Raw genomic sequence first — 72,089 nt, 5'->3', positions numbered from 1 at the left:
TCAATGTATTGGAGGGTACATTCCCATTTTATTTTTATTTTGTAAAAAGTGCATCACTCCTGGATCTGGGTTCCTGTGTCCCCGGAAGAAAGGGTTCCTGAGGTGCGCAGAATGGTCTTTGCTGTGGGGTTAGGATTTAGTAACACAGAGAGTGGAAATAAAACCCAGTTCCTAACCCAAGACTAAGGCAAAACAAGTTCAATGATTTTTTTCCCTTGTTCCAAGATCAATGGGCGTTAATATGGAGTCCCCGCCCTCCCGACTCCCATCCCCCATCCCCCTCCCCCACCCAGGTCAGGCCCCTGGGAACCAGCCAGGACCACTCAGTGAGCCCCTAGTGGTCAGTTGAAGAAACACGTCTGCCACAGAGCCCTCATCCTATTTCTCAAAGCCATGATTATCAGGTATAACAGAAGGCTGGACTTAGGAAGCAGAGACCATTGTCATAGCAAGTATGAGATGGAAGGAAGAAGAAACAAATGGACTCATACTTTGCTTAGCCTTCAGGCCAGACACTGCGCTAGGTGTTTCCACAGGTGGGAACCAATGCAGGAGAAAAGGCAGAATAAGAAACAGAAGATGGACCAAAACATAGGCTGGATCGTAAATCAGGAAGGGGCTCAAGGAACAAAAGTAACCCCAGTGCCTTGACGGATGGTTCCATTTGACCCAGAGGGAGGTCACTGGTGGCCTTCAAGTTCTCTCCTCCTGGGTCCTGAGCTTGTCAACATGCAGGTGCCAGCAGCTAGACGGGAGCAGACACAGAAAGCAGGCGTGTCACACAGCTGGGAGGGACAGTGGCAACCCAGGTGTTTCAGAGCCATTCCTCACTCTAAGAAGAGACAGGACTTGATCAAAGTCACACCGTTGGTTGGTGGCAAAGCCAGCCAAGGGCAACCTTCTCCACCTCCCTGTACTGACTAACTTAGGATTTGCATGATGTTGCAGGCCTTGCCAAGTGGTCACTCGAGCAGGACAGAGCATAACAGGGATGAATGTGACACCTTACATTTCAGGTTCAGAAAAATCAGTTGCCTAAGTGCAGGATGAGGGAGGCTGGTTCGCAGCTGTATTGTGTAAAAGACCTGGGCTGGGGTCAGGGGATGATGGTGACGTCTGTTGACCATGAGGTCAGTAGAAGCCTGCAGCATGATCCAGCCACCAGCAGGGAAGTCTCACCTCTTACACAGACAGCCTGGAAGGCAAAACACCCTGGGGAGTGATTGCCTCACCGTCCTCTGTGCTCGTGGGCAGCTTTTTGAGATTTGTTTATTTCTAGGTGTCCCAGATGAAAAGGCATATCAAGTTTTGCCGACTACTGAGAGAAGGGTCTGGGAGAGCCAGTCAAAGACCTTATTAAAGGAGCTGAAGACCCTTAACTGGAAAAAAAGGGGAGAAGAATAAGGGCCATGAGTGAGGCCTTCCGTTTACAAGGAGGTGGTCATGGGATAAAGGAGAGGCCGGTCCGGGGTGGCCCCAGAGGACAGAACTGAGAGTACAAGTAGCACGGGGCATGTTGTGGTTTACCAACTGTGTCCCTGAAATGCCAGGAGGTTAACAGGTGTCTCCTGAAAAAGGGAAGGTGGGGGGGTCCAGAGTCAAATAAGAGTAGAAGATGTGTATATATTATATCAACCCCCCTCTTGGAGATTCAAAAGCATCTTAGCATTTAGACACGTATGATATATCACATGGGACAAATCTAAAGGTACAAAAGGGCTTGCCTTTGCCCGAGTCCCCAGAAAGCAGAGCCTGGGGCAGAGGACTTCTGTGCTCTTACTTTATTAGGAAGCGTGATCCTGGGACACGGTGCACAGGGGCAAAACTTTCCAGACTAGGGTGTGTACTTAGGATTGGAATTGCTGGCTCATGGGGTACATGCGTTCTTAGGGTATAAGAAAGTACAACTTCACCCATTTAAAAATTGGATTTCTAGTCTTATTATTGATTGTAGTGGCTCTTTAAGTGTGGAAGAAATTACACTTTGTTTGTGATTTGGACATATAAGCATTTAAGTGCTCAGAAAAGTCCCACAGTAAATGAAACCTGTGTAGCCAAGTGTTTCCCTAACTAAATGGACCATAAGTCCTTTTTCTCCCTTGACTATCTCATAGGACTAGCTTGGGAAAGGCTGGTGTAAGGCAGTTGGCATCAGAACCTGGTCTTTAAGATGCTGACATCTGGGCAACTTTCAACAGTATGACAAGGTCCCTCTCCTCTGCCCAGGGGACCTTGAAGCTCTCAGGGGCTGAGCCTCATGAGAAGGCCTTCTGGGCTGCCCTCCATCCTACAGCTTAAGGGACTCATTCTTATCATTCATCCACCAGTGTCAGGCCTTGCACGAGCCTGTTCCATCTGTCTCTCCACCCCTGTAACCCCATAAGCAAGGCTCAAGCAGAGAACGTTCTCAAAGAGAGACAAACTGCTGCCTGATTCCAAAGGCCATCCTTGCTCCATTACACAATGTCCCACCGGACTTGTTTAGAACCAGTGCCCAAGACCCAACCCCCAGGAAGCTGGACACTGGCTTTGTCCCTCTCCCCTCTGGCCTCAACCGTCAGTTCTTGTCTGTTTCTCTCCTCTGGCTTGTGGTCTGTGCAGCCTGTTGGGCTGGTTTTTTTTTTTTTTTTTTTTTTGCGGTATGCGGGCCTCTCACTGCCGTGGCCTCTCCCGCCGCGGAGCACAGGCTCCGGACGCACAGGCCCAGGGGCCACGGCCCACGGGCCCAGCCGCTCCGCGGCACGTGGGATCCTCCCGGACCAGGGCACGAACCCGCGGCCCCTGCATCGGCAGGCGGACTCCCAACCACTGCGCCACCAGGGAAGCCCTGGGCTGGTTATTTTTAACACCCATGCCCTGGCTGTCTCAATCCTGGGGTGGCAGTTCTGCCCTTTCCTCTTGGGCTCCTGGCACTTGGCACACAATCAGGTGATAATAGTGAACATGTATTGGGTACTCAATACACACAGGCTCTGTGCTAAGGACTTTCTGAGGATCCCATTTCACTGTTCACAGCAACCCTATGTATGTGCTATTACCATCATCCCCATTTTGCAGATGAAGAAACTGAAGTCGAGGGAAGTTTGGTCGTTGGTCTAAGGTCACATAGCCTCTGAGTGGTAGAGGCAGAATTTAAACTCTGGAGCCAAGGGCTCCTACCTGCCTTGCACTACACACCTGACTAGATGAATGAGCCAGGAGGTCCCAGTCTACCAGAGGCCACATACAGAGGAATTGCCACAGGTTGACAGTGACAAGAGCCCAGGAAGCTTTCATTCAACACTGCAGGGAAGCCTGTAGGAACAGGCCACCCCGGGTTGGGGAGGACCCCAGGCCTGGTCTTCTGCCCCTTCTCTCCTCCCCTGCTGCCAGTTGGGGTCACAGGCCAGCCCAGGGCCACCTCAATTTCCAGCGAAGAACCAGCCCCGTCCTGATCTGCAGCGTTGGCAGTTGCTCTGGGCAAGCTGCAAGCAAACAGCTGTGACTCCAGTCCCCAAGGCTCTCCCGCCCCCATTACCTGTGTCAACACTTTTATTTTTAAAGCGGCAGAGCCAAGGTGGGGGCTGTGGGTGGGCGATGGGGAGGGAGGGATCCGGGCCCTTATCAGCACTGGGGTCCTTGCATATGTAACACCGTCATATAATTAACAGTGAAGATCATTTACATTGTCGCTTAGCTAATTTTCATAATGTTTTCTTTATTATCAGAGGAAGAAATTAACCCAAGAATTTATTTACATAGCAGCCTCAAACAGTAACAGCTTGCTAATTGCCTGTTAGGTGATTAATAAGCTTACAGCAGATGCTAATGCGTCGTGGGCTCCCCGTTTCAAAGGTGCTCTTGCCGCACGCTTGTGTTTTTGGCAGCTTAATTAGTGCAATAATTATGTACTTGTTGCTCCTTCTTTCGAGCAAATACTGTCAAATGCTTAAAAGATTAAAGTGAATTATATTCTGAGAACTCACAGTGCTTGAGGATGCCCGTTCTCCCCAACTTCTCTGCTGGTTCAACAGTAGAAGAGAGTAAATGAGAGGGGGTCTAACTGGTCAGCAGGGAGCCATGTGAACCTGAGTCCGTTGAGTTTTAGTCCTGGCCTTGCCCGTTGAACCTTGCCTCAGCTTCCTGCCTATAAAAGGAAGGAAGGGGCTTCCCTGGTGGCGCAGTGGTTGAGAATCCGCCTGCCGATGCAGGGGACACGGGTTCGAGCCCTGGTCCAGGAAGATCCCACGTGCCGCGGAGCGGCTGGGCCCGTGAGCCATGGCCGCTGAGCCTGCGCGTCCGGAGCCTGTGCTCCGCAACGGGAGAGGCCACAACAGTGAGAGGCCCGCGTATCGCAAAAAAAAAAAAAAAAAAAGGAAGGAAGGACAAATCGTTGGCATGGGAAAGGGGGAGGGGAAACTAGCATCAGATAGATGCAAGCAACTAAATGCATTGGGTAGCTCTTACTTAGGTCCTGGTTGGAACAAACCAATTGTAAAAAGACATCTTTGAGCTAATCAGAGAAATTTGCAGTAGATGACCTCCAGAGGTCAATGTTGATTTGGTTAGGTGGGATAATGGCAACACGGTTATGTGAAAGAAACATTTTTTGCCTGTTAGATACCCATACTGAAGTGTCAGCGCTGAAATATGATGTCTGCGATTTGCTTTAAGATATTCCAGCTCCCTCCTAAAAATAGTAGGTCTGTAGAGTAAATAAGATTGCAAAATGTGGATCGACATTAAAGCTGGGTGATGGGTACACTTGGGATCAATTTAACTGTTTTCTCTACTTTTATGTATGTTTGAAAATGTGCATACTAGAAAAGTTAGGACCTAGAAAGGAAGGGGGTGGGAATGCTGTCAAGACATGGGCTTTAGAATCTAGTTGCCTCTGTTCAAGTTCAGCTCTACCAGATGCTAGCTGTGTGACCTTGGGCAAGAATCTACCCTTTTTGTGCCTCAGTTTCCTCATCTGTGAGATGGGGATATACTTGTTGCTAGGATTTACCAAGACAATGAGTCCTAGGTACTGGGGAAGCTTTTTCTTGTCATTCTTGTTATTATTGATATTGTGATGCCACAGCCCCACCTTTCTCACTCAGGACCAGGCCTAGCACCTCAGTGTCTCCAAGGCTGGAACCCTGGCCCCTCCAGAATTTAATCACAAAGCTGGGTCTTTCAGTAAAGTGCCCTCTTTACCTCCAGCCTGCTTCCAGCCAGACTCCCAGGAGCCTTTGTCCTGTGGTAGCAGGATGCTGAGCTTGCCCTGTGGCCAACTGTCTGAATTTCACCTGTTGCTGATTTTACCAGCCCCTCCCAGCCCATGAAGCTGCACCCAACCCCCAGCACCTGTCCCTGCGTCCCTCTCCTACCCCTGAGGCTTGGGTCCTTTAGGGCCCCAGCCTCCCAGAGTCATTCCCATTTTGCTAGTGGGGAAATGCCTGTTCCTGACACGTCTTGGGCAGGCCACTGACCCCCTGTGTGCCTTGGGTCTGGCCTTAGTTTTCTCATTTGTTAAATGAGGGGTTGGAGACACTCTCTAAATTTCCAGCATTGACTGCAGAACATACGGAGCCTCTGCAGTCCCAGCACCCAGAATAGGCCTTGACCCAAAGCAGGAGCTCAGTGAAGGTTTGGATATTGATGGAACAAATGAACAAATGGATGGGAGATGCCACCCTCCCTCTCCCTCCCTGCACTGGCCTAGGGTATACTCCCAGGTCCCCCTCAACAGTCCAGATCCACATTCCAAACTCCTCTTAAATACCACGCAAATGGCCTGGGATCTGAGCCTCGGGGAGGCTCAAATCCAGCCTCAAAAGGTGGATTTAATCACAGCATCACACTCACCACCCCCTCCATCCAATCCCTGTACCCCATCCAGATGTAATTCTGAGCACACAGTCTGACAAAGCAGGCCTTCAGCTGTCTGGGGCTGAAGAAGCAAAATTTTACGAAGTGTGGGGTAAGAAGCCAGGGAGAGTCAGGGAGCCTCATCCATGGTCCCCAACATGCGGGTGAAATCCAGCCCCTCCTCCAGGAAGCCCCCGCTGGTATCCTGGTGCTTACAGGGCCACCCATGTCTGTGTCCTGCACCCAGACTGGGAAGTGGGACTGTAAAGCTCAGTGTCGTGCAGAGAGTTCTGCAGACCCAAATGAAGATTCCAGAGTCCAGACTCCTTAGCCTCTCATTTGGAGAGGAAGAAATCGAGGTCCAGGAAGGTTCACTGAGTCTTGCAGGGCCTGGGCGAGTTCTGGCTCTGATCATGGCTGGACCACAGCTCTGTCCATCACCCCCTGCTTGCTGCCCTCATGAATATGACCTGGGTGGAGTCAGGACGGCACTGGCCACGGAAGCAGAGGCATGGAGACCTTGGCTCAGGTTGCCTCCAGCCCAAGGGGCTTCAGGAGCTTGGGTGGAGCCAGACAATGAGAGGTTTCCGGACAAGGGACTTTCAATGCTAAAACTGAAAAAGTCCCATGAAAATCAGAATGATTTGGTCACTCTATGACGCTGGCTCTCAGTAATGACCCAAGACCCTTTTCTGGGGTGCTCTCCTGCCTGCCCGGTTGTGGCTGAGTCCCAGGTACAGAGCATCTGGCTCAAGTTGGGCCAAGCCGTTTCTTCCTCCCTAGAATCTGACGCTTGAGTGGAGGGCCTTAGAAAAAACATTGACAGCGTGTCCCTTTAAAGGCAGAGCCCAGGACAAGGAGTTCACCGGCCCTGGCTGCTGTGGTGACCAGGGCGGCCCTGGTTATGGTTTTCCTGAGGCCAGGAGCTCAGATCTCCTTTGATTCTTTGATTCTAGAGGTTTCCAACAAATCCAGTTTCTGCCTTTCTTATGTCCTTGCATTGATCAAATCCCTCTGATATACCCTGGTATTATAGCAGCATCTTTCCTTTTGGGAACTTCCCAGAATGGCCCATTTTCATTCATTTGTCTGATTTCTTTCATGATTGCTAGTCTGTGGCTCCAGAGGACAGAGACCAGGTCTGTGTTTGGTTACCACCCACGGCCAGAACTTAGCACAGTGCCAAGTTAGGAATCAAAACAGCTAACTTGTTTTTTCAAGCACTTACCATGTGCCAGTAGAACAAGGGAAGGAAGGCTAAATACATGCTTAAATTAGCCAGAGTAAGTTCTGTTGCTGGCAACCAAATGGACCTTGAGGAGCGAATGCCTTTCTTCAAAGGGGCAGCTCAGGGCCTCCCTCTGTACATTCATTCATTTGCTTATTTCATATAGTGAATATTGAATGCTAACGACAAGGGGAATATGAAATACAGTTCTTGCCCTACAGCAGTGGTTCTCAAACTTTACAGCATCAGAGGTACCTGGAGGGCTTGTTAGAACACAGATTCCTGGGCCCCAACCCCAGAGTTTCTGATTCAGCAGGTATGGGGTGGGACCCCAGAACAAGTGCCTCCTAACAACTTCCTAGGTGATGCCTTTTAGGAGTTGGGGGCCACTCTTTCAGGACGACTGCCTGGTTGGAACTAAAAACCTCTCTGGGGAGCCAGGGCTTTCACGGAGTTGACATTGAAATGCATGGCAGAGAACAAACGTATGTTAGTTAGGTTTGGGGCTACTCAGTATTTATTTCTTCTTTTGATAACAACACCCACATTTCCTTTTGAGGAAAACTCTGAGGCCAACACCCAAATTTCCTTTTGAATATCTATGTCTGGGGCTTCCCTGGTGGTGCAGTGGTTGAGAGTCTGCCTGCCGATGCAGGGGACACGGGTTCGTGCCCCGGTCTGGGAGGATCCCCGCATGCCGCAGAGCGGCTGGGCCCGTGAGCCATGGCCACGGAGCCTGTGCTCTGCAATGGGAGAGGCCACGGCGGTGAGAGGCCCGCATACCACAAAAAAAAAAAAAAAAAAAAAAATATATATATATATATATATATATATATATATATATATATATGTCTCCTTCACTCTGAGGCCATGTGTTCCTGACAAGGCTCCCACCTGGCTCTGTGGTAAAGCATGTGCCTCAGGAACATCCAATCAGGGAACTGAGTCCACCCAGTCATATGACTTACATTGTCCAGTCAAGTCTGATCTTAGGACCTTTGCCAGAACCACTAGGAAGCCAGGCTTTTTTCTGATGGACTAGAATGGCCCATGGTCATCTTGCTACAGTGAGGAAAGAGCCTCTGAAAATGAAGCCTAGAAGAGAAAAGCAGAGGTGAGGGCATTGTTTCATGCCCCTGGATCCAGCCATGCCTGAAGTCAATAATCCTTGGGCCTGTCAGTTATATGAGTCAATAAATCCCCCTTTGTGCATAAGTCATATTTTGGGGTGAGGTTTTTTTGACATATAATAGAAAGTTTCCCATTTGATACAAAATGTTCCAGGAATTTTGAAGTGCGTCGTCCTTTCTGGGTTAGGAAGCTTCATGGATAGTCAGAGAAGTGAAAGGAGACAGCCTTCTAGGTGTAGAGTTGGGAGACTGGACAATATAAGCAGAGACGTATGGTGGGGAAGAGCAAGAGGCCATGGCAGAGACCAGAATGCTGGCCCTCAGTACCCAGTGAGAAGCCTCTAGAAGAGTTGAGCCTGAGAGGAAGGGGGCATCTTGCCACTCCGATGGGAAAGCACTTTGCCTTCTGTGGTCGCCTTTCCCAGAAGAGTTCACCCTCAGTGCCAGAGGTTCCCAGAGCCTGCTGGTTCCTTGGACTCAGACTTCCTGCTCAGACGGGGCAGCTGGGATGAGGTCATGGCTGGGGAGAGTCTTTTATGCTCTTGCTAAGCTTCTTCTTTCAGTAGCAATTGCTGTCTTGCTTAATCTCAGATTTATCTGATTGTCACAGTCGAGTTTTCCACATTAGGCAGTGAGCCAACAAGTTACTTAACCTATAATTGCCCTTTAATGAAGCCCATCTTCAAAACTGAATTGTCAAAGGGAGACTTGTAAACACACAGAGAGGTCCAAGACCAAGCTGGCCCCAGACGTCACAGCCAGGCCCTTGACTCCTCTCTGGCGACAGCCACATTTGTCTGAGTTCTTGGGGCTTTATCACCGGCTGCCACCCAGAGTAGAGAGGAGTCTGGTGCTGGCAACAGTCGCCAGAAGCAGGTCGAGCTTTTTAAAAGCAAGCTTAGGGGGCTTGGTTTGGGTGCACACATTCCCCTTAGCCGAGTGCCCCCTCCTCCCCAATGTTCTAAGAGAGGTGAAGGTGATGGCCAACTTCTTGACTTGAACTTTACAAAACCTACCGCAAGGTTTGTCTTCGGTGAAACGATAAAGTGATGGAAGTGTGGCTGGTGAATGGTTCACGTGATAGAAAGAGTAGGTGAGGGAGGCTGACATCAGGGAGGAGTTCTTCCTGTAGCAGCTGTCTGGGCTGGGCCTGCACTGTGCATGGTCAGGTGTCTGCCCTCCGGGAGTTTCCAGAAGCATCTTAGAACATCATAGGTGAAGTGTCATTGTCAAGCATACTCAGTCGCTTTATTGCACTTTCATATTCATCCAGGGAAAACCAGGACAAGGAAAGAAATATTTGCAGAAGACCTACTATGTGTCTGGTATCGTGTTAGGCACTTTACATACCTTATCTCATTTAATTTTCAGAACAATACTAGAGCTAGTCACATTATCCTTATTTTATACATGAAGAATGTGAGACCCAGAGAGGTTAGGTAACGACCAATACCACACAGCATATGAGTATATGGGAGACAGGATTTGAACTCAGGTGTATTTAATGCCAAGGCCAGTAAGTGTTTCTTCAACATCTTGGTGGCTCCCTAATTATAATGCCTATAATGCTGCCATAAAGCCGATGAGAGGTGCTGATAAGAAGGGCTGTGGATTCGTGAATAAAATACTGTGCTGTCTGGAATTTGCTTAGAAACAGCACAAGATTTCGGTGGGGGAGGTAGATAGGAGTGTAGGTTGCAAGATTGGCTGTGAGGGGCTCCCCTGGTGGCGCAGTGGTTGAGAGTCCGCCTGCAGATGCAGGGAACATGGGTTCGTGCTCCGGTCCGGGAAGGTCCCACATGCCGCGGAGCGGCTGGGCCCGTGAGCCGTGGCCGCTGAGCCTGCGCGTCCGGAGGCTGTGCTCTGCAACGGGAGAGGCCACAACAGTGAGAGGCCCGCATACCGCAAAAAAACAAACAAACAAACAAAAAGATTGGCTGTGATATGATAGGTGTTAAAGCAGGGTACATAGGCATTTGTAATACAATTTTGTTTAAATTTGAAATTTTTAATTATGAAAAAGTTTTAAAATTACAGCACTTTCTCCAGAAGTCATTGCCCCTTCCCAGTACTCCAAAACACCCTATACACATATCTGTCACTGCTCTGCACCCAACACATCATACTAGAGTCACCCTTTACATTTTCTGTGTCCCTCCAAGTCCGTGAGCTCCATGAAGATAAGGGCAGCATCTGTCTTTCTCACCTAAGAAATTTTATAGAATGAATCAATGAGAAAGGAGTCTGGTGCATAGTGTAGGCATTCAGCAAATGTTGGCTGAGCGAATGCAAAATCCAAAGAACTGGGCCTTGAAGGCTGGCTGAGTCTTGATGAGCCAAAAGCTCCCAGACTGGGCGTGCTAGGTGGGGGACAGGCTTGAGCAAAGACATGAGCAGCAAGCAAGCCAAGTTCAGAGGTGAGGGAAGGGGGGGCCCAGCCACAGCCAAACAATAGTCGCTGGTGAGAATGCCCTGTCCATGTGAGCTGGCGTGTCCGCTTTTTAATAACTTATACTTCACAGATGTAGCACTGACAGCATATATTTTTTTTTATCTTATCACCTCAGCAGGGTCAGTCCCTGCTGTGGCTGTGAAAAGTGAGGCTCTCAATTCCAGTCTCAGCTCATTAATTGAAGAAAGTTGGCGAGCGTGCGCCGGGCCGAAGGCAGCTCCAAATGGATGTCGACACGTTTTTGAGGACTTGAAGGAAACAAAAGAAATCAATTAAGGGGACAGCCTGGGGTTCCAGTTGGGAATCTGAATCCTGCTGCCTTTCCTAAGAGTCCCCAGCAAAAGAAAGGAAAAAAAATACCTCCTTCCCCAGGCCACCCCAAGAGTAAGTGCCATGTGGAAACTGGGCCCTGAAAAGGCCTGGACAGGAGGCTGGGATGGCTGGGGATCAGGTCGCCTGGCAGGGCAGGGTTTGCATCCTGAGGCTTTGCAGGCTACGTGGCGTCTGGTGTCCTGCCAGCCTTCCTGATGAAACCCACGCTCCATCGCTGGCTTAGGTTGAAGGCTGCCAGACTTAGGATACCTTCAAAGGCCTTGCTTGCACAGATGGACTTATTCCACCAAAGCACAGGCCGCACGGATGATGATGACAGCAGCAGTGTGAATGTATGCAGCTCATGTAGTTTAACAGGGATGCTTCTGCATCCCTGATCTCATCTCGCCCTCCCAGCAACTCTGGGACAGGGGGAGGAGTGGAGAGCAGGGGCAGAAACTGAACTCGGAGGAGAGATGTGATGCTCCCAGCGTGGCACAGCGGAGAGTTAGTGGAGCCAAGACACTTCCCTCGGATACGCACATGTGGTCCTTGCTGGGGGCTCTGTACTGGGACTAGGTGAGGGCCCAGGTCTCAATCCCGCACCAGTTCTCATGGTCTGCCTGGCACTTGCCATCATGGATGGTCAAATGAGGTTAAGAGTATCCCTGTATGGTCTTGTTGCCTCCTAGAAACAGTGGCGACTCCCATTGTCTCCTGGAAATATCAGAGTTCCACCTTCTGGGCCTGTCCCTACCCATAATTCTTCAAGTTATTTTGTGTCTCTGGAATATTAATTGGCCTGGGAGCACTGAAGCAAGGGATTTCGCATAGGGAAGGAAGGCAAAATGAACATAAATGTGTGTGGGATAGTAATTCCTTGTGTCACGGTACTCTGATTTCTCAAAGGGCCTTCACGTTTGTTGTCTAATTTGCAACAAGCAGCAAACCTGTGAGCTGTCTGGGATGATAATGATCACTCTCGTCTTTAAAGAGGAGGGAAGGAGGGTGCAGAGAAGTTCTATCTAGTCCAACATCTCGCTCTCTGCCCTTTTCAGTCAATCTTTACCCTTAGTTTTAAAATGAGAATCTTGGAGAGTGCGTCTAGGAGGAATTCTTCCCCCTAGTTTTGAGAAATTGATCTTATTATAAAGCAGTAGTTATTACAAATGTTTAAACACCTCATTTAAACTTTTGTTTTTGTTTTGCTTCTTTTGTTCTTTGTTGGTTATGTTTCTGAAAAATGTAAGCTTGGGGATTTTTTTCCCCTTTGAAGCCAAAATGTTAAATATTAGACCTCCTGACTTTGCGTAGGTGGGGTGCTGGGTGGGAGTGGTGTGGAGCCCAGGATGATTGAGGACACTCCTCTTTCTTCCTTAGTGTCTCCTCAGAAGTCCTCTTCAGGCAGAGGAGAGGGCGGCCCATATGCAAGGGATGCGATGCTCTCCAAGTTCACAATTACTATTCACATCTATCTTTTGTATCCTAGCCAGATGTTAATCTGCCTGTTTTCCCCATTAGGCTGTGATCACCCTGACTGGTAGGGAGGGAAAGGATCATATTTTTGGTTTAAGGGGGAAAAAACAAACAAAAACTCTGGAAGTAAAGGAATTGAGGGGAGGATGAGTACAGGAGTTCACCAGAGCTGGGACCTGTCAGGACTTCACAGCAGTAAACCAGGGAGAAGAGAAGAAACCTTGAATGAAAACCAGAGAGGTCAAAGGGAGGAAATGGACTCCTGGGATTTTCAGGAGGTGGGATCTGTGTGAATCTCTACAAGGCATGAGGACATAGTCAAGGACTAGTTCTCAGATTCTGGGGTGGACACCCAGGGAGATGGATGGTAGGGCCTTGACTGGAGCTAGGGAACACAGGAGAAAATACATCATGGATGGAGAGAACCATGATGGTTCAGTTCTGGACAGATTGAGTCTAAGGTGCCAGTGGGTCTGGACTACAGATGTAAAACTGGGCAGGTTGTACTTGAAGCTGTTGTGAAATCCCTGGTCCTCTCAGCCTGTCTGTGGGCTGGGCCTTTGCCTCTAAGACCTACTACTTGACTCTCTGGTGGCCCCAAGTAATCTCATAATTTCTTGACCTCATAATTTCTCATTTTCCTTTTTGTCTTCCACCTGATGCCTGCAGTGAGGCTCCCTGAGGCTACGTGAATTTCATTCACTAGCCCCTTATGAAGCATCAAAGGTTACCTAGCACCAAGATACAGCAAGGGGGGGCCAGCAAACCTGGTTTTGAGACCTGGCCCAGCCAATAACTACTATGTGATATTGGGAAGATCACTGTTCTTCTCTGGGCATCACTTTCCCCAACTTTAATATTAAAATGGTTAAGTTCCTGTGCTGGTAATGTCAGAGTAGCTTGTGTTGGACCAACTCTCCCACATAATGTAGTTTTAACGTATGAATAAAATATACAAAACAAGTATTCGAGAGTATTGGAAGGCTGTCCAAACCAAGCAGAGACTGGAGTGGGATTGGCCCTTGAAAGAAGACATGACCGGGTGATATTCATGTATATATGACTCTTCCCCCGAGTGTACTGTATCCCTGTCTACATGGCATGGGATAGCCAGAACTCAATTAGAAAACCATAGTATTTCTGATCTTAGGTGTCAGAGGTTGGAGCTCAAGTCTGCCAGAGGAGCTGGAACTGAGGAGAGAAATCCTGGAAAGGGGAGAACCTCTAAGAGGAGAGCCCCCAAATCTGCATGTAAACTGCCCTCAAATCCTTGACCGACCTCTGAGCTGTGCATGCATGGGGTGACATCAAGAAGCCCGGTGGAAGTACTAACTAGGATGCTGGAAAAGCTGAGCAGAGATTTCAGCTGTGTCTCAGCAACAGATACAGAGAGAGAATCTGGATTTGAGTCTTACCAAGTTAGCAGAATAAAATCTATGTCCCAGAACCAAGGGATTTACCCTAAAACTAAGGGATAGAAAATATTACATACCCTAAGGAAGTACAAACTCAAACCTCTACAGGTTTAAAGTGATCATCCGGTAACTTAACTTCCAGCCATAACAAAAATTAACATTCTTCAGAAGAAGATAATAGAAACCAGAGTTTCTGCAATGTCTTACCCACAATGGCTGGTATGAATTAAAGGGTTAACAAGAGGATATTATGAAAAACATTATTACTATCAAATTTTACAACCTAGGTGAAATAGACAAATTATTTGAAAAACACAACTTACCAAAATTGACATATAAAAGATACAGAAAATTGAATAGTTCTGTATCTATTAAAGAGATTGACTTAATTATAAGAAATCTCCCAACAGAGAAAATTCCAGTCTCTAATGGTTTCACTCAAATGTCACCAAACATTTTAGGAAAAAATAATTCAATCCTACGCAAATTATTTCAGAAAATAGAGTCAGAGAGAATACTTCCCAGCTTATTTTATGTAGCCAGCATAATCCTGACACCACAATTGACAAAGACATAAGAAAAGAAAATTACAGACTCTTACAGACTGAATGTTTGTGTCCTCTCAAAATTTATATGTTGAAATCCTAACCCCAAATGTGATGGTATTTGGCGGTGGGGCCTTTGGGAGGTGATTAGTTCATGAGGATGGAGCTCTCGTGAATGGAATTAGTGCCCTTATCAAAGAGACCCCCAAGAGCTCTCTTCTGTCATGTGGAGACACAGAGAGAATACAGCTGCCATCTGTGAACCAGGAAGTGGGCTCTCATCAGACACTAATCTGCCAGTGCTTTGATTTTGGACTTTCCAGTCCCCAAGACTATGGGAAATAAATGATTGTTGTTTAAGCCACTCAGACTATGATATTTCTGTTATATCAGCCTCAGTGGACTAAGATACAGGCCAATATCCTTTATGAACACAGATACAAAATTCCTTAATAAAATATTTACAAACTGAAGCTAGAAACATATTTTTTAAAAAAAGTAATACATCATGGCCAATTGGGGTTTATCCCAGGAATGCAAGGTTGGTTTAATATTTTAAAAACCAAACAATGTAATTCACCATATTAATAGAATAAAGGAGAAAAACTATATGGCCGTAGATCTAAAAGAGCATTTGACAAAGCTCGACATCTATTCATAATAAAAAATTCTCAGCAACCTAGTAATAGAGGATGACTTCCTCAATTTCATGCAGGGTATCTATACAAAACTAACCCCTACCATAAGTGTAACCAAAATATTAGATATAAAATATTAGATGCTTCTGCCTAAGATGGGATTAAGGCAATGATGTCTGCTCTTGCTCCTTCTGTCCAGCATTGTGTTGGAGATCCAAGACAATGCAATAAAATTGAACAAAAACGAAACAGAGGCATTAAAATGTGAACAAAAGAATTAAAACTGTCTTTACAGACAGCATGATTTTTTACATAGAAAATCCTAAGGAACCGACAAAGCAACTCCTAATGAGTTAATTTAGCAAGATCGTAGGACACAAGGTCTAAATACAAAAATCTATTGTATTTCTATATACTAGCAGCAAAAAATTGGAAAATGAAATTTTAAGTGCTCTTTTACACTAATATCCCAATGCACAAAATATGTTGGAATAAATTTAACAAAATATGAATAATATTCTTCAGAAAAAAGACAAAACAACACTGAAAGACATTTTAAAAAAACTTTATAAATGAAGAGATTTCCATGTCGATTAATTGAAAGACTCAATATTGTTAAGATGTCAGTTCTCTCCAAATTTAAAGTAACCCCAATTACAATCTCAACAGATGTTTTCGTAGAAAATGACAAGAAACAAGTTATTAAGAATTCATATGGAAAAGCAAAGGTATAGGGCTTCCCTGGTGGCGCAGTTGTTGAGAATCCGCCTGCCGATGCAGGGGACACGGGTTCGTGCCCCGGTCCGGGAAGATCCCACATGCCGCAGAGCGGCTGGGCCCGTGAGCCATGGCCGCTGAGCCTGCGCGTCCGGAGCCTGTGCTCCGCAACGGGAGAGGCCACGAAAGTGAGAAGCCCGCATACCACTAAAAAAAAAAAAAAAAAAAAGCAAAGGTATAGAATAAGCAAAGCAACATTGAAAAAGAAAGACAAATTTAGAGAAGAGAACTTAAACTACCTGCATCAACATTTATTGTAAAGCTACATAATCAAGACAGTGTGGCATTGGCACAAGGAAAGACAAATGGAACAGACTAGAAAGACCAGAAATAGACATATATATATATATATATATATATATATATATATATATATATATATATATATACAGTGAATTGGTTTCCAATCAAGGTGCTGAAGCAATTTCATAGGACAAAGAAAGTTTTTGCAACAAATATATTAAACACCTGGATATATGTAGTGAAAATAAACAGGCTTCAACCTCTCACCACACACAAACATTAATTTGAGCTAAATCATCGACACCACGGTAAATGTTAAAACTATAAAGTTTTTTAGAAGAAAATCTAGGAGAAACTATTTGTGACCTTGGGGTATGTGAACAGCCAATAAACACAGGAAGCTGTGCTCAACATCATTAGTCATCAGGGAAATGCAAATGAAAATCGCGATCAGCTACCATTCCACACACACAACAGTGGCTAAAATTAAAGACTAGCAACACGAAACGTTGGTGAGGATGCAGAGCATTGGAGCCCTTATACATTTCTGGTGAGGGTGTCAACAGCACAACCACTTCAATGATAAATTTCTTCTAAATTTAAATATTTGCCTCCTTATGAGCAAGTAATTCCACTCCTCGGTGTTTATCTATAAGAGAAATGAAAACATATGTCCACACCATGTCTTATACGTGGATGCTTGCTGCAGCTTTATTCACAATAGCCCCGAACTGGAAACAACAGAAATGTCCATGAACAGAGGCACTGGATAAACAGTGATGTGTTCAAGCACTGGGGTAGGAGTCAGAGGAAACTGGACTCAAGTACTGATGTACTCAACAGCGGGGCTGAACTTCACAGACATTAGGTTGAGTGAAAAAATGATACACTAGAGAACAAATATAGGGTGATTCCTCTGACATGAAATTCTAGAAAAGGCAGAATTCGGGTATGGTGGTAGAAATCAGAAGAGTGATACCTTTGGGGTGGGTGTAACCGGAAAGGACACAAAAGAACTTTCTGGGGCAATGGAAATGTTCTATAATGTGACTGACATGGTATATACGTTCATCAAAAGTCATTGTATTGCACACTAAAGATAGGTACCTTGCACTCTCTGTAAACTGCCTCAGTTGAAAAAAAGAAAAAAGCTAAGGAAGTTAAAAAATCATTAGGACTCTGCCATTCCAGGAGGCTTGAGTGCAGAGACCTGGGGCTTGATCACATGGGGGGGTGTGGCCAGCATCAGTGCTTTTCTTCCTCTGCATCAGCTGGGGCTGAGGAGGGAAAGGTTCAGCGGATGGACAGCCCAGGGAGCGTGGCCTGGCTTGTCCCAGCTGTGCCTGAATGAGTCACTTCAGCTTAAGAAGCATCTATAAATTAATCCTGAAGTCTGTGTGAGTCCATCAGTGTTATACACTGGACTTCTCTGTGTGTGTGTGTGTGTGTGTGTGTGTGTGTGTGTGTGTGTGTGTGTGTGTGTGCATGTCTTATTTTAAGCCTCCTCCCTCTCCGTCTGTTGCCACAGCCTTCAGAAAAAATAATCATTCTCTTGGGATGATGTGTGACCCCCAGTCAGAGGATAAGTTGTCTGGCCAACTTGGGCAGACGGCAGAGGGAAATTTCCTGGAGGGCTGCACCACCAGTTGGGTCTAAAAGGACAAATGCTTTCTCACAGCTTTGTGTACAAGGGGCTGGAGCAGGCCAGATGACCTGGAAGGGATGGACAAATAGAATGTCCGGGTGATGACGCCTATATACAAATCCAGCTTGACCCTTGCGGGAAACCCCACTCTTCCTTAGTACCAGCATCACCTTTGAGCTTCCTGTTGCTTGGAAACAAGACGGATGAAGTCCCCATGGGACAAGGGAGGAGGGGACCAAGAAAGAAGAGAAGATACAAGGAGGGGGGCCATGACAGATAAAAGGGGAAGGATGTGTAAATAAAAAGAAGAGGTTGAAGAAAAGGGGTGGGGGAGGAGTCCAGGCATGTGATAGATTTGCAACAATTTCATCCTTTTGTAGAGGGTCTGGGGCTTTTCATAAAGCCCACATCTTTCGTCCTAAGGTGGGCTACCAGGTATAAGGACCCCACATTTTATAGAAGGGGAAACAGAGACGAGAGAGTTTAGAACACTCACTCAAGGTTGCACAGCTAATGAAGGAGCAGAGTGGAGATTTAGCAGATTTGGGGACCTCCAGGCCTCTCACTGAGGGTTCATGGCCTCTGGGCACTCTCCTACCTCTCTGCTCCTGCACCAGCACCCACTCAGCAGAGCCGTGAACCATGAAACCAGAAGGGAATGCTGTCTGCCGGTCATCACCATGGGCAAGGTGAGGGAGCTTAGCCTCCAGCCCCAGGCCTTTTTAGGAAATGTAGTTCTGCATGAAACACTTGGCTTTGATGGGAAGCAAAGAAGTGGGTCTACTAATTAAAGGTCATTTAGAATTTTTTTTAGCTTTAAAAACAGAGTAGATATGTTTAAGTTGGGCTGACCACAGTCACTGAGCATTTCCCTGAAGCTCAGGGCTGTGTGTGCTGAGTCTCTTTGGCTCTGCAAGATCATTGGATTTTTTTTTTTCTCCCTTTCTGGTTTTGTTTTGATTTTGTTGTCGTTGTTGTTTTAAAAATACACACCCTCCGGAGTTGAACACTTTGACTTCTTTGATGCAAGGGAAGCCAACCATAGGTTTCTAAAGTTAGGCAGAAAGGAGTCGACATTGGCAGGAACCAAACCGCAATCCTCAGAAGCCTCTGCCGCCAGGCCCCAGTCCGTGGCCTGTGCGGTCAGCATCATGTCATTATGTTCTCTGGAGAAAACTAGAGACCCAGAGACGTCTGGTTACACTGCCACTGGCTCCCTGTCTCTGGACAGGGCAGCAGGCGGGGACGAGGTGCCAATGAGGAGTTGTCATAATCCCTGCTCAGCGAGGGGGACAGGAGGGCCCACTGTGCATGAAATCCCAAGGGAAGGCCAGAAAGAATCCAGTGTGCATCCTAATCATTTTCGGAAAAGAGGAAATGCCCTCCCCTTCCCCACCCCTGTCCAAAAGCCATGCTATAAAGACACCTGTGGTCTTATTCCATCCAGCTTCTCCTGAGAGAAGAACTTTTCCTTCCAGAGGGAACCCCTTCCATGAGGATTGGATGAGGCTGATCCTGCCTTCTCCCTGGTCACATGACCCAGGCCTGAGCAACCAGAATATCCCGTCTTACCTCACCACAGTGATTGGACCTATAATGGGCACATGACTCAAGCCAGGCCAGTCAGAAGCCTTCCTTTCACCTGCTCTGGGTTTGTTAAACTGACAGGGGCTTCTGATATCCATCTTGCCTGTGACACACAGAAAACTAGGCTGAGAGATAAAGAGGGAGAGAGGTCAAGCCCCAATGCCATCATCTGAGTTTCTGGATGCAGCCATGCCTGAAGGTAGTTTCTTCTATGAGCCAGAAGATTGCCATCCCACTTTTTTTCTTTCTTTCTTTTTTTTTTTTTTTGCTATATCTACTTTGGATTTTATTCCTGTTACCTGTGACTGAAAGAGAGCCAAGTAATATGTCTTGCTCGTCTTTGCACTGCTAGCACACAGCATACAGAGGCAGGCTTGTTAAATGAGTGTCTGAACTTCCTTAGACTGGTGGGGAATGGAGCTGAGGTTGGGGAGGAAGGTACATTGCCAAGCACCTACCTGGCCCTGTGTGTCAGGCACTTGACATAAATTATTTCCGTGAATTATTTCATCACAATTTTGCGTATTAGGACTACTATCTCCACTAGAAAGATTGGGAAAGTTAGGAAGAAAGGGGTCCTGGTGAAAAGCCAGCCCTTCAGATACAGGACAGCATGTGAACCTTCCAGTTGGGCACTTCTCTGACATCTCAGAAGTTGGACCTTAGGCAGGCCTCCTCCAGCAGGCGCTGGCTGACAGATAAGATCCCCCAGGTGACCCCTGTTTCTTGGCCCCTGGCCCTCCAGGGGAACCCACACCAGAGTTGTATGGTTTATGATTCCAGGCCCCTGTTTCCCCTTGCGGGTTGGGAGGATGTCTGTTACCAGAAGGAGAACACTGCAAAAATGGAAATAGATTCCTCAGACCCCCAGGGTTCCCTGACCATTAGCTTTTCTCCACAACCTCATGCCTCTTCTCCATCACTTGACCCACTGGATCTACCAAGTTCACACCCCAAATTTCCTTGCTCGGTGGACCTAGGGTAGGGTCCGAGTGAACTTTTGTTGGATGGAGGTGTGGATCCTGGAGTCCAGAAGTTTCATGGTGCCATGTGCATGGGAAGGCTACAGAGAGAGGCAGCCCACAGCTGATGGGACCTGACGGGGACCCCAAAGATGGATATGAGCTCCATGTTTGCATTTGCATCAGGACTTAACTACCTAGGATAACAGAGTAGGAGGGACCTCAGAAATCATCTCTTCTAGGTGGGGCAAATATCTGTGTGCCTGCTGACATGCCGCCACCCATGCTCCTGAACTTGAGAGAACCAGTGCTAACAGGTCATGGCCCTCTTTCCTACTGAGCTAGATGCCACTTCAGATCCTTCCCACACAGCGCTGCGGGCAGTCCTACCAATCACCAGGAGAAGGCCACAAATAAAATTTGTCCTCAGATCTAGGCCAAGACTCTCATTTTGCAGTTGTGAAAAGGAAAACAAAGAGGCAAAAGGACTTGTCCAAGGTCATACAGCCCAGCTGGAATTTAAAACCAGGTCTTTTGATCCAGGCAAGTCCACAATTCTTCCTTCTGCAGTTGCTGAGTCAGTACCATTAACAGATGGTACGATGCCAATTCAAGGTGTACATACACTTAACCAGAAAGTAAATCAACAAGAATGATGGAGCTTGGTGTTGTGAAAAGAACATTCAGCTGGAATTTTATCCTGGCCTGGCCATAAACTAACTGTTTGACCTTGGGCAAGTCAATTCACCTCTCTGGGCCTCAACTGTAAATTGCGGGGACCGGGTGATCTTTATAATCTCTAATATACCTTCCAATATTAATAATCTATGATTTCATGTGCCCAGCACTGTACCAGGAATTTTTTAGGCTATAGAGAACAGAAGAGAAAAAAATCAACCATATAATACAAGAAGCAATAAAAAAATTCAATAAATCTTTAATTCCTATAAAGGCCCAAAGATGTGGAGCCTACTGAGGGCATCTGGGATCTCAGAGCAGGGAGTTCTGAATAGGTAGGGTGGCTTCCTTGTGGAGGGGAGAATTAAACTTAGCCTCGAAGGATGGAGAGGTAGATGGGTCAGGGGGGAAATGGCACTGCAGGCAATAAGAGGAAAATAAAAGAAGGGAGGGAGGAGAGAAAAGCAGGACATATTTAGGAACAGAACCTGGCTGGAGTGGAGGGTGGCAGGTATCCTAGGGGAGCACTGGAGAATCAGAGATGAGAGGGGGACCCATGGGAGCTGATGCCCATGTTGCAGGAAATGTGGGGAAGAGGTCCTATCCCCTACAGAGAGGTACTGGGTGATCTCTTGCTTCACTGAATATGCAATGTCACAGAAATTCAGCTCAACCTGGCTTTACCAGTGGATTAAGATACAGTGGATTTATGAAGTCACATAACCCACAAGCCCAGGTGTAGACTTCAACCACAACTGGATCCAGGGGCTCAAAAAAATTTCATAGGAATTTGCCTTTCTCCATTTTTGCCTTCTTCTGTGTTGGCCTCATTCCCAGGCAGCCTTTTCCCAACTGGTGGCAAACGGTGCCCAGCAGCTCCCAACATACATTTTGCCACTTAAGGAAACCAGTGGAAAGAGAGCTCCTTAGTCTGCCAGTTTCTGTAAAAATGCTGGGGCTGACTGATGTTCACTGGCCTGGATTTGACCACATTCCCTTCTCTGAACCAATCACAAGGCCAGGGGCTAATGGAATGCTCTGACTGGCCAGGCTTTGAATGGAGTAGCTCATGTGCCCACATCCCTAGGACTGTAGCGTGAGTTCTGCTTCTAAAGGAATCTTAGAAACTGTTAAGTTAGAAACGATGATTCCCTAGAGAAAAATCACAGTGCTATTATCAAGAGAAAGAATAGATGGATCTTGGACAGGCAAATCCAACCGAGGTCCAAGACCAAGGAGGTTTCATAAGGCTCCATGTGCCTGGAAATAGGAGATGTCTTCAAGACAAAGTGAGACCTAGCAGTGCTTCCTTACTCTGCACAGGAACTTCTGATGCCCAGATCTAAATGTGCTAGGCCTCAGCAAGAGGCGTGGATGGCAATGGAGAGCCTCTGGGCAGGCCCCATCTTTCTTCAATTAATACCTCTTGGAGAGACTCAGCAGCAGGGCAGGAATTTGTTAAATTACATAAACATTATTGTGACCCGTAAAATTCAATGAATCTCGGCCTGTTTACCCACGGCTGGCTTTAATGTTTGCACAGTGTAATTTAATGTGTCAATTTGCTCTCAAATAAAAAACATCTGGTCCTCTGACATGGCAAAGAAACTGGAGAGCTGATGATGTTCACAACCAGAGAAGAGCCCCAATCAAGGATGATGTTTAAGGGGAAGAAGAGGCCAGGGACTCGGAGAAGGAAGCCAACATTGTTAGGACCCAGGCCTGGCCTGGTGACAAGCCTCTGTTTGTGGGTCTGTAAGATCAGTAAATTTTATCCTAATTAGAATTAAGAAAAGCCAAGAAGAACACATACCATCTTTAACCTGGCACCCATCGTGCAATTAAATTTCCTGTGGCTGTCCCTGGCAATATTGACATTCACGCTATTGGATTTTTAACGATCTATTATTTCGTAATTGAGAAGAGCAAGAAGAAAATGACACTTTCCCACATAGACGATCTTCTCCTCTAACATACCCCTTCCTACAGCAGTTGGCCCTGCTAAGCCTTCTCCCTCCTGATTCCCCAGGGGTTGGTGAGGCTTGGGGAAGGGGGAGGTGAGACTCTCCGAGTGTGTGCTTTTCCAGTGAGATCATGCATCTTGGTTTGGTCTCCACTAAATAACGAGACTGCTCATTCCTGCAGACAGGGGCGGGGCTTGGCAGGCAGGTTTTCATTTGGAGGCCCTGACCTACATAGAACAGGATAGGGGAAGCTGAGTTCTCCTGCGAGGCAGGTGGGGGCTTAAAGGCCTTTGAGGAGCCCTCACCTGCCACTGGGGGGCTGCTCATCACTTCTGACTTCTGGGCCCTCACCTGGAGCTGGGCCGGCAGGGGTGGCCCCCAGGGACCAAAGTGTTGGGAGGCTTGGTCTCTTTCCCTCTTCAGCAACCTCTTTCTTTCCCAGCACCCAACCCCGGGCCGGGCTAAAGGGAACTGGGGAGGGATGGTTTCCCCTCCCCTGTTTCTCACCCCAGTAGATGCTGAGACGTCCTGATGTAAAAGAACTCGGCCTGGAGCCCGGGCAGCCTCCCCGCTGGAAGGAGCCAAGCCAGCTTTCCTGTCCATGGAATGATGGGGTCAGAGCAAGTTCAGGCTTTGCTTTAATTGAGTAGAAGATAGTTCTTCCTTAAGGGAGCCCTGAAATAATACTTCAGCCAAGCAGAATGACTTCCCATATTGTCAGAAGGGATTAGCCAGACTGGTTTGTAAATAAAGAGTGTTCCTTCTCCCCCCTTAGGACAAACAGATCATATTTTTTTCAGATCACCAGGGACTGGGCTTGTTCTAATCAAGTCCTTGACATTTCGCTGAAGACTCCAGGAGTTACATGCTTTCCGTGATTGAGCCCTCAATAATTACCCATTTTCCTAAACGATTGCTATTTTCCAAACCTAAAATGTTTTAGAGAAGTGGGAAAATGAGATGTCTGTCCAACACTGTGGGGAGGAGAGTGGGGCAGGAGTGGTGATGCAGAGGACAGGGTCTCTTGGGGTTAAGACAACATCAGCCTAATACGAACAAACAGGGCCAGCTCTCAGGACCACCAGACATTTTTTCTAATTTACTTATCCTTCCATTCATTTGGGCAACAGCGATTTTGGGGCTCTTACCACATGTCAGACACTGTGTACCAGGCACAGAGTTGGAAACAACCGGCCTGGGGGTTCCCCGCCCCCATCTAGTGGGAGAGACCAGCATGTGGGCTGGTCATTACAATGAAATGTCCCAACGAGTAAATGTCACAGAGCCCCCAAATAAACTCAGAACCCCAAACCCGAAAATCAACAAAAACCAAAGCTACCTCTGGGGAAGACAAGGAAGACTTCGCAGAGCAGGTGACCCAGGCTCTCTCCTAGGATGAGTAGAAGTGGGCCATCAAATAAAATAAGAACAGAAACAGCTACCCTGGAATGTCAGGCACTATTCTGAGGGCCCTGCATGTATTAACTCATCAAATCCCCACAACGATCTTATGAGACAGATATTATTTTTGCCCCCCTTCTCAGATGGAAACTAAAGCATGGCAAGGGGAAGAATAGTCCAGGCCAAGGGAACAGCATGTGGGAAAGGACACACATGTGACAAAGTGGGGCGTGTTTATGGACAGGGGCAGGAGCTCCTCTGAAAGGTGTGGACAGGCGGTCACCTCAGATCTGTGTTTTCAAGGGGATGTCAATGCGGCAGAGGAGCCAGAATGTGAAGAACAGGAGACCAGCAATAAAAAGCACGCTGTGACCCGCACAGAATAATAAGACTCCCCTCCAACTCTCAACCAACACATGATCTTAGCATCTCCCCATCTCTGCCTCTGCAGCTCCTGGGGAAGGAGCTGAAACAGCCGCACCAGCTATGAGCGTCAAAACCTGATGACCAGTCACCTCCTCACTCACCCATAAACAGGTGATGGACCAAACTCACTGCAGTGGGTGGGGTAACCCTTCCAGCTCCCCTCCCAGGAAGCCCTGTGCAATGGGACAAGAGACCCCCAGGCTGATCCTGCACCGAGAGAGGCAGGATGGGAGTGTGTCTCTGCTGTAGCCACGTCTAGGAAGCATCCTTGCCATTCGGCTTTGCTTCTGCAATCTTGAATGATCTCCATTTGCATCCCTTCCTCTTGAACAATCCTCCTTCACCAAGGGAAAAAAAAAATCCTGCCTCTGTGTCCACTCCAAACACAGATGACAAGAAGTCTTGGAAACACAGCCTAAAGAAACACTAAGCAAACTGTTCCCCAAACGAGCCTGTCGTCTTGACCTTTGTAAGGCAAGAGCTCCACTTTATAACTTGGGAATGCACAAATATTTACAGTTGTAGGGAAGAGAGCCCACGTCTGCCAGAGGGTCCCAGAGTTGGAAGGGAGCTGAGAGCTCATCCAGTCCAGGCTCACATGTGCTAGAGAAATACCCTTTGCAGAATCACTGGCAGAGGATCAGCCGGCCTCTCCTTACATGCCTCCGGCGCTGGGAAGGAAAATCATCAGCCTCTGAGAAAGCTCCTTCCATTGACCCAATCTTTGAAAAGTTCTGACATGGGGCCACAATTGCCTCCCAGTGACTTTGCTCCCTGGTTTTGGATGGACCTCCAGGACCTCACGGCTTGAGTATCTTCTTTCCCATGAGAGCTTTTTGATGGCTCCAAGTCAGCCTCCCTGCCTCTATTCCACTATCTCTTTTTCCTCAGGTCCCTTGTTCATTTCTGGTGGACCTCATCTGTGGGCCTCTCACCACTGAGGTCGCCTTCTCTTACCATGCTCATACATCCTAACCAGTCAGAAGCAAAACAAGTCTTCTAGGAGTCTGAGTCAGACATCAAAGAGTTGGCCAGAATTTATTCGCTCTTACTTCACATTCATTTCTACCAAGATTTATCTGGTATCAGGGGAACTAATTTTGAATCCTGGCTCAGCCACTTGCTAGCTGTGTGACCTCAGACAAGTTATTTAACTTCTCTGGGCCTAGGGTGACCAAATCGCCCCCGTTTATCCCAGACTGTCCTTGTTTCAAAAAATGTCAAGTTCCATGTCCTGGGACACCCCTCAGCCCCAGGCAAACTGGGAGACTGGTCACCCTGTAGAGCCAATTTCCTCACTGAGAGATGAGGATAACAATAGCCTAGCTCACAGTGTTGTCATGATGTTTACCTGAGATAATATATGTGAAAGACCCAACACTATGCCCGGCCCAGGGCAGAAACTCAATTTAGGTCTCCTTAATGTGAAAGCCTGGCTGATTGTGGCAAATTAGGAAGAAGTGAGGCCCTGAGCGGCTTAACTGGAAAACAATTGCAGAAACAAACATGGGAACATAAACAGGGACACCTGATACAAAATCTCAGGTTCTGTGCAGTATACATATCCAGCTGTGGCTGAATTAGGCCGGGTAATCAGTTAACCTTGAAAGTGACTCCTGGTGACAAAGAAAAAGCTAAACCTTGTGCATTACCCCACCTGATAAGGCAGGGTGGTGTGGAGTCTGCTGGGGAATAAGTACCACACAAAATGCGGCACAGGCTTTCATGCTTTAAAGGTAAGCATTCAGCCACCCTGACTTGGCAGTCAGCCAGCGCGACAGAGGGAAAGAGCATTGACTAGAGGGTCCCAGGAGAGCCTAAGTCTGCAGTTCACTCCCTGGGTGACTGTGGACAAGGCGTGCTCTCAGTTCCGGTCCTGTCTCCTTATCTGTAAAATGCAGAAGAGAAAGTAGACAGGCTGTTGTCTGATGGAGAAGCATCAGAGTGGAGCGGTCAAGAGCATGGATCTACCACCCACTGGCTGTGTGAACTTAAGCAAGCGAATGTACCAAATGCTCTGTGTCCTGAGTTCCTGCTGAGTATTAGCTCTCATTACTATCCCTCCTGGGCCGGACACTCTCAGATGTAGTCATCCAGCGCCCTCTCCCCTCGTCACCAAGGGTTAATGCCGCCTAAGCCCGAGGATATGTTCCTTTTCCCTCCCCAAACTGCCTCTTCTCTCAGCTGGCTCATGTTGAACTTGAGGCCAACTAAAACCTCCTGATCTTTTTTATGTGAATTGCAGTCAAGCCAGGTCTACCTCATCCTGTTCTTGTGCAATTGATTTTTGGAAACTGCATTCAAGACATTAGATTTATTGATGTTAAATTTCATCTGGTTGCTTTTGACCCAGCATTCTCCACTGTCGAGATCATCTTGAACCTTAATTCTCTCATCCCCTCCAGCTTTGAGTCATCTGCAAATTTGGTGCACATGCTTTCCATGTCTTCAGCCAAATCGCTGGCTTAAAAAAGCTATTTATACGGATAAAAATAGAGATATAGTCTGCTTTGCAAGAGGGGACCTTGTGTGCAAGGCTGAGCAACGGGGTTTTATCTTGTGGGAAGCAGGGGGCTCACAGCCCTTAATCAGCAGTTAAGCCTTTGCTGTACCTGCACTTGTATTTGCCCCTGGCTCCCGAGTGTTCTCGGTGATGACAAGGGGAGTTCACCCCTCAGCCACCCTGACTGTGGCGTCCTCTAAACCAGCAGATCCCCTGGGCAGGTGTGAATCCCTTCCTGTCTGCACCAGATGAAGCTCCAAGGCCAAGTCCTGTCCTTCTCCCTTCTCACTGCTTCTCAAACTGAGACCACCCTCAGCTTGGGGCCTTGCCAGATACCTGCTGTTAACCCAAGAAATCAATTCTTGCTCGCTCAGAGGAGGAGGTCACGGACCACAATGTCTTAATGTGCTTCCCGCTCAGATGTTTCCATTTTAACAGGGGCCTTCTGTGTCTGAACCACAAGGCCGCAGCTGGGGAGGATCCGCTATTAGCCACCTGTGGCCGTGTGGGGCTCTGTCCTCAGTCCGGGGCCCCGAGGGCATCCTGTATTGCAGCACACAGCAGCGGGACACTGCTCACAAGCGTGACTGCAAGTCGCCAGGAAAAGGCTTGGGGCACTCTGTTCAAGAAAGAGAAAAGAGAAAAAAAATTCTAGAAGTCATTTACATCTGAAGTGGTTTAAATTACCAAAAAGAAAGAAAAAAAAAAAAAAAGCCAACGATTCGATTCTTTTTTTCTCTAGGTAATTTCTCCAGACCAGACTCTCTGATATTGCGCTAACTAGGTGGCCACTGGTGGCAGGACTTTCCAAAACCCCATGCCCACTCCACACCCAGATACAGCTGCAGGCACCTGGCTGAGGGCCCCCAGCCCCAAGACAGTTGGCTGACTCAGCAGACTCAATCCCTCTTTGATGTCCTTGATACCAGAGCCTTCCCGTTTTACCCACGGGATTCCTTTATAGGAAGAGTTTGATGAAGATGATAAAGAAGACCAGTTACTCCTTCTTGAGTGCCTACTACATGCCAGGCATTGTGCTAGAGCCTTTAAAACAAACCATCTTTAATCTCTTCAACAACCTTAGGAAGCAGATTGTTATTATTCCCATTTTACAGAAGAGCAAACTGAGGCCCATGGAGATAAAGTAAACTGCCTATGGCGACAGGAAACAGCAGAACTGGAATATGAACCCTGTTCTCTCTGATTCCAAGGTTCATTGTTTCCATGGCTCCACTTCTGTAGCTTTCAAAGGACTCACACTGTTATTCTCTCTTTTGACCCAAGAAGGCTTGTGAGGAAGATAAGAAGCCAAGAACACTGCCCATTGATAGAGGGAGTAATGTGACCAGGGTCACAGGCTACTAGGGGGCCAGGCAGGGTCTAGGACGCTGCCCTCTGGCTTGTAATTGGGAGAACTCCGTAATCCCGATGGTGGTGTCCCTACGGTTTGGAGGCAGCCCAGTGTTGCCCAGGAGAGGGAAGACTTCATTGCTTTTGTGAAGGCGGGAGTAGAGGGTGGCTTTGGGAGGAAAGCTTCAGTGATTGCATGATGGTTAAGCGTATAAGTTCCAGTGTGGCTCCAGCCTTTACTACCTGTGTACACCTGGGTAGATTCTTTTACTTTCCTGAGTCACCATTTTCCCATTTATAAATGGGGATAATAATAATGCTTCAGTGATATATGAGAGTTAAGTGAGATAATTTACATAAAGTTATTTGCACAGTCCAGGAACATCTGAAGTGCCTACTACATGCTTGTTATTATCACTATTATTTTTTATTCCTCCATCACTATCATGACCTACATTTGTAAGCATTTCCATGAGTTGCTCATCTTATGTGGAGGTATCCTTGTCTCCATTGTACAGACTGGGAAACTGGTGCCAAAATGACCTGTCCAAAGGGATCCAGGAGCTCCTGGGCAGAGCCGGGCCTCGAACCCCTGACACCACAGTGTCTTCCTGTCCACACCACGCCACTGCTCTGTCTTTCCTCGAGTCCAGGTCCACATTTCCAGCACTTCTCAAATGTTAACGTGTGTTCCAATCACTAGGGATCTTGTTAATCTGCAGGTTCGGACTCAGGAGGCTGGGTGGGCCTGAGACTCTACATTTCTTGCAGTCCTCCAGGTGTCGTAGACGCTGCTGGTCCAGAGACGTCACTCGGCATAGGAGGGACTGTTTCATTCAGCAGGCAGGGGACCCTGGCTCAGCCTCGGACAAACGAACAGCCAGTCCTGGGGTCCTTGGGGCTGGGAACTGCTTCTAGGTGTCACCCCCATAGCAAGGGCCTGTGGGCCCCACTGTGTTTCCAAAGTGGCTCCTTCAGGGATGCTTCCAAGGGGGGGATGGGATTTGTGAGCGGCCTCCCAGCGGATACCTGGGCCAGGACTGCCCTCCTTCTCACGCTCTCCTTTTGCTTCCTTCTGGCTGCTTCTGTCAGAGCCTGACAGTTACAGCAAAATATTCCTGCTCTCCCACTCCGAGCCTATGCCACCCGACAGGGCGCCAGTGCCGGCAGCCTGCAGAGAGGGAGCTGACATTTGTCTTAATTGGAGTTACCAGTGTAAATCCCGCCTGTCCCCTTCCTGCGCCCTCAGCCTTTGATGGGCAAGGGGGCTGTGAACAGAGAGAGAGAGAGAGAGAGAGACTCATAATCTCCCCGGGGATACACGATGTTATTTATGCAGGCGCTGGAAGGAAATGTTCCATCATGTCAGCAGGGAAAGTGAGCTGGAGGTGAGTGGGAGAAAAAAAAAAAAAAAAAAGGCAGAGAGAACACAGGCAGCAGAGGAGAGCAGGGCAACGACACCCCGGGCATCTCATCAGACCTCCAGGTCCAACAGCTTCTTGCCCCTCCTGTTACCTGAGTCTTTCAAAAACAGCCTCTAACCCAGAGCTTTTCAAACTGAGCTGCAGAAGAGTCACCTGGGAGCTATAACAATTGCTGACGTCTGGCTGCCATCCCCAGAGACCTTTATTTAACTGGCCCGGGGTCTGGCCTGTGGACATTGGGTTTTTAAATCCCACAAGTGGTTTTGAAGTACAGCTGGGTTCAAAGAACCTCTGGCCTAATCGTCACTTCTCCAGGAAGCCTTCCCTGATTAGTGCAGGTCCATTTAAGGACCCAATGGAAACAGCTCATGTTGTCTCAGGATTTGATGCCGTTTGAAATCTGGCCAGCCCTGCTATATCCACACAACTGGATGGGAGCAGGGTACAAACATTCCCCCAAACCAGTGTCATGTGGTTGGAGAATGCACAAAAGGATGTAAGATGTACCTACGCGTTTCTTTAAGCCTAAACTCCCAGATGAGCATTAATTTGCAGCTGCTGAATAGCTGCTAAATCAATTCGCTCAGTCATTCAACCGACATTTATGGAGCACGTATTATGGGCACAGAGCTGCAAGAGATTCAAAGACATATACGATGCAGACTCTGCTCTTATGTAACTAATGCCACATAAGGATAGGCTAATCAAGACCGTAAATAACAACGACAAAAACAAAATCTGGAGGCAATGGGTTGTGGGGTAGAAAAATAAAGAGGTAATGAAAATGGACACAACACTTAGGATGAGTCAGGCAAGGTCCCAGCTGACTCATCTATGCTGTGTCAGTCAAGGTTGATGACAAGCCTGGAAAGGAGAAGGTATTCTCCCCCATTTTACAGATGAAGAAACTGAGGCCCAGAGAAGTCAGTGGCTTTCCCATGGTCACACAGCTAGTGCATGTTGAAGCCTGACTCCAAAAGGGAAGTGAGCACATGCTTCTTTGAGAAGACGAGGCATGATTATGGCCAGAGGAATCTGAGAGAAGCTTAAGGAGGACCCAGGAGCTCACTACACAAACAAACCCACCGCTGAGGTACCTCGAATAGGAGGAACATGCAAGAGAGCTGTTGGGGGAGCAGGGGATAGAATTTCAGAGCCCGAGGCGGGTGAAGCTGTGGTAAAGACGGCAGAGTGGGAGACTTCTGCACTGGGTACTGACTGATTAAAACCGGCACAGAACACAATAGTCTGGCCACTTTGAGAAGGTGGGCCCTGGCCCAGTATATCTGGCTGGGGTGACAGCAGATGGCAGCCTCTGCAGACTCTGGGCCTGGCTGAGGGCAGATGCACCAACCACTCAGATGAGACCCTGGGCAGGCTGGATGAGGTGGGCAAGGAGCCAGGGATTCTGTTTTTCTGATACTGATGTCCACTTGTCACTAGTTGGTTGTAGTATTCATAGTTTCTGTATGTCTGCCATGGGCAGGCATGGGCACAAGTGATTCATCTCTGTCCTGGAAGAGAAAATAATTTCTGGGAAGTTGGGGGAAGGGAACTAATCTTCAAAGAACAGGATGGTGATGGATATGGTGGTTGTGGAGGTGGCGATCGTGGTGATGGTCATGGTGGTGGAACTGATGGTCACAATGAGGGTGGTGATGTTGGTAATAATAAAGGCAATGGTGATATTGGTGACGATAATGGTGTTGGTTCTGCTTGAATGACTAGTGCCCAGACGGCTGCTTGCTCTAGCTTTTCTCCTGAATCGCACTTTCAGCTCCCTCCGTGTCATCCCCTCTTGTGTCTTACAGGCCTGTCACACTCCCAATGGCCACCTCGAAACACTTTGCCTTCTCTCGCTTTCCTCTGCCCAGCCTGTTCTCCCTCCTGTAGCCCCCTGGCTTGGGGGACAGCCCTACTAGCCAGCCAGCCATCAGAGCTGGATGCCCAAGGGTCAGTCTAGACTCTTCAACCTTTCCCTACACCCAGTTCATTAACGAGTCCTGATGATTTGGCCTCTTACAGATCTCCCGAAGCTCATAGCCTCCTCTGCATCTCCCCTGCTCCTGCCCTACTTGAGGCCACATCACCCTTCCCCTGGTCTATGGGAACAGCATCCTGACAGACCTCTGAGCTCCAACTGGCCTTTCTCTGGGCCCCCCTTCATCTCACTGCCAGAGGCAACCTTCTGTCAGGCAGAATCAACCATGCCACTGCCCAGGTGAAACCCCAGCTCTGGCTCACAGAGAAAGAGCACAGCATAGGTGGCAGGCACAAGCTGGCCCACTCCAGCCACGTAGCCCCAGCCCCAAGACACTATAGCTCTCTGCTCTTCCCCTGCGGATTCATGCCTTTTTTCCTTCAATCGTACTAGTCCTTCTGTCTTGAACACCTTCCTCTTCTTCTCAGAATGGTGCAGACTTTCCCAGCTCCCATGAAGTTCTTCTCCACTCCCCACCCCAGTGGGCAGAGTTGGTTTCTTACCCTGCTGTGCACTCGTCTACAACCTGCATTCTTGCTTAGCTCACAATACAGCAACCTTTTGTTTATTCCTGTCTCCTCTGCTGTGCCATGAGCTTCTCCAGGGAAAGGGACCTGCTTTTCCCATCTCTGAATCTGGAGGACGTAGCACAGCTTCAGTGCTTCCTGAATTAGAGACCGGAAATGTTCATCTCAGATATCTGTGTTGTCTGAAACTATGCAGAGAACTGTATCTCCCATGTATTTCGGCATCTCATTTGATTCTCATTATCTTCATTCAGGGTTGCAGGTGACATTTGTATTGTTTTACTGATGGGAACACTGAGATCCAGGAAAGAAAAACAGTAAAATGACTTGCTCGAGGTTGCCCAGGAAGATAGTAACCAAGTCAGTGTAGGTCTAGGTGTCTTGACTTCTGTGTGGGAAATGTGCTGATTTCACACCAAGAAGCTCATTTCCTTTCTCTCGGAGAGACTCTTGTGGCTGAGAAGTAACCCATGTATACAGGACCTGCCCACAATCAGCACAAGATACCTGTGTCTGGGGAGACAGCGGCAGCCTTGGATTCCCAGGTAAAGGTAGAACTTGAAGGTAGAACACACAAACCCGTAAGGATGTGGAGAATGAGAGAAGACAAGAGTCACAAAATTTGGGAAGCTGGAAAGCAGGTGGACAAGTGGCAACCATCTCAGCAGGAGAATATCAAGGATTCTTAAGCTGGTATTGGGAAAAGCTGCAAGCCAACTTGATTTACACAGCAGAACCCTCAAAAGCCTCAGGAACTGAAAGCATCAGATACTTCTGGAAGTGAGTGAAGGGAGGGGCAAAAGTAAGGATTTCGGAGTGAAAGCAACTCACTCGGAGTCAATAAGAACTCCAGATCCTTGCCTCTCCTCCTTACAGCTGGGCAACTGTCCATTTCTTCCCATGACCAAAGCCTGGAGATAAGACAGAATCTCTGTGCTGAGATGAGGGGTAGGAGGCACAGCTGAGGGTGCAGGTCTGTACTGAAAGCAAGGAATAAGAGAACATTTATATGCTTCATGCTGAATCGATTAAAAAAGTTGCAAGTACTTGTGTATGAGGGAGGGAGGCTGGGGAATGCTCTTCTCCTTGACAAATTTTGTGGAACTCGTTGACTTTTTAAACTATATGATCATATCACTTTATGCTGAAAGATAAAATAAATACTTAACAAAACTACAACCAAAAGAACATGGGGGTCAGCATCAGACATCAGCTCCTCTTAACTGTGTGGTCAACAACAAGTTGAGAAATCTTCCTGAGCCTCAGTTTCATCATCTGTACAATGGGGATAAACCCATAGGCTGCACACATGGCAATGAAGGTAGAATGTGACAGGTATCTGAAGGGCTAAGCACTGGTGTGACCTCAATAACTGTCTGTGGTGTATCAATCAAGGTAGGACAAGTGCCTGCTTTCTCTTTTTGCCTCACAAATATCCCTGTTCCATTCTGTAACAGTCAGAGGTAGTTTTCATTTACCATCCTTTGTGTTGTTTATCTTACCATTGTCATCAGTGGTCCCTTCCCTCCTGCCTTTCTCAGATTAAGGCAGGAAGTGCAAATTCACACATTGACAATGAGGAGTGGCGTGCAGGGTAACTCAGTCTTTCCTCTCCAAACCTCATAAACACATCAAGTTCACCTCTTGTTTTGGCCCCTAACCCTGTGCTTCCGGACCCCAATCCCCCAGAGTCACTGTCACTTGCAGCCTCCCGGTTCCCTCTTTCTTGGCTATCTCCTTTCCCCTTGCTTAACCAAGAGGAACCATTCCTTTCTTCCTTCCTTCTCTGCCTCTGTAGACCGTTACACCCTCCAACCCACAAGCCTAGAGGTGGGAGACCTGAGCCTACAAGGGCGACCTGGCTGAGGGACTCCTGGGAAAGGGCCGTGGTTTCCAGCTAGGCTTTAGGTCTGCCCGTGGCTCAGCTGGAACATCAGCAAATCATGTCTCCTGCCCGATCCTTCTCCCAAACTCCAGCTGCACACCGACAGCTGCTCCCTGGCCTCCCTACCCCAGTGTCCCCTGGTGTGGAAGTGGACACCAAACTCATCACTCACCTCTCCAACCATCCCTTTCCCTGTGTTTTTGCATCCTGTTCTTGAGAGCTGGAAGACCGTGGCGTGCTCAGTGAAAGATGGAATACTGCGGAGGAGGAGCTGGTCTGGGGAGGAGGGTGACCGCGATGGTACTCAGAATGGGTTTGAGGTGTAGACGGATGTTGACTAGACAGCTGGATGCCATGGTCTGCAGTTCACGATAGAGACCCTAGAGGCTTCAGACTGAAGAAACTAACGGAAGACTTGAATAGGGATCAGATAAGCACCAGGAAGGGATGTGAGCGTGTTGAGGGAGGACAGAGAACTGGGGGACAACCCTTGGAGATGCCTCACATCAGAAGTGGGTACAGAGAGGAACCTGCTGAGGATCTCAGCAGAAGCTCCCCCGGGGACAACAGGAGAAGTCATGCAAGGGCACAGCCTTGAGAGCCAGGCCAGAAGAATGGCTCAAGAAGGCAAATGATCAGCCTTCTCGGATGCTGCAGGACAATCAGGTGAGACAGTGAAGGCTGTCAAGGTCACGGAGGCCACGAGGACCTTGACAAGGGAAGTCCCTGGGGTGTGGGCAGCGGGGAGCCAGACCACACGGAGTGAACCAGTGACAGGGAGGCGACACTGAAAATAAACAGCTCTTCCAAGAAAGTCTGCTGAGAAAGAAAGAGAGTGCTAGGCTGGCGGCCCAGGGAGGTTTCAGGGCTGCTGGTGTGGAGGCTGCCCCTGGGCCCAGGGTGCGGTCCCGGGCACAGGGAGAGGCATCTGACATAGACAGGACGAAGTTCCCTCCTTCCCTCGGGCAGGATGAACCACGGTAGGGACGAGCCCAAGGGAGAGACCCTCGGGAAGGGGCAGGACCTTGGTGGAGTTCCCTCCTGCCAGCCAATCCTGCTCAGCTTTTCCAAATGGCTTTTCCAAGGCCAGCGTTCATCAAGCACCTAATCCTACCACCCTGGCACTGGTCTAGATGCGTCATGTTCACTATTTCTCATCCTCCCCGAGCCTCTGGGAAGTAGGTACTACAAGCTCATTCTGCCCGTGAGAAAACTGAGCCTGAGAGACGTTAACTGACCTTGTCCAAGGTCACACGACCGGGGAGTGCCTTCCAAGATGCCAACCCAATTCCAAGGAATTCCCCAAAGCACTGGCCCCACAGTGCCCTCTGGCCTCCTAGCCCTGCTGCTGTGAAGTGCGAATTACCCAAGTACAGCTGCGTGAGCTCTTGCTTCTACCCAGGATGCCCATGACTCCTCGCCCGCCCACCGGAGCAGACTCATCCTTCCAACTTGCCCGTCTTCCCTGGCCAGTGGTGCTCCCACACACCCCATCCGTGTCTCTTTGCGCCATTGACTGCATTGTGTTGAAATGATCTGGTTTTTTCTCTACTCTACTCCTGGACACTGGACTGTGAACCCCTCATGGGCAAGGACTCTGCCTTATCTGTCTTATCTATTCCTAGCTCCTAGACAAGTGCCCAGCAAGCACACAGTAGGGTCTAGAAAACAACTTGTCAGATGAGGAAATGAAAACTTTCTTCTAAAAGTCAACAGGGGTGGGCTTCCCTGGTGGCGCAGTGGTTGGGAGTCCGCCTGCCGATGCAGGGGACGCGGGTTCGTGCCCCGGTCCGGGAGGATCCTGCGTGCCGCGGAGCGGCTGGGTCCGTGAGCCATGGCCGCAGGGCCTGCGCGTCCGGAGCCTGTGCTCCGCAACGGGAGAGGCCGCAGGGGTGAGAGGCCCGCGTACCGCAGACAAAAAAAAAAAAGTCAACAAGGGCAATTTCAGCACTAAAATAAATAACGAGGGAGAAATATTTGCAAACCACCTATCTGACAAAGGACTCCTACTCAGATATAACAAACTCTCAAAACTCAACGGTAAGAAAGGAAACAATCCAAGCACAAAGTGGGCAAAAGACAAGAGACATTTCACCAAAGAAGAGGTACAGATGGCAAAGAGATGTTCAACGTCATTAGCCATCAAGGAAATGCAACTTAAAGCCACAGTGAGATATCACTACACACTTATCAGAAAGGCTAAAATTAAAAAGAGTGACGAGATTAATTCTGATGAGAATGCAGAGAAACTGGAGCACTCATACACTGCCGCGGGAAACGTAAGACAGCACAGCCACTCTGGAAAAGTTCGGTGGTTTCTTAAAAGTCTAAACATACACTGACCGTATGACCCAGCAATTGCACTTCTGGGCATTTGGCCCAGGGAAATGAAAACATCTCCATACAAAAAGCTGTACTGTATGTGACTTCATAGCAGCTTTATTTGTACTAGCCCCAAATTGGAAACAACCAAAATGTCTTCAGTAGGTGAATGGTTAAACAAAACTTGGTACATCCATACCATGAACTACTACTCAGCAATAAAAGTGAGTGAAATTTTGAGACGCGTAACAACTTGAACGGACCTCAAGGACATTATGCTGAGCAAAAAAATCCAGTCTCCAAAGGTCACACACTGTATTCTTCCTTTTATGTAACATTCTTGAAATGACATAAGTACAGTGATGGAGACCAAATTGATGATTCCCAGGAACAAGGGATGGTTGGGGGAACGGAGAGGTATGACTGTAGAAAAATAGCACAAGGCAGATCTTTGAGATGATCAAGCTGATTATCTTGATTGCAGCGGTTACATGAATGTACGCACATGATAAAAATGACAGAATTATGTACATACATCACACTAACACCATTTCCCTGGTTTTGACATTGCATTACAGTTATGTAAGACACAACCATTGAGAGAAACTGGGTGAAGTGTACACAGGACCTTTATATACTATCTTTGTGACTTCTTGGGAATCTAGAATTATTTCATAATAAAATGTTAATTAATTAATTAATTATAGTAATAGATTATAACACACAGTAAAGGAGGAATCCCTGAGTCTATACTGATATAGATAAATGAATAAATAAATGAGGAGAAGAAAAAGCTCTTATAACTAATAAATGTAGAAGGAATGTTGGAATTAGAAAATCACCTTTTGGCAACCACCATAGCAGTAACTGTTTCAGGCAAGAAACACCAACAGATGCTAAAATTGGTGGACAAAAGTATCATGAGAAACAAAATATTTATGTAGTCTCAAAGTATCTTCTCATGTGATACTTACCATTTTACAAAGGGAAAGAGAGTAACTTTGCACTGGAGAAAACTGGCAGGCACCACCTTTACCAGGTGACCAAGGTTAACATCACCAGTGAGGGGACGAATCATCACGTCCTTCCTGAGACCACGCCCTGAGACAGAGAGCATCATTTCTGTGGAGGCCTGCCAACGTTGAATAACCCAAATCTCATCAAGAGGAATCATCAGACAAACCCATATTGAGTGGCATCTGCAAAATAACTGGCTGAATCTCTTCAAAAATGTTAAGGTCATGAAAAATTTTCAAAGGCCAAGAAACTATTCCCAATTAAAGGAGATTAAAGAGACTCGGCAACCAAATGCACGTGGAACCCTGGATTGGCCCCTGGATAGAAAAAGATATTAGTGGGTCAGTTGGTCTGAATAAGGTCTGTAGACTAAATACTATTGTAGAATTTTTAATTTCCTGATTTCGATAACTATACCATGGTTATAGAAAAGAATGACTTTTTAAGTAAAAACATGCTGAAGTATTTAGAGGCAAAGGTCTCTAAATTTACTCTCAAAAGCTTCAGAAAAACTATATATGTATACATACATCCGTATATATGCATATATATACATATCTATACATACTATACACATATATTTGCAGAAAGAAAACTATAAATGAAATTATAATGCAAACAAGCATATGTAGTAAAATGTTAACATCTGGTGATTTCTTTATATTATTTTTGCAATATTTTAAAAAATCCAAAATATTTTTATAAAATTTTAAAAGTTAAAAATTACTAGGTGGCTTCCCTGGTGGCGCAGTGGTTGAGAGTCCGCCTGCTGACGCAGGGGACGCGGGTTCGTGCCCCGGTTTGGGAAGATCCCACATGCCACGGAGCGGCTGGGCCTGTGAGCCATGGCCGCTGAGCCTGCACATCCAGAACCTGTGCTCTGCAACGGGAGAGGCCACAACAGTGAGAGGCCCGCGTACCGTAAAAAAAAAAAAAAAAATTACTAGGGAAAAAAGTTAGTAGGACTTTTCCGTATCAGGAATTGCTCTTACTCATCTAATTGGTAATTCCAAATGTCTGTGTATTCATTTCCTCAAGAATATCTCCCTCCGGCTGTCCTCCCCCAGGATCTCGGGGAGACCTGGGCATTGCCAACTCAGGTTTAGGGACTAGCAGAGGTTTAAGGATGTCGCAGTGGTGCCCCCAGCCTGCCTCTTTAGTGTAGACATAGACTTACAAGACCGGCCCTGGCCCAGCAGGAGTGCAAAGAGATCTTTCTATGGGACCTAGTGTCTCCTAATTTTTCTCTCTCTGCCACTTCCTTCCTGGCAGAACTGAAGAGCCCAGTCAGACACAACCTGTGTAGAAAGGCTGGGTTCACCTGCCCTCTGGGATGCCAAAGGGGAACCCAGGCTGGAGCTGGGACTGGTCTGTGGGACCAACTTCAGTCCACTCCTTAGAGGGAACCAACTGAGGCCTGAGATGTGCTCTTTACACATCACGTAGCTCAGAACTCAGAGTCAAGAAGCCAGAGGTCTGATTTCCACTCTGCTTTAAACTATCTGGGTGTCCATGAACAAAATCCTAAACAGTTCTAGATCTCACTTTCTTCATCCATCAAGTGGGCCCAAAAACTCTTGCTTTGTTTCTCTTAGAATTGGCTGAGGAGGACCTGAGGAACAGAGAGATTCTCTGGCAAAATGATACATTGTACTTTGGACCTTCAGTGGTCAGGGCTCTGCACTGGGAAAATAGAAATCTCACAGATATAAGAGGTAAGAGGTCTTTGGCTGTCCTATGAAATGGATGAACTATCCAACCATCCACTCATCCTTCCTTTCTTTCTTCTATCCATCCATCCATCTATCCATTCATTCATTCTTTCTCTCTTCCATTCACCCATCTATTCATCCAATCATCCTTCCTTCCTTCTATACAACCATCTATCTACTGAGCCAGCCAGCCAGCCAGCCAACATCCATTCATCCATCCACACAACATCTACGCACCTATTTATCTATTTAGCATCCGTCCATTTGTCCTTTCATTCTGTCATCCTTGTATCCAGCCAGCTGACATCCACTTATCCATCCATCATCCATCATCCATCAACATTCATTCATCCATCCCTCTGTCAATCTGTCTTCTCATTCACCAAACAGTATGTTTGCTCAGACAGTGAGCTAGATTCTGAAGAGCAAATGATAACTGAAGCCAGATCACAGTGACAGCTCACTGTCCAGAACAGAGCATGTGAAGTAAAACAAAGCACTAAAGCTGCTATAAAGAAGGGCTTCCCTGGTGGCACAGTGGTTGAGAGTCTGCCTGCAGATGCAGGGGACACGGGTTCGTGCCCCGGTCCGGGAGGATCCCACGTGCTGCAGAGTGGCTGGGCCCGTGAGCCATGGCTGCTGAGCCTGCGCGTCCAGAGCCTGTGCTCCACAATGGGAGAGGCCACAGCAGTGAGAGGCCAGCGTACCGCAAAAAAAAAAAAAAAAAAAAAAAAAAAAAGAATATACAAGGTGCTAGTGGAACTTGAAGGCCAGGGTTGAAATGGAGGAGCGGGGGACAGCACTACTACATTTGGTGACCCAGAAAGAAAAGCTGGAGGGGATGGCCAAAACATAAGTTACAGAGCAAGGGAGCAGTGGCTGCACGGTTAAAGCAACAGCATGGCCTGGAGGGGTGGGTAGGTCCAGGTGGAGAGGAGACTATGGTGGGAGTGAGGGCAGGGGTTTGAGCTGGTGAGGCAGACAGGCCCCTGGGGATGGCCAAAGGCAAGCTGTGCCTGATGTCCCCAGCACCACCATCCCAGGTCAGCCCTCTGCCCCTGGAGGAGCGCGGCTTGGCTGCAAACCCTCCCGGCAAGCCAGAGTGGAACTGCTCAGCCCTTGTTGTGTCTGGAATCACTGGAGACCCAGACCACTAAGTTCCATGTGGAGACGGCAGGGAAGTGGCCAAGGCCACCAGGTGGGGGCTGAGGTGGAACTGGCTGGGGAAGGCGGCAGCCAGGAATCCGGGCGTGGCCTGCGTGGAATTCTTGGTGGTTCCCCGCCTGGGGAAACCTGCCCCTGCTCAGTTTGTTGGCCCTGGAGGGGCAGGGCCACACCTCAGGAAATTGGGTGTTGGCTCAGTTTCTCAGAAGCTTCCTAGCTGTGTGAGAGACAGCAAGTCACCTCACTTCCCCTAGCCTTGGTTCCCAGATCTGTAAAAGAGGAATGAGTGAGACAGGGCAGCCTGCAGGCTCTTCCCGGCTCGGGAATTCTCTACCTCTGGGACCCACTCTCATGGACAGGCATGCTTTGTGCTCTGAGTCTTTTCCTGCAGAGATGACCCAGCTGCTGGATGTCCCACCATTAGGTGATTTGACTCCTTCCTTGTGCTGTGCTGCCCTCCGGGGTCCCCAGATCTCTTTGGTGATGGTAACACCTTAAGCCACGAGCTTTGACCCATCAGTTCTGTTCTGGCCCTTCCATGGCTGCTGTTCCCCCAGCCCTATGCTGCTTTGGTGTAAGATGCTGGTCAGACCTAAAGCTGGCAGCTGGGAGCAGGGCCCAGAAGGACTGGGATTTGCTGGGACAGAGGCTCCTGGGGGAATACGAGGAAATGCCCGAGATCTTAGTGGTGAGAGCCCTGAGGGAGGGGAGGGGGGCATAGAAGGTAAGGCTGCCAGAGATGAACTTTGCTCATCACACTGTTGTGCCAGACGTCTGCCTGGGGCCTGGGGATGCTGGTTTGGAAATCTGAGCTTGATGTCCCGCAATTTATTTTAAACCTAGCTACCAGCTGACACAACAAAGGAAAGTTACGCAAATCCTCAGTCAGTAGCTGATGAAGCACTCACTGTGACCACGCACCCGTCTACCCGCCTGCAAGGCCTCCTGTCTGTCACCTCATCACCACTTCATCTTCCTGCCACAGGCCTCTCACCACTGAGCCAGCCACCCTGCAAGTGGCCCCCAGAGGTACCACCCAATTATAGCTGGTTTCCATCTGAATGTGCCTGCTGGGCTTCCTGTTGGGGCCCAGAGCTGTGGGCTCCCTTCCCACCTCTTCTGTCTCCCAATCTTTCTCCACGTGAGGCCTCAGGCAGCCGTTTACACAACCAGCCAGTGATGCGCTGGGGCTCCACCAGATCTTCCCACCCAGGCCCGGACCCTTCCTTGTGCCGCGGCCGCCCCATTCCTGGGAAGCTAACTTCAGTCACAGCAAGAACAGTGGATCCTGACACTTAGTGAACACTTGTTCTGGACAAGGCAGCACCTGAGTCTTTTCCATGTACCATCCTGGGGGGCAGCCAGCACACTGGGTCCATGCCACGCTTGTAGAGGGTTGGCTAGATGGAAGGAAAGAATGACCCCAAGGAGCCCGATGCCCACATGGGCAGTCAAGACCAAGACAATAGGAGGAAAGGGTCCAGGATGCCTTCGGGGTGTCCCCTACAGACGTATACCTCCAGGGGCATTTGGAGAGATCAGAGAGGAGAGTCAGACCTGGGAGTTAAGACATTAGACAGCCTTGTCTGAGTCCAGGTTCTGGCCACCTCCTTGCTGTAGGGTCCTTCTTCTAAAAAGGAGATGAAACAAGACCAACCCGATTGGCAGGAGGGCTGAATGAAATAATCGCTGTTACATGCTTAGCATAAGTAGGTGCCGTTTAATCATTGCCTGCATTGTTCTCCATCCTCCAGCCTCCTTTTCAGTGCGTTTCACTGAGGACCTACTATGTGCCCAGATCTTTCCTAGGTGTGGAGGAAAATGCAGAAGAGCAAAGCGACAGGGCGTGTGCGGTGGGTAAGCACACAGACTCCAGCCTGCCTTCCTGGGCTCACATCTTAGCTCTCCTTCTTATGAGTGCTGGGATCTTGCGCAAGTTTCTTTATCCCTCTGTGCCTCCACTTCCTCATCTGTAAAATGGGGATAATTATAGTACCTACCTCAGAGGGTTTCTGAAAAGTCAGAGAAAGAATCTGACTTCCTTCCTAGAGAACCACTGGAAAAGTCAAATGAGGTGATAGATGTAAGAAAACTGTCATCTAAAAACAACCTGTGTTCATAAGGGACTATAACTGTTACTAGCAGCAGTGATAATACTAAAGTATAGTGTGTATGTGGAGTTCAGACCTTGCCAGGGGGGCACCCAGAAGACTTTCACTGAGGATAGGTAAGGAATATTCCTCAGTGCTGGGGAAGTTAGTGTTGGGTGGGAGTTGGGGGGAGATTGTCTGAGAGCTCTCTGATGAGGAGATGCCCTCTAATCCACCTATCCCAGAACTTCCAGAGGGGCCTTTTAACACACTATTCCATCCATGCCACTCTTGCTAATGCCCCTCTGATGACTTTCTACTGCCCAAAGTGTCCAATCCAGAGCCCCTTGAAGGCATACAAGGTGTTCATGGTCTGGTGCCTGCCAGTCTCACAACCTCAGCTCTAGATATATGGGCTCTCCCTCGCATGTTCCCTCAGCCTCCCTAACCTTGCCCAGCTGTGTCCTCTGCCTGGGATTCTTCTCTGTCCGGAAACCTAATCATCCCGTAAGAGGCACTCAAGTGCCACCTCCCTTGTGAGGTCTTCCTTGATCTCCAGAAGGCTGTTTGTTATTCCTTCCTCCGGGAGGACCTCTTGTGCCCCTGTCCTACTGTCATTATTTATTTCCATATTTGTCTCTGCAACAATTGGGCTCTTGAGGACTGGGACCATAACTTCATAATGTCCTCTTTGTAATGTCCACAGCACCCAGCTCAGTGCCTAGCACTGGTCATGTGCTCAAAGCAAGTTTATTGATCAAATGCATACGACAGAGAGTTTTAAACTATGTTCCCAAATGCCCAAGAATTCCACAAAGATATCTCTGAGGTGACCATGAGGCTGATGGAAAAGCTGAGAGAGTGGAGTTCCAGAAGTCAGAACAAGGTGCCATGGAAAAGAAACAGTCAGTGAATGAGAAAGAACTCTGGAAATTAAAATTATTATTGCGGGCTTCCCTGGTGGCGCAGTGGTTGGGAGTCCGCCTGCCGATGCAGGGGACGCGGGTTCGTGCCCCGGTCCGGGAGGATCCCACGTGCCGCGGAGCGGCTGGGCCCGTGAGCCGTGGCCGCTGCGCCTGCGCGTCTGGAGCCTGTGCTCCGCAGCGGGAGAGGCCACAACAGCGAGAGGCCCGCGTACCGAAAAAAAAAAAAAAAAAAAAAAAAAAAATTATTATTGCGAAAGTTGTAAAAATCAATGGAAAGGTTGAAATACAAAGTCAAGAATATCTCCAGAACATTGAGCAAATGCCGTAAAATATCAGAGAGAAAAAAATATTCAAACAGGATCAATTCCAAGTGTTCAACATCCAACTACCAGTAGGAGTTCCAGAATAAGAAAAGATGGATGGAGGAGAGAAAATTTTCATAGAAATAATAACACTTACAAAATCCCCAGAGACAAAAAGGGACACTGAGTCTTTACACTGAAAGGCCTGAGAGAATGCCAAGCAGACATGGAATTGAGCAACTGAAAAATATCAAAGATTAGAAAAAATCCTGAACATTTCAGCAGAGACCAGAGCATTGACTTACAAAAAAACAGAACATCTGGTTCTCTGACTGACAATGAAGCAGGATTAGACTGATATCGTAATCCTCATCAGCTTCAGTAGAAGACAGAAGAATAGCAGCTTACTATCAATGCTTACTATGTGCAGGCACTGTTTTAAGCTCTTTACCTACATAAATTAATTTAATCTTCATCACAACTCCATAAGTTAGCACTTTTTTTTTTTGCGGTACGCAGGCTTCTCACTGTTGCGGCCTCTCCCATTGCGGAGCACAGGCTCCGGACGCGCAGGCTCAGCCGCTCCGCGGCACGTGGGATCTTCCCGGACCGGGGCACGAACCCACGTCCCCTGCATCGGCAGGCGGACTCTCAACCACTGCGTCACCAGGGAAGCCCAGTTAGCACTATTTTTATCTCTGTTTATGGATGAGAAAACTGAGGCACAGAGAGGTTAAGTGACTTGCTGGATCCAGTAGATGGTAAAGTTAATATTTGACCCTGGTTGTCTCATGCCAGAGACTGAGTTTTTAACCTTTTTGCTAATATTCCCTCTCTAAGTGCTAAGTATAAATGGCTTTGAACCTGGAATTCTGTGCCCAGCTAAACTGTCAGTCAAGAGTGAAGGCAAAAAATACATCTTCAGGTATTCAAGAACTCTGAAATTACCTCCCATGCTGCCTTTCTGAGAAGTCATCTGAACATGTATTCCAGCAAAGCAACTTGGAAACTGTGAAGGCTAAAAACTGGTAGACTTAATCCAGTGTTCTAATGTAAAAGAATTCCAGGATGACTGGTAGACAGCCAACCCAGGAAATCCTCAGAACAAGTAAGAGGAGAGACTCAGGGACACAGGTAGAATAAAATCAGAAAGAAGAAAGGAATAGTTTCCAAGTGATATATAAAAGGAGGGTGGAAGATTTTAGGAACATGGTGAAGTGACATGTATTTCTCCTACTGAAACAAAACAGTAGGAAACACCAATAGGTAGGGAGGGAGGAAGAAAAAAAAATCCAACCAGAAATCAATGACTCAAATATGAAGGAAACTAAATTTTGACATGATTTAGAAGAATTGGAAGAGAGTAAGGAAGAAAAATTCATTTAATGTTGATGTTGAAAGCATTTTCCTGTGAGAGCCCCAGGGGTAATCATAGTGTAAACATGGAGAAGCTATGATCACTCACTATATACACTGTAGGCTCACAGGAAACAAAGTCACATCATCAACATAATGTAAACACTGGGCTTTGGGGTTTTTGTAGACAAAATAGGAACAGCTTAATAATGACTACAAAATAGAAGCAGATGCTATCAACCTTGACAAAATAAACACAAAGACAAAAGAGATAAGAAACTGGGAGGTAGAAGAGAACAGAAATGGAGGGGAAAATAGGGATATCCTTACAAAATGGACCTAGCAGTAGGGGGTTACAGATATTAGTTAAACTTACAAAGTTAAGCAACAGACAAACTAAAATAGGGACAGAATTAGCAACACTTGGGAAGAGGAAGAGAGCTAGTGATGGGTTATACAAATCCACTCCTCATGCATCAAGGCTAGGCATAAACAGAGAACATTCGCTGGACCAGATACCCTGATTGTCCTAGGACAGTCCTGTTTTACACCTGTTGTCCTGTGAGATTATTAGTTCTGTTCCTTTTTGCTTTCAACAGTCTGCTCGTTGAGGGTTAATGATATGTCACCTTATCTAAAATAGATAAATCAAAAAGTATCAGTATAAACACATGACATAGGGAAACTACCAGAGAAAGTGAAATGAAAACTATTTAAAGTGTTGTCTCATGGGAGTTGGTGGGGAGTGGGGTGAAGGGAAGGCAAAATACATTTGTCAAAATTCATCCAACCATACAGTTTAAATCTGTGCATTTAATGGTATGTAAATTATACCTCAGTAAAGTTGATTAAACCAAATACAGTGACCTTTGGGGATGGCAGGGGTAGGTGAAAAGCCATTCTGTATTATTTGATTTTGTTTAAACAATGTGCATTTTTTACTCAGGCAAGATTCTTAAAAATTATTGTCAAAAATTATTTTTAAAAAACAGAGTTTCGGGGGGTGGGTGCTGGATAATATCTAAGGCTCTTACTGGCTGGGCTGCTCCCTGAGGCTTTAGACCAGAAGCAGGGAAGAGAGTGTTTCCTCTGAGGCCCCTTTGTTTTAACTCTTCTGGAAAAAAAGGGGAACTCAAGGAATTAGATCACTTGTTCTCACTGGATTTGCTGGGGGGAGCTGAAAAGTTACCAGTGCCTGGAGCTCATCCCCAAGAGATTCTGATTTAATTGGTATTTTTATTTTTTGATGTTGTTGTTGTTGTCGGTTTTGGCTGTGCTGTGCGGTATGCGTGATCTTACCCCAACCAGGGATCGAACCTGTGCCTCCTGCATTGGAAGCATGGAGTCCTAACCACTGAACCTCCAGGGAAATCCCTAACTGGTATTTTTTTTCCCCTGTAATTTATTTCTAATCTCATAGAGTTGTGGTCAGAAAAGATGCTTAATATGATTTCAATTTTCTTAAATTTACGGAGGCTTGATTTGTGACCAAAGATGTGATCTATCCTGGAGAATGTTCCATGTGCACTTGAGAGAAAAGTGTAATCTGCTATTTTTGGATGGAGTGTCCTATAAATATCAATTAAGTCTATCTGGTCTATTGTGTCATTTAAAGCTTGTGTTTCCTTATTTATTTTCACTTTGGATGATCTGTCCATTGGTGTAAGTGAGGTGTTAAAGTCTCCCACTATTATTGTGTTACTGTTGGTTTCCTCTTTCATAGCTGTTAACAGTTGCCTTATGTATTGAGGTGCTCCTATTTTGGGTGCATATATATTTATAATTATTATGTCTTCTTCTTGGATTGATCCCTTGATCATTATGTAGTGTCCTTCCTTATCTCTTGTAACAGTCTTTATTTTAAAATTTATTTTATCTTATATGAGTATTGCTCCTCCAGCTTTCTTCTGATTTCCATTTGCATGGAATATCCTTTTCCATCCCCTCACTTTCAGTCTGTATGTGTCCCTAGGTCTGAAGTGGGTTTCTTGTAGACAGCATATATAAGGGTTCTGTTTTTTTATCCATTCAGTGAGCCTGTGTCTTTTGGTTGGAGCATTTAATCCATTTACCTTCAAGGTGATTATTGATATGTATGTTCCTATTATCATTTTCTTAATTGATTTGGGTTTGTTTTTGTGGGTCTTTTTCATCACTTGTGTTTCCCACTTAGAGAAGTTCCTTTAGCATTCATTGTGGAGCTGGTTTGGTGGTGCTGAATTCTCTTAGTTTTCACTTGTCTGTAAAGCTTTTGATTTCTCCATCAAATCTGAATGAGATCCTTGCCGGGTAGAGTAATCTTGGTTGTAGGTTCTTCCCTTTCATTGCTTTAAATACATCATGCCACTCCGTTCTGCCTTGTAGAGTTTCTGCTGATAAATCAGTTGTTAACCTTAGGGGAGTTCCCTTGTCCATTATTTGTCATTTTTCCCCTGTTGCTTTTAATAATTTTTCTTTGTCTTTTATTTTTGTCAGTTTGATTACTATGTGTCTCAGTGTGTTTCTCCTTGGGTTTATCCTGCCTGGGACTCTCTGCACTTCCTGGACTTGGGTGGCTATTTCCTTTCCCATGTTAGGGAAGTTTTCAACTATAATCTCTTCTAATATTTTCTCAGGTCCTTTCTCTCTCTTCTCCTTCTGGGATCCCTATAATGCAAATGTTGTTGCATTTAATGTTGTCCCAGAGGTCTCTTAGGCTGACTTCATTTCTTTTCATTCTTTTTTCTTTATTCTGTTCCATGGCAGTGAATTCCACCATTCTGTCTTTCAGGTCACTTATCCGTTCTTCTGCCTCAGTTATTCTGCTATTGATCCCTTCTATCGTAGTTTTCATTTCAGTTACTGTATTGTTCATCTCTGTTTGTTTGTTCTTTAATTCTTCTAGGTCTTTGTTAAACATTTCTTGCATCTTCTCAACCTCATTCTTTTTCTGAGGTCCTGTTCTTTTTCTGGAAGTTTGCCTATCTCCACTTCATTTAGTTGTTTTTCTGGGGTTTTATCTTGTTCCTTCATCTGCTACATAGTCCTCTGCCTTTTCATCTTGTCTATCTTTCTGTGAATGTGGTTTTCGTTCCACAGGCTGCGGGATTGCAGTTCTTCTTGCTTCTGCTCCTAACTGGTATTTTAAAAGCCCCCTTGATGGTTCTAATGGGCAGCCAGGTCAAGGATCACTGCATTTGGTGAGGGAGGCCTGAGCTCTTAGATGTGAGCAATTCAAGATGGCAGATGGTGATTGAGCTGCCGATTGGGTAAGGACTAGGTGTCACCTGATCACACTCCCTCTTTTGCAGGTGGGGAAACTGTGGCTTACTGGCTCAGAGAGAGAGGGGCTTGCCAAGGTGGGGTGGCACATCAGTGGCCCAGTTGAGGTTGGAGCATAGATCATTCAACTCCTCATAGATCATTCGACTCCTAGCCAGTGCTCACTCCTCCAGAGCATCAGAGCTCCACGGGCTTGACCGTAGAAGGTCAGTAGCAGATGTGCAGTGATTTGCTGAGCACCAGCCACATGCTAGGCTCTGTGCTGGGCACTGGATGCCACTTCTCTTCTTTAATCCTCCTGCCATCTTACAACCCCCATGTCAGACTTGAACTAAGCTCCTTAGAGAAGTGAAATGACCTGCCTTTATCTCATGTCACTCTCACGAGGCTCTAACACAATATATCTCAAAGTGTGGCCCAAAGCAATGTTATTCTCTGAAATTTCCTGCAGTGGTTGTTAAAAATGCAGATCCATAGGCCCCCACCCCATACCCTTGGAATTAGAATTTCTGGAGGTGAGATTTAGGAAGGCACATTTTCAGCAGTGTGCCAGGTAGTTTGCCAGCCTGCAAACAATTGAGAGCCACTGCTCACATGGGCCTTCTTTGCATCTCTAGAGTGGACCAAACACCTCCCACCTCAGGGCCTTTGTTCCTGCTGTTTCTTCTGCTTGATTAACACCCCTTACCTCCAACTCACTCTTCTTTTTTTTTTTTTTTTTTTAATTAGATGGTTCCAATTTGGGGGGTTTTGTTTTGTTTTATTTTTTAATTTTTGGCCACACCGTATCGCATGCTGGATCTTAATTCCCCGGCCAGCATCAAACCTGTGTCCCCTTCATTGGAAGCGTGGCATCTTAACCACTGGACTTCCCGGGAAGTCCCCTCCAACTAATTCTTAAGTCTCAGCTTCCTCTGGGAAGTCTTTTTAATTCTTCAGACAAGGAAAGGTCTTCCTCTATATACTCCTTTGCACAATAGACTTTCCTTCTCTGGTGCTATCATAATGGTAACTTACAGAACAATGTTTGGGATGTTTTGTTTCATGGCCCTTCCCTGCTTCTATGAACCCCCATCCGTCATGTCCACTGAGTTGTTCACAGTCCCTAGCCCCAATCCTGGTGCCCTGCAGGGTATAAACAAGCAGCTCAGTTACACGACCATGGAGGAGTAGAGCCAGGATTCAACCCCAGACCTGCATGCTGCCGTGCTGCTTCTCAACCTCTGTGATGAACTACCCCAGAAGAGCAAGGACCCATCCAGACATGGGGATCCTAACCATTTGCTCCATTCTCCAGGCCCCTAAGCCACTCTGCTGATACACAACGAGTAGTTCTTTTTGGTAAACACTGATAGCAAACAATTAAGGGGTAGGTGAGAACTTAGATCTCCTCCCTCGGTCTCAACACCAGGCTCGGTGAAAATGAGGCATGGGCAAAACAGAGTCCCACTTATGGGCAGTTACTGCAAGTAACCCAGACAGCCAGACAACCCCCGTGAGCTCAGTGAAGACCTAGGTCTCTGTCTTTTTAGGTGTTGTGATAGCATCGCCAATGAAAGTCCACCTGAGTTAAAGGTGGTAATAGTAAAAGTCTGCTATGCTTCCAGTCAGAGACAGCCAGAAAAGAATCTGCCCAGTCGGTAGCTGCACACAGACCATTTAGGAACCAAGTCTGGGGAGCCTTTCTTTCCCAGACTTGCTGCATTCTCATATCTCCTTCAGGCTGGAAACGTTGCCACCAGATTCTAGCTAACTCACGTATCTCCATTACCGATGTACAATGAAAACCCCTTTTTAACATTCATTCTACTAATTAACAAAACCTTAATACTGATCAGAGAAGTCGTAGCATGGAGTCACTGCCTCTGAAAATGAATTTCCAATTGGTGCAATTGATCAGACCTCGGGTAGAGATTAAAACTAACAAGCGCACACATTTTTAACTTTCCAAATGAAGTATTTTAGAGAACATAAAGTAACCCCACCAGCAGTAGGCAGCAACGCAGATCCTGTAGGCCTCTGAATTTCTGCTGTTATTTGAACCAGTGCTTGACACCTGAGGCCTGGTCTGGCCCACCTGCTAATTCCCCAGCAGAGCCCTGAAAACACTGAGATTTGCTCAAAAATTCCCTCTAGTCATGATCTGCAGAGACTATCTGTGTCCAGGCATGCCAGAGATAGAAGTGGTGTAGGATAGGGCTTATCAAACTTTACTGTGTGTCAAGAAAAGTTGTGAAAGACTAAGATGGGGTGGGAGGGAGGAAGAAAAAGAAAGGGAAAGAAAGGCAGGGATTACTGGGTATCCTGTCCAGAGTACCCTTCTGGCTTTTGTTTTTTCTCAATCTTTCATTATCTCAGCTATTTTACAACTCTGGAAGTTGTTGAAAACTGATAGAAATGTAAACGATTCTTGTCCGTAGACATGTAAAATTATATCCAATGCAATGCAATGCAATTGATTATTGCTCTATGGATTTTTTGCCAGTTTTGCACCGATTTGTAAATTAATTCTGATTCCTGATGACCTGTATTTGTGTCTACTCTTTGCATTCTCCTGTAAATGCTTAGAACATCTTAGTGGCTTCCTCGTTAATCAATGAGTTAAAAAAAATCTTTGACCCAGATTCGTTTTATGTTTTTTGAGAGTCGTGATTATACCTCCTTTTAAAGATTTCACATGTGCATAAAAATCACCTGAGGATCTTGCTAAAGTGCAGACTCTGATTCCAGGTCTAGGGAGGGGCTTAAGGGTCTGCATTTCTAACATGCTTCTGGGTGACGCCCACGCTGCTGGTCCATGGATGCACTTAGGTGTCAAAGTACTCTTGTGCTGATCCACTTTAAAATACCCCCGCGAGAGAATGTGTATGTGAATGAGGTAATTATTACCTATACCTTAGGATTAATTCATTACCATAAAGAACGTTAGAGATTTTTTAAATGAAATTACTGTGTGATGGGACCCACTGTCCTTGCGTGAGTGCATGAACAAGGTCGAAGAAATCGGCCACAACCCCTGGCCTTGGAACCCACCACCTCACCCACAACTTGAACCCCACAGGTTTGCAGGGGCCTCTGTACATTTCCCCGCCCCGTGGGAGCACATGCTCCCAGCCCTGGACTAACCCCACGAAGGGGGCTGTAGAGGAGTGGGAGGAGAGATGGCTATTAGCTCCAACAGGGTTCCCGTGCAGCCTGTCACCTCCTGCAACGAGGAGGGCAGCTCACTCTTCCCATGGTGTTCCTGTCCCTCCTCTAGGACCACAGAGACTGAGCCCTAGAGGGTCTCCTGGGAGCCCTGCAGCAGCCGGGGCTGTACACACTGGGAGGTTTCCCCGGTTCTGCTATTCAAGCACATGGGCACCGCTGCCTTTCCCCTCTAACTTCCAGCCGCACAGGCTCACAGGGAGAGTCCCTGGGAAAACCTTTTAGGGTAACATTCTGAACTGCTGGACATCAACCACCTCGGCTCCTGAGGCAGCACCTTCGGGCACTGCCACTGCAGTGTGCCAGGCTACGGTTCCCTGAGGGCTTATGGGCTGTTCCTGTAGGGGGTCTGGAGAAAGGCACACTCACTTTTTCACCTCACCGAGCCTGGGAAGAGTGTGAAATGCTGGGTCCCTTGGCCTGTGTCCGGGGCAGGAGGACCAGATCTCAGAGAAGAGCGCAGGCTTTGAAGGGCTGTGGCTCAAATCCTCCCATTGCCCTGATCTTGGGTGAGACGCTTTCTCTCCCCAAGCCTCAGTTTCTTCACCTGTACTATGGGGACAGTGTTCAGAACACAGACTTGTGGCGAGGCTGAGCAGACAGGATGCAGGTGAGCCTTCTGCAGAGGTCCTGCCCCCTGAAATGCTCTTCTCTCTTTGACAGGTCATTTGTCCTCGTTCAGAGACCTTTCTGAATATGCCCCTTCCATGACACCTTTGTCCTGCTTTACTTTGTCATAGCATCCATCCCTGAGATGATTTATGCTTTTGTTTACGTTTCCTCTTATCTGCTCCCCACCCCACCCTGGGCAGGGACCCTGTCTGTCTTTTCACAGCTGTGTCCCTGCTCCTACATCAGCACTTGCACACAAGAGGCATTGGATGAACCGCTGTTGCATGGATGGAGGTGTCCAGCACATCGGTAGGTCCACAGAAAACCTGCGTTCTTACCCCAGGACCCTTGGCATGCAAAGCGGGCTCCTCCTTGCCTCTCCCCACCTTAAGTCTAGGCTCGAGGCGGGTTTTCTGCTCTCTGCCAAAGCAAACTGAGAAAATCAGTTTCCTCGTGGTTCATAATTGTTTCATATTTTTCCAATAGGCCTAAGCCTGGCCTCGAGGTTTCCAGGCACAGATTGTTCTCCCCCTCGCTGCTCTCAAGCCGTACAGGGGAGTGACTGAGAGCAGTTAGATCTGGAAGCTGCCCGCGGCGGCTGAGTTAAACAGCCCCCTGCAGAAGGTCCTGCCTGCACGGTGGAGGAAGACACGCCTGGTCCCAGCCAGCACCTGCAGGGAGCCAGCTGGGCCCAGCACACACGTGCACCAGTTCATTTCACCCTCATAACTCTGGGAAATCGATGCCATTCCCCATATTTCAGATGAGGAAACTGAGGTTTGTATAGTTCGGGGTCTTACCTGGTTACCTAACTAGCAGCGCTGGAACCAGTGTCTGAGACCAGGTCTGTCTCACTCCGCGGTCAAGTCCTCTCCCAAGGTAGAAAGAGAAAAGGTCTAAGGGCAGAAGAAAAGAGGTCGGGATCAGCTATGAGGAGCTGACCTAAAGGAGGTGGCTCCTCCTGAGTGTGATTTGGCCACGTGGGACGTAACCCAGGCATCCCCTGCAGCCTGGGACAAATCACTTCTCTGGCCACCGAAGGCCTCTCTTACATGCCAGGGTCCCTCAGTAGCTCTCCGTTGCTTATAGCATAAAGCCCGGGGTCCTTAGCTGGGCCGTGAAGGCCTTCCACTATCAAGCCATAGCCTGCCTTTCCAGAATGAGTTTCCCCCACCAGAGGCTATGCTCCAGCTTCTTTACCAGTACCCAAATATGCCCTGTATCCTCCACCCCTACTCCCTGGCCTTTGCTCCCTGCCTAGAGCACCTGTCAAAGTCTGATATACCCCATAAGGTACAGCCCAAAACCCAGCCCTGGAATCCCTTCACTTAATCCTCAGAGCAGCGCTATGAAGCAGTTATCATAACTGTCCCCATTTTACAGATGAGGAAACTGAGGATGGAGGGTAAGCGTCTTGCCTAGAGTCAGTCACACAGTGAAGTCGAGGGATCTGGAGGCATCAGAGTCTCTTTACCTCACCCCTCTCTAATCCCTCCTAGAACTGACCCTAAAGGAGGTGGCTCTTTCTGGGGGTGGGAGCTGAGTCCTTTGCACCTGTCCTCTGCCTTTGATGAGACAGACCAGATTATATTTTCTGATCCAGGGACCTGATTCATCCTTGTTACTGTCCCAGTGGGAGCAGAATCCTCCCAGCAGGGGGAAGGTTGACATTCCTTTGTGTTTATGGGGGTTGGGATGAAAGACAGCAGGAGAAAGGGTGAGTAGTTTGGGGGACTGTTTCATCCACCTCTGTCCCTGCAGGTTTGTTCAGAGAGGATGCTGCTACCTACCACTGTGGCGCTGGCTGTCCACGCCTTCTTTCCAGGGCCACTGCTGGCCTGAGCGTCCATCCTGCTTCCAGCCTCTTCTCCCTTTCTCCTCCCCTTCCACAGTCACTCCTACCCTCTAAAAGGAAACTTCATCTTCAAGCGCCTCTCTGCCCCTCTTTCCTTCTCCTTCCTGCCACCCCTCAACCCCTCTCTCACCTGCTCTGTCTTCAGCTTATAAAATCTGCCTTCCCACCAAGGTTATCCTTAAAGATCTGCTCCAGCCTAGTTTGGACTCACTTTCCTATGTCTCCCAGTAGATCTTTCAAGTTTATAGGGCAATGCTTAACAGGGAGGAATGTGTTGTTAATGGTGGAATTTCAGGCATCCAGGAGTCAGAATTGTAAGCAGCATCTGGCCTTCCAGGCTCCAGCCGACCAGGAATTTGGCATGTTTAGGAGGCTTCAGATTTATTCTCTATACCCAAAGGCTAAAGGAAGGCATGTCCAAGGATTCATGTGGGTCTGGCTCCTTCTCAGCTCACGGAAAACTACTAGGACTGATTGATGGGGCTCTGACCTGGATCTCAGTGGAGTCCGAGGACTTGGGCCAAGCAGAAAGATCCCAGGCATTCGAAGAACTGCACCATCTCTCCCCAGCTGTCCAGCAATCCATGCAGGCAGTTGGTAGAAAATCAGGCACCTTGGTAGCTAATATTGTGTAGCAGGGGTGGCAAACTCACATGCTTTCAGGGGCGATGTAAATACAGTGAGAGTAGGCAATAGGGAGTGGTGGGGACTGGGGCAACTGGAGAGTCCTGCTATGCCCAACGTAATTCAAAGGAAAATATGTCTGGCCCTCAGGCTGACTGTTTGCCAACCTCTGCTAATGCGTGACAGGTTCCAAAGCTCTCTTCCACATGGTTTCACTGAATTATCATCTCCTTTCTTCCTTACAGTAATTATCCCCACTTGACAGATGAGAAAACTGGACCTTAACAAGGTTTAAACATTCTCCTAGACTCATTTCAGGCAGTCATTTATGGGCGGTGGCTTGAAGAGATGCAAAGAGAGGTCTCTGCTCCCAATCTATCACCCATCATCAGGTTTGGAGGTTGAAATATGACTATCCAAGCCAGCCATTAGAATGGTGCTCTGCTCTGACTCAGGATTCTCATCTGAAATGTGCCTCCTCCCCCTCCCCCATGTACTAATTCCCTCCCACACATGTAGCACATCCCATCATGAGGAAGGATGCAGAGGGTCCTGCAGTGGGGCTGGGCATGGATGGCCAGGTGCTGTGACAACCCCCATATCCCTCAGCTCCATGCCTACCCCATACTCACTCACAGAGAAGAACAGTTAGTCATGGAGCCTGGGAGGTCTGGATATAGGCCTGCTGCCCTATGGCCTTCTGAACTTACTGGAATATAGTTTCTTCATCACAATACAGTAATATGGAAGTGATAATAACTAGTGATACCAGATACACTTCTAGGTACTTTACATGTATTAATTAACTCATTTAATCTTCACAGCATAATCCTAGGAGGTAGGTATCATTCTTAATCCTGTTTTGCAGATGAGAAAACTGAAGCATAGTTCATGCTTCCACAGAATTTGGAAACTAAACAGGTGTATAAGAGACAAAAGCTGCTCATCAGTTCCCATTCTGGCAAAAATTATCCATCTATGCATTCCACAAATCCTGTTTCCAGGCACCAGGCTGTGTGCCAACATTACAGTAGGGCACATAGGCCTGGAAACCCATTATTACGAACAGTATGACAAATAGGTCATGAGAAATGCTACATGAGAAATATGGACTGCAGAAGCCTAGAAGTATGGGGAAATCTGGGAAGGCTTCCTGGAGGAGGTGACACCAGGCAGAGAAGGGGCATTTCCCAAAGTGAGAATGACCGGTGCACGGTTCCAGGGCAAGTGTGAGAAGCATGTCACCTTTGAGAGGCACTAGGAGATGCAGTGTGGCAGACATGACAGAGGAAGGGCAAGGCGGTTAGGTTTGGGGTTATATTACAGGCCAAGGTGAAGGTTCAAATTCTACCCTGTAGCAACAGGCCTTGAAGGAGGTGAGTGAGGGGCTGGCTATTTTCATTTTTCTATTCAAAATTTGCAATAGGTTTAAAATTCAAAAAGCATGAAAGGTATACAGTAAAAAATTTCCTTCAACTGGCATTCAGCCACCAGTTCCCCTCCCTACCGTCAGCCAATCACATTTGTTTCATACATGCCCTTCTAGAGATATTTTATTTTATTTTTATATAAAGTAATCTCTCCTCCACCTTCTCTCTCTTACTTTTTATCTCTTTTTGCATTTTTTAACCCTAAAGACAGCACACTCTTTATGCATCTCTGCACCTTGATATTTTTCAGAATGTATCTTGGCAATCTTTTCCGTTTTTGCGTGGCTGCATCATGTTGCATAGTTAAGAGGAGTTGTACTTTATTTAACTAGCCCCTATTGATGGACACTTTGTTTTTTCTAATCTGTAGCTCTTACAATAAATGTTGCAATAAATAATCTTATGCATATGTAATATCTTCCATGTTCAAATACATCTATAGAAAAAAATTGCCAGAAGTGGAATCAATGAGGCAAAGGGTACATAAATTGTATTTGCATTAAAAATGTTTTTAATTGAAGTTTAGCTCACAGAAGGTAAAGTGTAGAGCTCAATAGATTTTGCACATATATACATCTGTGTAAGCACCACCCAGATCAAGGGATAGGTTATCATAGAACATTTCCAGCACCCCCTCATGCCTTGTCCTAGTTGATCCCACCCTCCAAGGTAATTTACTAGTCTGACATCTATCACCATGGATTGGTTTAGCCTGTTTCTGAGTTTTGTAGAAATGGAATCATAAAAAATGTACTCTTGGGCTTCCCTGGTGGCGCAGTGGTTGAGAGTCCACCTGCCGAGGCAGGGGACACGGGTTCGTGCCCCGGTCCAGGAAGATCCCACATGCCGCGGAGCGGCTGGGCCCGTGAGCCATGGCCGCTGAGCCTGCGCGTCCGGGGCCTGTGCTCCGCAACGGGAGAGGCCACAACAGTGAGAGGACCGCGTACCGCAAAAAAAAAAAAAAAAAAAAAAAGAATGTACTTTTTTAAAAAATCGAAGTACAGTTGATGTACAACATTATGTTAGTTTCAGATGTAAAGCAAAGTGATTCAGTTATACATTCTTTTTCAGAATCTTTTTCAGATTCTTTTCCATTTTACACTATTACAAATTATTGAATATAGTTCTCTGTGCTATACAGTAGGTCCTTGTTGTTTATCTATTTTATATATAGTAGTGTGTATATGTTAATCCCAAACTCCTAATTTATCTCTCTCCCTTTCCCCTTTGGTAACTATAAGTTTGTTTTCTATGTCTATGAGTCTATTTCTGTAGGTAAGTTCATTTGTATCATTTTTGTTAGATTCCACATATACGTGATATCATATGATACTTGTATTTCTCTGTCTGACTTACTTAATTTGATAATCTCTGGGTCCATCCATTTTGCTGCAAATGGCATTATTTCATTCTCTTTTATGGCATTGTATACACACACACACACACATATATGTATATATATATATATATATATATATATATATATATATACCACATCTTCTTCATTCATCTGTCGATGGACATTTAGGTTGCTTCCATGTCTTGACTATTGTAAATAGTGCTGCTGTGAACATTGGCGTGCATGTACCTTTTCGAATTAGAGTTTTCTCCGGTAGTTTTGAGCTTGGTTTCTTTGGTTAAACAGTGTGTCTGAGGCTCATCCATGTTGTGTGTTTAGCTGCAGCTCTTTCTTTTTCATTGCCGTTTGTGTTCCATTGTATGAATCTACCACAATTTATTTATCCATTCAACTCTTGATGGACATTTGGGTTGTTTCCAGTATTAGGCTATTACTAACAATGCTGCTCTATACAGTCTTTGGGGAGACATTTTAAAACTCATGTCCATTGGGAATTCCCTGGTCGTCCAGTGGTTAGGAGTCCATGCTTCCACTGCAGGGGTCACGGGTTCGATCCCTGGTAGGGGAACTAAGATCCCACATGCTGTGCAGCATGTACGAGGCCTGGGAGGTGGATAAAAACACTCATGTCTATTGATTATACATCTAGGAGTGAAATGGTTGTGTTCATTTTGATTTTGGTGGATATTGCCAAAGTGCCTTGCACAGAGGCCGCTGTGGCATCAGGGCAGGTCTGTTCCCTTGGTCTGCATCTAAGCATTCAGTTTGGCACCATGTCTAGCACAGAGCTGACACTCATTAAAGCCACACAACCCCCAACTCCAGGAGTCATAAGAAAATGCTCAGCGATCCCTAAAGCCCCACTCCGGGCAAGACAGTATGATTCTGCCAACATGCCTCACTAGAAGGATCAGGTGAGAGTGAGGGGGTCAGGGAACACATTTCCACCTCCAGAGAAACCTTTTCAATTCATTTTAATAACCCCTTCGGCTCATGTGGCTCTGGCCTTTCTAGAGCATTTTGATGCACACCAGTAGTTCTCAGCCCTGCTCACATTAGGACCCTCTGGGGACCTTTCCAGAAATACCAATGTCAGAGCTCCACCCCCATGGTTCTTATTTAATTATTCAGGGGTGGAGCCTACACATGGTATATTATAAGCTCCCCAGATGATTCTAGTGTGAAGTCAGGGTCAGGAACCACTGACTACCATCCTCTGAAGTGGGAGAAACTGATAAGGGGTTGGGTGGTGATGGAACAGTCTTTTTAGTAAAACCATAATGCTTCCCCAGTACCAGGAACAGTGCTAGAGCTTTATGGTTGTCATCTCATTGAACGCTGTATGAGAAAATCATGAGGGCTGTCATTCCCCGGGTACGGAGGAGGAAACGGGCTGAGGGGTGGAGTGCCCTCAAGGCCACCCAGCTGGTTAGCGGCCGTGCTGGGTCCAGAGGCAAGGGCGTCTCATTACACACAGAGCACACACGCTCATGCCTGCCTCCAAGTCCTGCCCCCATTATGCCTAGAAAGAGAGACTAGAAGAAAATGCACCAAAATGTTAACAATGGATATCTTTGGCTGGTCTGATTATGAGTAATGTTTTCTTCCATATACTTCTCTGCATTTTCCAAGGTTTGATGGATCAGTGAGCATGTATAATGCTTATCCTTACAAGCAAATAAAAGTCCTTTCAAGTTGTTGAAGTAAAGAGCTTTGCCATTTTCTGGAGGAGCAAATTTGAGTCCAAGAGCATCCAGAGGGAATGAGTGACAGAATTAGGGCCACACCTGTCTCCCGAGTCCCACATGGGGCTTTAGACCTCTCAAGAGGTGAGACAAGTGTGATCGTTACCTCTAGGATGGGACTCTGGAAAGGTGTGAAAAAATGTCCCCAAATAAAAATTGCTGCACTGTTTTAATTTGATTATATATGCTCTTGTAGAATAGCCAGGAAATGCAGAAAAATGAAAATAGAGCAAAATAACCTGAAAACTCACCATCTGGATATAAATGGTAGGAAAATTTGAGGGCCTATTCTTCCAGACAAGTCTCTGTCCAGAAATATACATACAGATTCAAATAAGCACAATTTTCCAACAATAGATCATGCTGTTAGCATGCAATTTTGCATTCTTCTTTTTTTCAGTTCAATAATATGTCATATACATGTCAGTGAATAGAGATACATGTCAGCCTTAGAATGGTTGCACAGTATTGCATAGATGTGCCATAAAACATGTAACCATTCTCCTGGTGATGGATACTGTGGGTTGTTTCCAACCACATCTTGTTTTTGTGTTGCAAAATGAACATTCTAATATAGTGCTATGAAAAACTCTGAGTAAAGTTTACTTGTAAAGTTTATTGGTTTGGTTTTGTTGTTGTAGAGAGAACAGTGGCTGAATTTGGATGTGTGAATGTGTGAGTGTGTGTGTGTGTAAATGTGGGCCCTTGTGGGTTGAATTTGATTTAAATAATTTAATTTAAACAACATTAACCCAACAGAGATCTTATCGAGCCTCTTCTTCTCTCCCTCTCTTTCTCACACGCGTGCACGCGTGCACACACACACACACACACACACCATTTTCAGGTGAGATGTGGTTACAAAACCCTCTTGAGCAGAGCTGGGCAGAGTACCTGAGGAGACCATGTAGCCAACAGCCACGGTCAGATGTTGCCTGCCAGCTTGGGCTCTGAGCCTACAGTTCTCTCTTAACAAATGCCTGTGGGCAATGACCACACACACACACACACACACACACACACAAACACACACACACGCACACACACACTGTCCAGCCAATCTCATTCTCCCTGCATGGAAGGCTCTGGGGCAGTAATGGGATTGCATGTCCAGAGGCAGGCATAATTGAATGGCTGAGGATGTTAAGTCCTTGATTAAACTGGTTGTTCATTTGAAGGGACAATTAGCCCAGCTAGTATTCCAGGCCAACCCAGCAGTTCCGTCCCCATCAAAGGACATATTGAGCAGATAATAAGTGGCTCTATCGCCTTTACAAGGAGTAGGGTTCCAGGGTCCTTACCTAAGGCCCACGGCCCAGGTCAGGCTGGGGCCATGGACCCTTCACATCAAGGAGACTCCAAATCTAGCCAGCCTGGGTTGTGTGAGCCTGAGTTTGTGAATGGAAGAGGATGTTTCTTCTGGGGAAGTTTTCTTGTACAGTCAAAATGACCTTCCATACTGCTTGTGTCTGTCACGTCTATGTAGGATGCATGGAGCTTCAGCAGCCATCTTGTGACCATGTGGAGACCTCACTGGCTCTGCCCTACCTTGGGACCTTTCGCTGCATCATGGCTTTCTTATTGTTTAAGCTAGTTGAGTTGGGGTTCCCTGTTTTAAGCAGCAGGAAGCATCCTGACTGATAAAATGGGTCCTTCTCATCACCTACCAGCTTTCTGGAGGAGTAGAGGTGAAGAAGGGCAGAGACAGGGAAGAATCTCCCTCCCTTTTCTCTTCCAATGCCTGATGCTAATCAGAGTTAGGTTTCCCCTAGAGCACAGATATTCCCAGTTGCCTGGATCCTAAAAGACTGAATCCAATAATTGTTCTTGTTCTGGCCCTAGAGGTCTGGCTGTGCTGTGGGGAGAAGGAGAAGGAAGCCAGGGCCTGGCCCATGAGCTACTTAGGTCAGACAGGGCCAGAGTAATGACTGGCCAGCTGCCAGGCTTGGCCAGGGATCCCACAGGGTGGCAGAGAAAAAGAGTGGGCAGGATTTGAAGTAGGTGGGCAATCCCAGACCCTACAGGAACAAGTAGAAATAACTCCCATGGTGGAAGCATGTCTCCACGCTAGGTACCATGCTATGGGCTTTGCATGGGTTGCCAACATCATCTTCATCACACCTATGAGGTGGATGCCATTACCTGGTTTCCAGACAAAGGAACTGAGGCCCAGAGGGGTTAAGTGTTTTGTCCAGAGGCATACATTGAAGAAGATGGAGGCAGATTAAAATTTAAGGTTGTACAACTCAAAAGCCCTTAACCACCCTTTGTCAACTATGTGTCCAACCAGCCACTGTCCGTTCCTCCATTCATTCTACAAATATGATCTGGTCCCTTGTCCTGTGCCCGGGCACTGTGCAGATGCCAAAAATAAAGTGATGATGGGTCCTGCCTTCTCCGTGCCCTGGGTGGGCCGTGGCACCGTTGGCAAAGGAAGGATGCCCACATTCAGGCTCAGAGTCAGTCTTCTCACACCACCCAGGCCGGACTTAGGAAGATACCACTTCCATTCTGACCCCCTTTGGAATGTTCTGAGCCAGGAGATCACAGACCCTGCATTGGGTCTGAGCCTTGGCCCCATCCACTTATCGTCAGTGTGACCTGGACCGAGGCACACTCTCACCCGGGCCTCAGTTTTCTCATCCACAGAGCTGGGATTAAAAATATCTTGTGCGGGGCTTCCCTGGTTCCGCAGTGGTTGCGAGTCCACCTGCCAATGCAGGGGACGTGGGTTCGTGCCCCGGTCCGGGAGGATCCCACATGCCGCGGTGCGGCTGGGGCTGTGAGCCATGGCCGCTGAGCCTGCACGTCCGGAGCCTGTGCTCCGCAACGGGAGAGGCCACAACAGTGAGAGGCCCGCGTACCGGAAAAAAAAATCTTGTGCGCTCTTCACAGGGGTGCTAGGAGCCTAAAGGGAAAGCCTTGTCTTAAACAGCTTTGTAAACTCCAATGTTTTAGGCAAATATCAAGAAGTAAATCCATTCAGCCCCTGTTTGAGGAAGTGGTCTTTTCCTTTTGAGTTGATTGGCAAGTCTCAGCTAATAATAACCTTTAAAATCTTACGTGTCATATGTTTTAGACTGGTCCTGGCACATGCCTTTTGGGAACCCCTGGAGCCTCATCGGTGCCTGTGTCATAGCCCCCCTACCCCGCTGCTGTCAGAAGGACCGTGGGGAGGTGAGGGGTAAGGTCCAACTGATAAGTGCAGGCTGTGTTTGCACAGTGATTTCAAGACCAAGCTCTGCTCCAGGGCCCTGCGCAGCACTGCTGGCTGCTGGCTGTTCCCGAGAGGGACTGATGCTTCGTCCAATGTTCTTTGCGGCTCTGATTACCAGAAAGGTGTCAGAAAAGAGTATGTTTCCTTCTAGATGTAAAGGAGAACAAATGTGACTCCCTAGTGGCTCTGGGGTGGAGCACATTTCTAGGTGAGGAGGAAAGGGGAGCTTACACTGCTTGACTCACAGCAAAAGGGTACCTTGTGCCCTGGGTGGGGTCCATAGGAGGCCAAAGCAATCTTAAATTCCTGGAAGGGGAGCTTCCTGTTTTTAGATAATCTATAGACTCCTAGGCTGACAAACCCCATATTTAAAGGTTGAAAATAACAATTTTATAATAAGGTAAAGTTGGTTTCCATTTATGTCTATTTACAAATGATTTATTGATTAAAAGGACATGAAAAGAAAATCACCCCCCGCCCCAAACCTCATGTCACTATGATTTATCTGATATTAAGGTTTAGGATATCCTGAGCAAGAACAGTGGCTTAAAAAGTGCAGAAATAAATTTTTCAATGCCAAAGAATCAATATTGCTTTGTGTTGAGACACAAAGCAATATGTGGAAAGAGCTCTGGAGGTCATATGACTAAGAAGTTGTGTGTGTGTGTGTGTATGTTGTGTGTGTTTTGTGTGTGGGTATGTTGTATCTCTGTGTGTATATATGTATATATGTTGTATGTGTGTCTCTTTGTATATGCATGTATGTGTCTGTTGTGTGTGTGCAGTCTGTGTCTCTCTGTTCATGTATGTGTGTCTCTGTGTGTGAGTGAATGTATCTCTGTGTTCATGTGTGTCAGTGTATATGTGTATATGTATGTTGTATATGTGTGTCTGTGAGTCTGTGTAGTATGTGCATTTCTATGTGTATTCATGTGTCTGTGTCTATGCGTATGTGAGTGTGTGTGTGTGTGTGTGTGTGACCTTGGACATGTCCCCTGCTCCTGGACTGCATTCTCACAGTTATAAATCAAGGGGTGAGGGCTAAATGAATCCTGGTTCCCGATGGCCACTGGCACACTCAGCTATCCTGCTGGAGCTCTGGCTGAAGAAGGTTCGGTCTTCCTCCTGATCTGAAAGTTTACCCACTGACCTTTCATCCTCCCTGCCCCCAAATGCCTGTGCAGTCCTTCCTGCTGTCCCCGCACTGCTCCAGCCTCCCTCAGGAAGCCTAGCCCTTTGCCTCTGTTGTGGGCCCAGCCATCTCTCACCCTTACACCAGGTGACCTTGGGACGGCCCCTGCGCCTCCCTGAACCTCCAGCTTTGACGTTCTCGACACACAAGCTTCCTGCCCCTGGTAAGTGGGTGGGAGCCGGGACACGGTCCGGGAACTCTCACACACACCATGCCCCCTTCCAGATTGGACACTCCTCCAGGGCAGGGGGAAGCATGTCAGGGTCCCAGTGCCAGCGTGGGGCTTGGCACGGAGCGAGGCTGTGGAAGCACGTGCAGGAAGAGGCAGGGCTGAATCAGCTGAACCCGGGCGCCTGGAGCCGCCCGACCCCACCCTCCCCAGCCCCAGATTTAGGGCTCAGAGCCCTTCCTCTCTCTCTCACCTTGGCTGCATCACAGAATCACCTGGGGAGCATTTACAAATAATGGTGCCCAGGCCCCCCAGGCAAAGTGAACCAGAATCTCGGGCATGAGGTCCATCCATCTGCATTTTCAAAGTTCCCCATCACTCTAATGCACAGTGAGGGTTGAGAACGGCTCAACCCTAGTAGCCAGAAAATCTCTGGCACTACAGACTAAATCTCCTAGAGACTACTGAATTAAAGGTCTTCAGCCATCACTCTGCTTCCAAGTTTCCTGTTGAGCTCATAAAGTACAGATTTCAAGACCACCCTAGAATTTCTGATTCCAGTGGTCTAGCCTGGACCTGGACGTGGGCACTTCAATCAGCTTCCAGGGCCCTGCTGCTGACACAGGTGGTCCTGGGTCCTGCTTGAACCCAGCGGCGGAGACTTCTGTAGCAGGGCAGCATCCAGCACACATGCACACCACGGGATGCATTAGAATAAACGTCAGCTGTAGGAAACCCTAGCTTCCCCTGCCCCTCCTCCTAAACTCTCAGGCATTCTTTGAAAGCCCATCTGATTTTGTTCTTTCCTTAGTTCAATGGCTCTGCTGCTGAGACCCTAATCCCTAAGGCAGCATATGCAGACCTGTGGGGCCGGTCCCTGCGGGGGCCACACCTGGAGGCCTCTCCCATGCTGTAGGGCCCTGAAGGTGCTGTTCTCTCTGCTAGGCTCACTCTAGCCCATCTCCCCACCTGGCTGACCTAAATCTCCTGCTCACCCCTCAGTCAACTCCTTCCCTCAGATCCCAGAGCCCCAGGCATGAATCCCAAGTCCTCCACTAAACCACAGGCTTCAGGAGGTCAGGACTGGGTCAGGTCTGCTCACTACTCTATGTGGAACCCACACGTCTGCCCAGGACCTGACATGTGATAGGTGCTCAGTAAATATTTACAGAATGAATAAATGACACAACACACACACACACACACACACACACACACACACACACACACACTTCTTCAGTCTCAGTGATTCTTACCCTGAAGAGGTTTTCCAGCCTCACCAAGTGAGCAGGCAGGAAAAATGTAATCGAGGATGTTCAGACAGTGCAGGCTGACAACCATATCTTGCGTGTGTATGTGTGCGCACGTGTGTGCCTACAGGCAGGCGTATGCGAGCATATGTGTGCACGTGCACGTATTATGACTGCATGTGGCGTATGGTACTTAGCGGCTGCATTTAGATTGAACCCACAGGCTTTTCCCAACAGTGATGCAATGGCTCCTGGGAGTCTGGTTTTTCTCTCTGGAATACAGCCCTCCTCCAGGTGCTGCAGGGTTTGGCCGTGCTCAGAGCCTGAGCACCCGCGGGAAAGGGGCGAGGGAGAGCCTCGGTTGTCTGGGGTTTGACCAGAGTAGGGTTTGGGGATAGCAGAAAGAGAATGGGCCCGAGTCTGACCGGAGTGGGTTCAAATCCAGTGCCCGCCCTTTCCCTGCCAGCTTTGTGATCTCGGACCAGTTCCTCGTTGTCCTTCTGGGCCCATTGGGAATAATGCCGATGACCCACCCAGCTGGGGAGGGGGGCGGAAGGGAGGTTCTAGTTGGTGGGACAGACTGGCTGGTGATGCAACGTGCTTTGCTCTCACCTTCTCAAAGGGGATCTTTCTTCAGACGTCTGTCTCTTCCTCTTGACCGGGCAGGACATATGGCCAGCGCTTAATAAAATCTGCATGGCTTGATTAAGCATCTAGCCCAGAGACTGGCACATAGTAGGTACTCTAGGTACTCAATACTTGCCTTTTCCTCCTTGAAACAGTGCTAACCTGAGACTCAGGGGGACTGGAATTACAGCCCAGCTGTGTGTGTGTGTGTGTATGTGTGTGTGTGTGTGTGTGTGTGTGTCCCTCTGTCCCTGTGACCTTGAGCAACCACATACCCATTTTCTGGGCCTCAGCCTCATCCCAAGTCAAAGGAGAGGGCTGCAACCGTGCTGTTTGCTCCCTTCTGTGTTATGTTTTGCCTCATTTGACAGGATTCTGCCCCCGGGGTGGTGAGGTCCTGGCTGGGGGCCCTGGGAAGCCAGTGCAGACCGAGGTGCTGGCAGCCAGCACCCATGTGGCTGTGTTCCTGGCCTGCAGGAAGCGAAGCAGTGTTCTTTTCTTACCTGTCGATAATAGAAAGCCTCTCCTTCAATTGAGCTGTTTCCTTCTTTTGCCCTAAGCTATGAGGAGTAGATTGGATGAAAATTATCAAGCCTCCTCATCTAGAATAAATATTCTTGAAATGGAGCAAGTTATAAATAAGCAAGCAGCAATATCCTGTGTTATGAATATATAATTTCCATCCTTAATAGCTGACTGGGCCCCAGGGACTGTCTGAAAATGGCCTGTCTGGTCCTGATAGTTTATGTTTTTTAAAAAGACCCCCAAACTTTTGTTTCTTAGCCCTTAGAGAGTTCAGTCTCTGGGAGAAATAATGAGAGTGAACGTCACAGTAAGCCCGTGTACCAAGGACAGGTATTTTATTTTTAAAAAGCTTGGGAGAATTCACACAGAATCGGAGAATGAAGGCTGGAAGGGGCAGCAGAACTTGGCTTGTCCCCCCTCCCCCCTTCTCATTTTACAGACTAGGAAGTAGAGGCCCAGTGAGGTGAAGTGACTGGCCCAAAGTCACACAGCAATGAACTACATTCTAGAAGTCTAGAATGCAGGCCTGTCAGATCACCAGGCTGTTAGCTGGCTCTCTCTTCCAAGAGGCTGAAGGGAGAGCCTGGGGATTCCCTATTCTGGCGTCCACAGAAATTGCCAGGATGATTGACAAGGAAGTTTGCTTCCAGTGGCAGCCCAAGCTCTGGATGAGGGGAGTTGCCTTGGCTCCGATGCAAGACTGTGAGGTCCAGTGAGCACAGGGCTGATTTTTCTTGCTTAGACCTGGGCCAAGTCTGCATCTCAGCCTGGCATTCAGGAGCCTCGGACATCTGTCCTTTCTGCTTCTGCAGCCTCAATGCCAAAGATTAGTGTAGATTCGCATCACTCCTGCCTGGCGTGCAGCCAGTGTTGGGGAGAGACAATGGGCTGTGGGGTCTCACAGATCCCACTGGCCGTTGGCTCCTCCACTTCCTAGCTCTGTGATGCTGAATAAGCTGGCTGGCTTCTCTTAGCCTCAATGTCCTCATCTGTCAAATGGGAATGGAGATGGCTGTGAGAATTAAATGAGATCATGTGTATAAAGCACCCAAGATGAGGCCAGGCAGGAACCAGGTGCCATGAATCCCATCTGTCCTTCCAGGGCTGCCAGCTCTTCTTCCTCAGTCTGCAGGGCTACAGCTGTAACCACCCCTCACCGCAGACCAGCCTCCAAGAGCCTCTGGTTTGGATGAGCCCAATGATTTTTGTGTTTGCTCATCTCATCTCCCAGGGAGAATGAACCTCCTCCAGAGCCCCACATTCTCCTCCCGGGTGCCCAGCAGTGTCCAGCATGGCGCTGGCCACATGTACGTGTTCAATTCAGGACACACTGAGTAAGTGCTTGCTGAGTGCTGGGTACCAGGTCTAACGATGACTACCAGCTATCAAGTGGCGACTATGTGTTATTCAGAAATGCATCAACTCATTTAATCCCCATTTGAAAGATGAGTAAAGGGAGGTTTGCCAAGGTGATTCGGTAACTTGCCCAAAGTGATACGGCTAGGCATGGCAGGGCTCACACCAACCTAACGCCAAGCCTCTTTTCACTCCTCTCCCTTGTCTTCCTGCAGGATGACCTGCTTTCTCCAGGATCAGAGTAAAACTGGAAAAGAAATGAATTCAGCAGCAGGTCCCCTAATGGTGGGAGCAGGGGCGGGTGAGGGAGATAGTAATGGCTATGCAGTGTGCGTTTTAAAATGGAAATGTCCTCTCCCGTGGGTCTTGAGGTACACTGGTAATTATGAGCCAGCGTCTGAGGTCCTGAGTTTGATGGCATTAGTTTTAATGGCTTCCTTGTTTTTTTTTTAAGCCGTTTAATTACTAATCAGTGCTGCCTTGCAAGCTAATGTGAGAAGAGCACTTTGCATCTGGGGACAAGGACCCTCCTCGGAGGACAGCTGAGAAGCCTGCCAGGGGCTGGACGCTGGGCCAGCTGGTCTCCCCCGCTCTGAGAGGTACCCCCACCCAAGTTCCCGGCCCTTTCTGCTATTTGACACTTGTCTCTGAAATCAGATTCCCATCACATCTGGGAGGAAGCTTAGCAACTGGCTAGCCTGGCCCCGCCTACCTCCCCTCACAAAAGGGAAAACTGAGGCCCAAGAGGGGCCATGAGTTGCAATGACTAGAATTTGTGGGACCCCTTCCTTACTTGATAATTGATTTCTAGCACATATACTCATTTGCACTCCCAATTTCAATGGTCAAAAACTTTCCAATGCGAAAACCTCATTTTCTGAAGCTAATTTAGGTCTCATTTTCATTAATAGCTTGGCAACAATCATGCAGTGGAAATTTCTTCCAGGTTGAAGCAAGAACTTCAGCCAGGGAATCAGGGTGTCTGCTAGCTCTTGCTGTGTGTCTCTGGACAAGATGAGTCACCTCTCTGGTCTGTGGTTTTCCTCCACAGTCAAATGAGGGGATTGAGTTATCTCAGTGTTTTTCCAAACACTATTCTGTAAACCACTCTGTAAAACAGAGCATGCCACAAGATGTAAATATTTGTTATTCAGAAGAAAAAAAATTGGGGGGAGTTTACGTGGTCTAATAAGTTTGGATAATGCTGGATTCAAGTTCAAGTTGTTTTTGTTTGTTTGTTGTTGTGAAGGCACGTGTACCATGTGCCTATACAATGACAACACAGCACCTTGTGCCCCCTTAGAGGAGGTGATCTTTTTGTGGCACATTTGTCAATGTCTTTTGGAGCATTAGAGTTCCCAGAAGCATAGCGTGGGGAACCCTGTCGAGGATAGGTCCCACTCTGCCCTCACTCTCCGGGGCTTCTGTGATTCTAAGAGACAAGGAATAAAGGAGACAACTTGGGAGACATCCTCTTAGCTTTAAGACTTGGACCCCTCACTTCCCCCAATCATCATCATGCTCTTGTTAGGGGTACCCTCAGACTATGAACCCGGTGTCCTACTCGGAGCTTTGACTTTGCTACTTGTTGGCCAGAAAACCTGTGGTGGCCACACCAAAGCTCACCAGGCCCTGCCTCACTGCCCGGCCAACCCTTGCTTCCCCTCAGCCCAACAGGCTCCTCCAGGAGAGCATCTCTCCTTCCCAACCCACCCCATTCCCAGGTCTGCACCCACACGAAGCCTTGTTCAGGCGCAGAGGTCTCAGTGCCTTGGGATGAGCCCAGGCTTGGAATCAGAGCCAGATTCAAGTTCTGTCTTTGCTGCTTCCTCGTTACATGGTTCTGGATCAATGGCTGAAATGATCTCAGTACTGCCTACCTCTGGGCTAAAGAATAAAAGGACCTGACATTTCGCCTTAACCTAAGTCCCGTGGAAAGCAAACCCTGAAGCAAAAGCTTGTGTCCCGCTGCTTTCTTAAGGAGTGCAACTCCAGGGACACGGGAGTGAGGGCAGTGATGAGCAAAGCTGGAGATAGGAAAGACCAAGAGACTACAGGCATACAAGAGAATGTGGGCCACCCAGTGGTGTCAAATGCAACTGACTGCTCTATGGTCTATTCATGACTCCCACCCTTGCCACCATGGACGATGAGGTGACTGGGGAGAGGGTGGCTGACACCCACAGGCTGAGTTGTCTCGCCCTCCCAGTTGTTAAGCGCCTCCCCCATAGTGGGCATTAATGTGAGACCCTAAGACCAGCCCGCTGTGTGTCCGTTCCTGTAAGTCCTTTCACACACCTTTTCCTCGGACATCCTTAGCCCTGATCTTCCAATTTTCTTCTTTCCCAGCCCTTGACCAACCGGCCAAGCCATTTACCACTGCATCATTTACCACTGCATCATGTACTTTCCTCAGGTCACGTTTCCTTGCAGCTCTTCCAACAGGGGGTTTCCTTTCACTTCTGTCCCTTGGGGCCATCCAGATTGGGTCTATAGCATGGTCTGAAAACAGTCTCTTTTCAACTAATGATGACACTTGATGCTGACCCATCTGTGAACCAGGCCCAAGTTTTCTCCTTCCCCATCAGGTGATCAGAGAGAAACCCTACCCTTTGAAGTCATAGGTGTTCAATGAGATGCATCAATGTACTGTGTGCAACAGCCTGGGTCACGTGTTCTTGTAATTTACTCGTGTCTTCTGGACAAGATTGGGCTTGATCCCAAATGTACTGTTTCTGTCAAAATCAAACTACCCAACCCTATGAGTGGGCACATTTAACAGAAGCTCATGATGGTCAGGTCCAGTCCCATAGTCACTCAGTGTCCCATGCCAATTTCAGGTGGTATCCAGAGCAGGTGTTCTCTGCAATGAGAATAATGGCCTTGCTCTGGAACCCCAGGGTTTCTGTCCTATAGCTCTTCTATGAGTGCTTGCCAGAGATTCCACCCAGCATCCTTGTCTGCCACAGAGACTTCTAGCACCATTAGACCTTCTAGGTCAGATGGACCCAGTGACAGGCAGCTCAAAAGACAGTCTGGATACACAGCAAAGCCCTGTCTTGATCTCAGAAATTTACCTTGCTTTAATCATGTGCAACTTATAAGATCTAGTAGGATATTAAATTTTATTTTTGTTGCTTTAAAAAATTTTTTTTAATAAATAAGACATTAAAATAGTTCCAAAATTAAAAATATTAAAAGGGTATAAAAAGGTACACAGTAAACAGCCTCCCTTGTACCATTAATTTCCTGTCCAGCAAAAAAACCACTGTGTTTAGCTTCTTGTGAATTCTTCTAGAGACATATTATGCTTACAAAAGTAAATAGAAGCACGTGTGTGCGAGTGTGTGTGTGTATCTTCCTGTCTCCCACCGTTTATTAACACGACTGATAGTTTACAGTTCTGTCCCTGACTTGTTTAACTCAACAGTATATTCTAGCCACCTTCACATAGCAGCACATAAAGAGGTTCCTCACTGAATTCAGAACTGTCCAGGAGTCCATTCAGTGGATGTGCCATCATCAATTTAACCATTCTATTGATGGACTTGTAGGTTGTTTCCAATCATTTGGAATCACAGAGAGGACCACAGTGCATAACTCCCTACACATGGAGGTACAGCTTCCTAGGAGGAGTGCATGTGTAACTTTAAGGGATATTTTCAAATGACTCCACCTGAGATTTGTATCAATTCTCACTCCCACCGGTAACGTAGATGTGTGCTCATTTTTGCGCCCCACCATTCTCAGTGGGTGTTTTAATCTTTGCCAATCTGATCAGTAAAAGATGTTATTTTGATGTACTTTAATTTGTAGGTTATTTAATTAAACTCTGGCGGTTTATAACTTGTGTCACTAGTCAGATTTAAAGCTACTTGGGCTTTCACAGGCTCTGTATTTTATGCCTTGATATATAATCACAGAAATGAGGAGGAGAGCAAGAACCAGGTCTAACTTGTTAGTGGCTCTCTCCCTGGTTCCAAGCACAGTGTGTGACACCTAGTAGATGTTCAATAAATATTTATTGAGAGAATGAATGAACGAATGGATGGATCGAATGTGAGGCTGGCCCCATCTGTCCAGCAGTTTGTAGATTAAAGAGTACTTTCCCCCCATTTTATCAACTCCATTCTCCCTAAATCTAGTGAGGGGGCACTAGAAAAGATGATCATAGCTTGCTCTGCACAAAGCCCTAAGAGCTAGCATCTATAGACCCTGCTAAAGGAACAAGGCCACGTTTCCAAGTTTCATTCCAAGGATTTCCCCAACGTCCTTTGCCTGATTGGACCAGGAAGTAGGCAACTGATGCAAAGGTATCTTATTTAAAGACTGGCCAGCAACCTATGATCTCTGAGAAATAACTGGAAAAGCTGGGCTGGGCCAATC

Source organism: Kogia breviceps, chromosome 3 (genome assembly GCF_026419965.1).
Source record: "Kogia breviceps isolate mKogBre1 chromosome 3, mKogBre1 haplotype 1, whole genome shotgun sequence".
In the NCBI taxonomy this organism is placed as follows: domain Eukaryota; kingdom Metazoa; phylum Chordata; class Mammalia; order Artiodactyla; family Physeteridae; genus Kogia; species Kogia breviceps.
The sequence above is the reverse complement of the archived record's forward strand: the minus strand, read 5'-3'. Positions refer to the sequence as shown.